This window comes from Polistes fuscatus, unplaced genomic scaffold (genome assembly GCF_010416935.1).
Source record: "Polistes fuscatus isolate 324 unplaced genomic scaffold, CU_Pfus_HIC Scaffold13, whole genome shotgun sequence".
NCBI lineage: Eukaryota > Metazoa > Arthropoda > Insecta > Hymenoptera > Vespidae > Polistes > Polistes fuscatus.
The window spans coordinates 3,815,122-3,876,069 of NW_025113031.1; the positions used below are offsets into that span (position 1 = coordinate 3,815,122).

Sequence of the window (60,948 nt, forward strand, 5' to 3'; positions counted from 1 at the left end):
AAATAATATTTTTGTCTTTATCATTTAGTGAATGTATTTCTAAGCATAGTTCTAGAGATTCACATGCGACACTATATATTTTTCTTCCCCTTTCCTTTCCCACCCCCTCACTCTTTTCTTCCTCGTTCCTTCCCACCGTGAATTTTCCTTTTTTTTTTTTTTCTATCATTTTACGCGAGCTTGTCTCTCCGTCACCGTCGGCTTATTCGTTACACACGGCAGGTAATAAGACAGAGAACGACAGATAGACGGACACAATACGGATGAAACGAGTAGACACGCACGAAGTGAAACGAAGGGAAGTTAATGGCCGAGCTCGGGCCCTTTTTGAATTTTATCCTGCCAAAGCGTGTATTACTCCGTTTCCGTTTTTCTTCCTCAGGGATTTTTCTTCTTTCCTTTACGTTTTTCATCCCGATCGATCATTGATAGAAACGTCTTATCTCTCGTTTTAAGAATAATTAATTATATAATTATCACAATTTTTGTATATCATTTAACACTAGATCTAGGGACTTAATCAATTCGACTCGTTTCTAATTTTTTTTTTTTCTTTTTATTACATATATTATTTTATTATTTTTACATATATTTCATTATTAATTTAATAATTAATTAAAAAAATATTAATATATTACATATTATATTTTATTAAATATTATATTTTTGTTTAAAATATATATATTGATTTTTAGTTACCAAATGAAATATACGTAAATATTAATTTCCTCCCCTTTACCACCCACTTCTTCGTTCAAACGATGTTCGTAAGTGTTTTAAAAATAGTGAACGAAACATCCTTAAATCTAGTGTTAACGTTTGATTTGAAATAGAATTTGATTACTTGTATATCGATATAAACGAACAATTAATAAATAGTACTTTTTGTAACTTGTTGAAATGTTTAGGATACTTATCGATCGATCGATCCGTTTCGTAAATATGTAGTTTCTATTACAAGATAGAACATAGAACTTCATTAACATTCGTCGAGGTTAGCCGACGTTTGCAAACCGATCGAAATTTCGGTAAAAGCACGAACTAAACTTGTTCTCCCTAGGATAATCCTAATGGCGCTTGCTCGATCATCCGCCATTATCGAAATTTGTTCGACCATTCGATCTATCGATACGATTAACAATCTTATTTTATTAACATTTATTAACTAGAAATGTCAACATTTTCATTTAATCCAAGAAAATGATCGAACAAATTCTCTTTACATTCTTAATCATACAACTGTTTGTATTTGTTACTAATTTATTCTTTTACTCTTGTACTTTAGAAATTACAAAGTGATATCTAGAAATAGGAAGAAAAAAAGATAGAAATTAATAATTATTAATATTATTCATTATAAATCATAAAACTGTCTGTTTTTATAACAAATATATTCTTTCATACTCTCGTACACTACAAAATTACAAAATATTATCTAGAAATAGTAAGAAAAAAAAAGGATAAAAATAACATAGTTATGGAAAAAATTGTAAATGTGTTAGGTAAACGTGTTTGAAAACATAGAAAAAAGAAAGAAAAGGAGATAGGGAGAGTAAGAGGGAGAAAGAGAGAGAGAGAGAGAGCAGGATAGAAAATACATAGCGTTATTTGCTGTAGGTTGATATACGTCGACGCCAATGGATAATAAATAACGGACATTCGCGAGAGAGCGGGTGGTACCCGCAACTCGGTAAAGCAATGTGCGAGTGAACGAGCATACGTGCAAAACTGAATGCAACCTGAGTGCAACCGAAAGAACGAGATAAAAGAGAAAGAGTGGAAAAATGGGGGTTGGGGAGGGGGAGGGGTGAAAGGAGTGGAATGAGGGTGAGGTGGGCGGGGTGGGAGGGGGAGAAGGAGGGGGGAGAATGAGTGTGCCGCCGATACGCGCCGAGCGTGCTTCCGCGTTCGTGCGGATCGATTTAATTTGTCGATGGTCAAACGGTTTTCTCAACATCGTCGTTTTGTTGTCCGTCGTGGTGGACGATGAACTACCGCGTATTTTACATTGGCCAAACTCGCTCGCGAATCTGTTTGCACAACGTTACTTTTACTTCCACCCTAAATCCCTTCTCTCTTTAACTCTATCTAATTTATCTCTTGCTACTTTGATATTTTGCTTTGAAATCATTTTTTGATATATCAATAGGTTTGCAAATACGTAGGTACTTACTTTTATATGGGTTTATTCGATACGTACGGGTAAACAGTTTGTCGGGGTTTACGTACAAAATTCGATTTGGATGTGTTTCTTTTTTGTTGTTGTTTTTATTAATCGTAAAATGTTTTAAATTCACGGTAGGATAAATAGGACGATATTTTTCATACGATTTTTTGGGTAACTTTTCTTTTTATTATCTCGAAACGTATCTAATAATACATTTATATATCGGTGTAAATTAGATTACATTCGTACCGATTGTAAGTATATAATTTTCTTTTCGTAATATGCGTGCGCGTGTTTTTTTTTATTTCTTTTTTTTTATTTTTTTTTTTGTATTATTAGTTAAGTCGATCGTCGAAACATCGCGTTTCATTAACGCGATTGTAAAGAGGGAAAATTGAAAACTTCCACCACGACGAGTACGTCATCCATTCGTCTAATTTTTTTTTTTTTACATAGGTTCATGTACGTATACGTATGGATGTATATGTGCTAGAGATTGAACAAATTCTTCTCTCTCTCTCTCTCTCTTTTTGTCGAAAAAAAAAAAATATCGAGATTCCGGCGAAAGTGTAAAGAATGGAAACGAGATCGATGGATTTTCATTAATTTTATCAGCCACCGAACAAATCCATCTTCTCTACTCAAACATATATATATATATATACATGGTGGACCGTGTAAACTTTCGATGTATTAATAAAAATCATTTTGTTTGCCAATTACCGTTATTGCTTCATTTTCAAATCGTTGCATTCAATATTTTATGAAACATTTTTGTGTTTAGTTCTTCCTTTTTTTTTTTACTTTTGTTTTTAAGCTAACCGATTCGAAATATTCAAAGGTAAAGTTACGTCGTTGAATATAAGAACAAAAATTTGTCAGAGATTTTCAAATCGAGAAAAGGTAATCGTTTTTTTTACGATCAACTCTGTATACGTAGAAAAAGAAACTACAGTAGTGAGTGTATTAATTAATAATAATGTTCTTTTTTATATATATGTTCTTCGGTGTTAAATATCAAATGGCAAATATTACAAATAAAATCATAATTAAAAAAGTCAATCTTTATTTGTGTTTTTTATATAAAAATAACGAATTGTTCAAATAAATAAATTCAAAATGACGAGAAAGAAAGAGAGAAAGAACAAACTATTGTTTGATTCGAACAAATTTATCGAATAATCCATTAATATTCATTTAATATTACAAAAATATAATACGTATACGTAATCGAATAAGTATAGATAACCTGCTATTCATTCATAGAAAATAAATCAATCAAAATGATATCGCATATATATTTTGGAAAACAAACCAATATATAGAATGGAATTGAAGAAGGGGCATCATCGAGGAAGGAATTCAAAGTAAGGATTCGATTCCTCCCGAGGAAAGATTTCGAACGTGCAAGAGTTCGAGAGGAGTCGAAAGGGTTAACATAGTCGGATACGTGGGTGGCCACTATGATTTCTTCGGGGCTATCTGCTGATCTCAATAGCCGAGTAATTCCATGGTATTCCCCCTCCCCTCTCTGTCTTTCTTTATCTCTGTCTTTCTCTCTGTCTCCATTGAAAGAGCCGAAAGCTTTGGTGTACCCCTTCCAGTTCCTCTTTTCGTGTCTCGATCGGGCCGAGCGAAGCGCATTCTGACACCTACGACTGGCCATGAGACGCGCCACAGCAAAAAGTCCTCAAAGAAGAAGCCGTGCCCGGTTTCAGAGCTCGATGGTTAGGCCTCCCGTCGGCCTGGAGCCAACCAGAAACCAGAAGAACTACTCTGGTACACTCTCGTAGCCACACCTCTGCAACCAACATTCTCTCTCTCTCTCTCTCTCTGTCTGTCTCTATCTCTCTCTTTCCCTCTTTCTATCCCCTCTTCTATATACTCGTCATTCTACCCTTCTCTTTCTAACTTTCTTTGAGTAGTATTCACTTACTCACTCACTCACTCACTCACTCACTCACTTACTCACTCACTCTGTAGTCTCTCAACACCATTCGTTTCTTTTCTCATGCTCGGTACCTCATCCCCCTTCTCTCTCTCTCTCTCTCTCTCTCTTTGGTTTTCTCTCTTTCTGTTTCTCTTTCAGTATCCAGCCTCTCTCCATGGGATTTTTTGGTACCCCACGTCGCCAAATGAGAGCTGCAGCCCTCTGGAGGCTACGCAGGAAACTCGTCAACTCGCTTTGAAGCTACACCGCAGACTTCCCCTTTTCTTCTTCGTTCATCAGACAGAGAGAAGGAGAGAGAAAAAAAGAGAAATAGAGGGATGAGAGAGAGAGAGAGAGAGAGAGGCTGTTTTAGACGATCGAAATACGATAAATGTGGGATTATTCGCGATGCTTTTGGATTTTTCTGATTCGTTCAGTTTCAATGATTTCTTCAGATTTTTCACAGTCTCGCAAGAATTATACGGATATTTGTTATAATGATCGATTGTTTTTCTCAGGATAAATGTTATTATTTAATTGCCAATGAGATTTCTCTTTTCGTCGTTTGATCTTGATGGATGGTATTAGATAGTACGATGAATTATCACAATTTTATAAATCATTTTGTAAAGGACAAGTGATTTTTATTAATATGAAATCGAGAATACGATTAGAGAAGATTAGGTTCCATGGAAAACATCCATTTTTCTTTCAGGAAACTCGATGATTAACTGCTGATCATTTAAACTTTGTATTTATTTGTAATAAAAAATGAGTCAACAATATGTATACGCAAAGGAAAGATAGGTATCATCATAGACCGTGAGTTAGGTCAATCTTCAGAAAATGGAAAATTTCTTTTTATATTCGTTTGAATATTTTTTTTCTAATTTCTTTCATTTTCCGATAGAAAATATCGTCGATGTTAATTTTGTCTTTTCTATGAATTATACATATATGTATATATATATATAATTATTGTTTATATATATGTTATTTTAAATTAAATTAAAAGAGTATAAAATATCGGTACTTTCTTCTTCCTTCGACTTACCGACGGCAATCTCGAGTCTACCTAGACATTTGGGAATAATCTTGAAAAAATAATACAAAATGATTTCTTTATTTGATAATTTTTATTGAATTCGATACTAACGACAATAATTACTAGTAAAATAGTAATCGTGTACTAATAGTTTAAGGATAAAGTTAAATAATAAAAGAAAAGACGCGTTTTTGTGAAAAATGTCGAAAATAAATTCAAAATTAAACGTTAGAAATGATTAAAAAAAAACGATTCTTTGAGATAATAATTATTTGAATTAACTTTTGCGTTACAAATAACAGAAACAGTTTGAACAATCTTCAATAGAGATATATTTGGTTCGTATCTTTTGTTAATTGTTAGAATGAGAATAGCGTAAGTTTGGTAGACAACTCCTCTCGTAACGTTTTCAAATCTAAGTCGCATTATTGTATACAGGTGGTCGTAGAGGTAGCTTCGCGTAGTCAGGGTAGTATTCTAATTATCAAACGTTCCAATTATCCACTTCGTGTTTCTCACTGATAATTACGACTCGTCGTGTCTCGCACACTAGGAAACTCGGCACGAAATTTTCCATTCGTGATTGCGCAACGAGACCGTGGAATTTCGCGAATTCACGACTATGCAAGTGCAACACAACTACCTATTATATGCGATGTTTTAAATGACACGATGACAACGTATATACATATACATATACATATATATATAAGCACGCGTATCTCAACATTATTTATATTACGATATATCGAACGTGTACACGTTAATAGACGCGTGGATAATAAATGTGCATACGTGGACTGTATTAGTAAGCATTAATATATTAGTGTAAATTGTAAACATTCGCGTACACATAAGAAATTCCATTCATACATATTAATATTCGTGTAAAGATTGCTTATGCTTATACGCATGGATATTAACGTGGCTAGGTATATATACCTACATAAGGGAACATATATATATATATATAGGGACTTAGATCGCAATACAATTCCGTGAAAATAATTTATACGTCAAGTCGACGCGATATACGACGTTGATACTGTTTTGTAGTGGCGTTGCTTCGGTTACTTCACAGAGTTGGGAACGCGATTACGTGCGCGTGAAAACGACCATTATGACGCCCTCTCCCTCCACCCCCTACCCTGCACCTACCCCCGTTTCTACATTCTCTCTTTCTTTTCTTTTCGTTTCGTTTCGTTTCCTTTCCTTTTCTTCGTCAGACCTTTTCCTCGTCGTAGTTGGAAAAATATCGATCCGCACGAATTAACGTCTCTTGCACGACGACGTTCCACGTTCTTTGTAATCGGTCGTTATCGGTAACTCGTGAGCTGTTACCTACCTACCTACCTACCTACCTACCTATCTTGCTTTGCTTTGCTTTGCTTTGCTTCGCTTTCCTTCGAATGGCACGGACTTTTGTCCTTTTTCTATCGTTCGCTAGCTCAGTCAGAGTCAGTCATTCCTTCCGTTGGGAATCGCATTAGTAACGAGGAAACTCGTTAAAAACTTACCAACGTCGCGATAAATGAGCCTACTCGAATATGGCAAACTGATCGACTCCCAGAGATGGAAATGTTCCAACAAAATTGATGATGTTCTTTTAGATCTCAGTTAGTAAATATATATTCCTAGGATTTCTCCTTTTTTTTTCTTGGTTTTGTTTTTTTTGTTTTCGTCACATCCGATGAAAAATAAAAATAAAAAAAAGAAATAAATCTATAGATCGTTTTATTCTCGTAATGATTTAAGATGGCTAGCTAACTCGATGTTTGATTAAATGGAAAGTGTAAAACGATGAGAGAGTATAGGATAACATTTAGCGAAGTTACGCATAAACGAGGTTTCTAATTAGAAAGACTTTTTAATCCGCTATTGTTCGTCGATGAGAGAAGCAAGCAAACGAATGCGTTCGTTCCTACGTCTTTCTTCATCGGAAGAATTCATCCGGCTTGGCTTTCATCCCTCTACCCTAAACGTCACGGCACAGAAATAAACGGCAAAGACGCGCAGTCGTTCGGGGGTGACGACGAGCTTCCGAGATAGAACGAGTAAGAGAGAGAAAAAGAGAGAAAGAGAGAGAGAGAGAGAGAGAGAAATTAATTAGCTCTTGCGTTACCGAAAAAAAGAGTTCAAAGGAAGTGGCGTGGACTACCGAGGCCTGATTTCCAAGCCACCGAAAGAGAGGGTGTGTGTTTCTCTCCTTCTCTCTCTCATTCTCTCTCTTTCTTTTTCTTTTTTCTCATTTTCTCTCTTTTTATCTGTCGGTCCCTCTCGACTTTCTCTATTTCTTTTTTTTCTCTTCTTCTTCTTCTTCCTTTTTTTTATTATTTTTTCCACACGGGAACTCGGTGAAAAGGCGACCAATACACGATGCCGGTTAAAAATGGCGAGAACACATCGGTGGACTACGTCTGGATAGAAAATTTACTTTTCAGTTGATACGTTTGGATAGTCAGGCAGCGTGGATTTTATCTGAAAAAAAAATAAAAAAGGAAGTAGATAGATAGATAGATAGATAGATAGATAAATAAATAAAGGGAAAATATTAGAAAGTAAACTTTGAATATTGCACGGATTTGCAAAGTGGATGAGAGGATCGTTTAGAATTTATTTTGAAAATATTTCGGATACGTTCGATTAATAATCGATCAAATTTTTCGATTAGAACGTTTATTAAATTAGTAATGATTGGAAATATTATTTAGTTAGGTGTGTTTTCATGATATTATCCGATGGAAAATGATTTTAAATACAAATTTCCAAATCTACAAATCTATCAAATAATAATAACAATAATAATAATAATAATAATAATAATAATAATAATAATGCTTATAATAAAAGGTAGAAGAGAAAAGGAAGAAGAAGAAGAAGAAGAAGAAGAAACGTCAGAATGAAAGACACAAAGAGAGAGAGTTTTACCTCCAGCTGAAAGAAATAAGAATTGTAAAAGGGAAAAAGACGAAGATGGAAGAAGAACGATCCACGATAAGTTTCGGCGTGCGATCGCGAGGGCGGGTATCGAAAGGGCAAACAAATTGAAATCCCTATCGAAGGATCGGATCCACTTTGTCTCCAAATAAGCCGGAGTCTTTTGCCAAGCCCTTTTTCGTTGACTTATAAAGCTCACGATTCTCTCTCTCTCTCTTTCTCTCTCTTTTTCTCTTTTTTTCTTTTTCTTTCTCATTTTCTTCGTGAACGTTTCAACGCAGAGACACACATATATATATAAACGCACATACAAATCTACAGTCAAACTACGATGTGCAAGCTTTCTTTGCGAGAAGGAAAGGGATAAATAGACCGTAGCTTTACATACAAGAGATAAAGAGAGAAAGAGAGAGAGAGAGAGTGAGCTTATATACCGAAAGACAACGTGCAAGCTTTCCGTTAGAGAAAGAGAAGGATAGATAGATGGCGATGGTGATTTTACGTGAAGTAAGAGGGAGAAGATAAAGGCAGTAAACTAGCTATCTCTGTTTCTCTATCTGTTTCTCTTCTCTGTCTGTTTTTCTCCGTCTGTTTCTCTCTCTCTCTCTCTCTCTCTCTCAGTTACCGAGACCAACTCACGGAGTTACACGCCAGCCAGTTTCATCCCCTTTCGCGTTCTCTGGTGTCATCGTCAGAGGGCACTGCGGTTGACACAGAATACCACCCTCCTCTACTCCTCCTTTGCAGTTCAAACCCTTTCCCTTCAACTAGCACGCGTTATACAGCGTGTTTCATTTAACTCGATCGTTCCACTGTATCAAGTATACGTTGTTACGTTGTTTTCTATTAGGATAATAACATTATTTACGTTCCAATAATTTTTATTTTGAAGATTTTTAATTAATTATAAAAATATAATTGTTGAGCTACTTATTGGTCGATAATTTGAAAAAAAAAAAAGAAAAAGAAACGGAAAACGTTAGAGTCTAATAAAAATAAATCAACTTCGTTGAAATTGAAATTAATTATCAAGTTGACGATTAAGTGATTGCGGATTTTAAATGAGAAGCAAAATCCCAAATTTATTTTGATGAAAAATATAACTTCATTCGATTAGGAGAGAGTACTGTCCGTTTTCGTCGATGATTTTTTACCATCGTTCAGGCAGTGTGTCATAAATTTCACGTTCGTCAAATATTTCTGATCTTTGCTATCAAAAAACTGAATTAAATGTGATTTGTCTATAATATTTTTATAGAAACGAGTACATCCAGTTGAAATTGTTTCGATATCGTGATCGATTCTTCGTTGAAGAATTTCTCTCTCTCTCTCTCTCTCTCTCTCAGTGCTGAAGACGGGTGAACAAACAAAACGTTCTTCTCAATCAGACGTTCCCCTCGTTTTGACTTAACCCGCGATCGTCCTCCGGTCCTGGCCCCAGTTTGACCCGTTAAATCTCAGCTCATGGGGGAGGGGGAGGGGGTTGCTCAAACTATACCCCTCGTGCGTGTAAAAGAGAAAGAGAAGAGGAAAATGAATATAAGTACAAGAGAGAAGGGAAGAGAGAGAGAGAGAGAGACGACAGCAGACAGTAAATTTCGTCGAGAGGGAGAGAGAGAACACACGCAGCACATACACACACACACATGAATATACGAAAGAATATATACACTTTAGTTGCGTGTACATAACCACCACGAGGAGGAGGAGGAGGTGGAGGAGGAAGAGGAGAGGGAATGAGAGAAACGCGAGATTTAAAATTTAAATTTTATTTGATTATATTTGAATTTAATTTCGTTACTTGTTCGGGGGTAGTGGCCAAAGCACCAGCAGCACCAGCAGCACCAGCACCAGCACCAACGGCAAGCAGCCTTTGCCAATTCGCAATGATATCCTCGCTTGTGGTTAACTCCTGAGTATAGTGATTCGTATATGTTTCTTTCTTTCTTCCTGTGTTCGTATATTTGTGCATGTGTGTGTGTGTGTATGTGTATACGTCTCTGTGCGTTTCGTGTCGAGCACACAGTGGGTGGTTTCTTTTTATTACACCCTTCGCGGAGAAAGACGTCAGGGTTCTTCCAGTCGTTCGTTTGTTCCTCAACGCAGTAGAAAAGAGAAAGGAGAGAAAGGATCGAAAAGGAAGAGAAGAAGACGATCGTGACAGGATATATGTGAACTTAACTCGGAAATTCGATTATTATTATTGACTCTTTTTCGAGAGACACGATTCGAATAGTAAAAGAGCAAGGGGTTAAGGGGGTGGTTGTTCAAACAAAGACACGATTAAAAAATATTATTTCAATTTAGTGCATATAGAGAATAAGAATATTTAGAACAAATGATCTATATCTTTCATTTTGATTAGATAGCATAAAATCAACTTCGTAATAATATTTACCACGAATAGAGAAGAAAAAAAGAAAAAAAGAAACAAAAAAAAAACAATCGATCATAAAATTCGATTATTTTATTCATGAGTCAGTGAATTTCATTCGTTTTGATTCATTATACATATTATTTTTAATGTAAATGATAAGAAATTCATGAAAACATTCGTAAATCTCGAGAGAAAGAAAGAAAGAAATAAAGAAAGAAAGATAGCGAGCGAGCAAGCGAGTAAGAGAAAGAGAGAGAGAGAGAGAGTGGTCCAGCTTAAACGTCCAATTCCATACGCAATAAATAATCGGCGTGCTTTCAAAGGGAGCCCGTTTCTTCTCTCTTTCTTTGACTCCTGCAAGGAGAGCCAAAAAGCCAGTGGCCAGGAGTTTAATACGCCACGTCGAGTCGTTAACTTACCGCTCTGCTCCTGGCATCTTCTAACAGAATGAACGAGAAAGAGAGAGAAATTGAGAAGGAAACAGGGGGAGGAAAGGGAAGGAAAGAGAAGGAAAGGGAATAATACACGTTGTTGCTACTCGCAGTAAGGCGTAATATTTATTATTTCGACGGCGCGTTGCAACGTTGAGCGATCGCCATGAATTAAGAACGTGCTTTTAGGTAGCGCATACCACGAACGATCTCGAGGTGATAGCTCAAACGAAAGGATCCCCAGCATCCTTTTCCTTCTCTTCTTCTTCTTCTTCTTCTTCTTCTTCTTCTGCTTCATCTTCGTCTTCTTCTTTTCTTCTCTATCTTCTTATCCTCCTTTCGTTTCCTTCTGCTGCTTCTGCTTCTTCTGCTTCTTGTTTATTAAACTTGCGTTACGATAAGGACGACTGCAAATACAAACAAAAAAAAAGATAGAATATTAATATAAAAAAGTTCCACGATAGAGTATTTAACTGCAATTAGCTTTGATGTATCTCTTAATGTTTATCTCTCTATACTGAATTTATTTACTCATTTATTTATTTATTTATTTATTTATTTATTTATTTAGTTCTTTTCAAAGACCACCGTCTTATTAATCGGATTTGATTTTTTCATTAGAAAGATCTCTTATTAGTTGCTTCTGATCATTACTCGTGGGATGCATTTTTAACATTTTTTTCATTTATCAATTGATGACAACAAAAAAGTTATTTCAATATCGGCCACTTGTTTTATTCTCAACGTTCTTTTTTTATTTTTCTAATCGGTTTTCGGAGATATTTTGTAGATGAAAGGGGAGAAAAAAACGAGGAGGGAAGATATATTATATAAAACGTTGGTAGGTAGGGTTTTTTGGCTTAATTCGTTATCCGTAGTTAGGGGATTTCGAGGATGAAAGTTTGTTCGTTTTCGTAGCAAAGTGGTAAGTCGGAAAAACAAATCTCGAACTGGTGGGCAAATGTCTCTCTTTCTTCCTTCTTTACCCTCTTTCAACGTTTTCTCTCCCATTCTCCCACTCTCTCTCCCACTCTCTCTCTCTCTCTCTTAACCCGCGACAGTCAAATGCCATAAAATTAAATAGACGTAAATTCTCTCGACGATGTTGGCCGACCTCCAAAATTCACTGCCAACTGCGCGTCGGTGAAGCCACTTCAACGTTTTCCATTCGCGAACAATGGAGATTCGGAATTGGAATTGGCTGTGAATTTTGAAATAGTGTTATCAGTTCCGCCGCGATAAAGCTTCCCACTTTTCCTTGTCCCGCAGGACAAACGAAAAATATATCATCTAAATATTAAAACAACAACAAAAAAAAAAAAAGAAAAGTCTAGATCTTGAAAACGCGTGGTTTTACAAAATAGAAAAAAAGTAGAAACCCTCGTTGCACAGAAATTTTCACGTTTCTCGCGTTAGAAAAACAAAATTATTAAAGCGAAAGTCTTTAATTGCGACACGAGTAGAGAAGAAATAATAAACGAGTGTTTGTTAAGTGAAAAAGATGGTGTGTTTTTTTTCCCGGGAGGAGGAGGGGGGAGGGGGTTCAGGGTGGCGGTTGGGTTGGGAGGAAAAATCTTGTAAGAATTCGCGAAGTCAAGGGAAATCCTTTTACGTCGAACTCAGCTTTGCTCATAGCCATTTTCCGGTGCTCTTTCTGTAGTATTCAGCTCGTAAAGATCGAGAATAAGATCGCTTCGATTTTTATCTTAAGCCAATCTTTCCCTCCCCCTCTCTCTCTCTTTCTCTCTCTCAGGTTAGTTTCTTTTTTCTCTTATTTGGGTCACGATCGAAACGTGCGCGAGAGTTTAATCTATGCTAAAGTCGAGCTGTGGGGTCTTCTCCATCGTTGATGCTGATGCTGGTGGTTGCTTCCAAGCCCGGACATGGAAATCCCGTGGCTGTTTTGAAATCAGCGATAATGCAGAGTCATCCTGATCTCGAGCGAGCTTAAATGGTATCCTTGTTAAAGGCGCCTTGGCTAAGCGATATCCAAGACCCAGCTGGAATATCCTCCAAAAGCTTTTTCTTCTTCTTCTTCTTCTTCTTCTTCCTTCTTCTTCCTTCTTCTTCTTCGTCTTTTTTTCTTCTTCTTCTTCTTCTTCCTTTTCATCCTTTTTTCCTTTTTTTCTTGTCCTTTTCCTTTTTCTTTTTCTTATTTATTCTCCTCTTTTAATGTAGTTTATCTTCCCTCGTTTAAAAAGCGAGAGAACTTTGCCAACGTTTTCGAGAATGTTCGCGAAAATTCTACGATATTCTGATATACAGGCTGCCCCAAAAGACATTTAACCTAGCTGAAAAATAATCTATTTATTATATCTATTGAAATCTTCTCGTATTATACCGTGCTGATATCTGGACAAGATTTAATCGGTTGATCTTGAGTAGAAGAAGTAAAGTTGCGAGTATATTTAGGAAGTATATTTAGGAGAATTAAATATAGACGTGCATGTATGATTTTAAAACGTTATAGTTTTATTAAATGAACGTTATTTCAAATAATAGAAATAGTTGATTTTTTCTAATCAATAGGAAGATAACGCAATAACTTATAATGCCGAGAACAAATAATTTTATTTTCAATTAGACTTTTATCGCGAGCAAAAAATTCACGTTTCTTTAAGTTTCGATAATAACGGGGAACATCAATGTGTTTCAAAGTTGCTACTCGGGGTAAGAGAAACGAATGGAAAGGATTAAAGGAGAATAGAAGGAGAAAGAAAGATAAGTTCTGTTGGAGGTTTCTGTGGCGAGCGAGCAAGACCCAGAAGGAATCATCATCCTTGGAATCGAAAGGAATTTACCTTCTCACGATCGAATCTTCCGCAAGACTTTCTTACGCAGACACGCCAAGCCAAGCCAAGCCAAGCCAAGTCGCACCGCACCGCACCGGTAGAATAATTCAGTCTTAATTAGGATTTACGCGCCGACGGAGAACAATTAAAACATAAGACAGTGGCCACGAGGACAATCGTGCCATCCACGATGGCGGCTAAACTATTGTCATAATCTACAATACACCTTAATACCGTCTTCCGATTCTCGGTAAACTAACTAACTAACTAACTAGCTAGCTACCTGCGTTACGAACGGGAAAGTAAAGTACACGGGAAGAAAATTTAATTAGCTTTAGTTAAACCCAAAAGTATAATATAGCCATAGTTTTATTTCGCTTTTCCAAATACTTCACGATCGAGCCCGATTCCTACCAAGAAGACGCGTCCCGATCCATGGACATTTCTTTCTCAGTCGCCATAATCGCTTCTTTTAATTACTAAGCGAAAGGCACCGTACCAAGTCGACACGTCGTCGCTCCACGGGAGAGACATAAACTTCATCCAACTTTTTGTCCAACCTGTCGGCCTGTCTCCTCATCTTCTTATTCTTCTTCTTCTTCTTATTATTTCTTTTTTTTTTTATTCTTCTTATCTTTTTTCTTCTTCTTCTTCTTCTCCTCATCCCATTCGATCGGGTCCATCTTTATACTTAATTCATCACCTTAAGGGGATGATTTGAAAAACTTTAACACAATATATATTGTACTATACCTATCCAAGTCCTAATACCGTTTATGGAAAAGGACGCAATTACGTAATCCTATCCGTTAAAGAGAGATTGCAAATCTGAACAGTTGATAAATCGGACCTATGTTGTTTTCGATACGGACTTACGGGGCTACAATTCGAGGTCTTTGATTAGCAAATTCAATGCCAGCTCGATAACTATTTCAGATAGATCGAAGATAGAACCTCTGACCGATTAGCTGTTGGGATTAGCAATTAGATAGTTCATAATCGTCGTAGAACGAGTAGTCCGAAGCAGGTCGAGCACCTGCCATGCAGGTGCAAGTCTCCGTTCAGGAGTTGCGGGGAATGACTGCTGCTTGCTTGCTTGCTTGCTTGCTTGCTTGCTTCTATCTTCCTCGATTAAAACCTGTTTTTCTCTCATAGCGGAAACTCGATCTAGCTCGATCTAGCGGATTAGAGTCGGCTTTGACTAGCAGTAGTCCTCTAGGTATAGTACACGGCAAATGCCATAATCGACAGCCGGTGCTGCGGACATCTTATTATCCCTTCGTTCGAATGCCTACCGAACACTTTCCATTTCTGGTAAGAATTCGCTAGTTTTTATGAGAACCGGAATGATGGAAGGATGCTAAGATAATTTATCTCTCACGAGTAGGATTGTCCATATTAGACTTTTTCATTAAAAATCTCATCGCGGTGCTTGCCTCTGATTAAGTTTGCTTTTTATAAATAAACCGGACATATATTCGCGTATATATATATATTTTATTTTTCCTTAATCCATTCATTCATTTCGCTAACGTTTATAATACCTTGTTGTTTCTTTCAATGCGATCGTATTAACGATAAATATCCCTACGAAGAATGATTATTTTTTTTCTTTTCTTTTTTTTTTTTCATTTCTCGTAATAAGGAAAAGGCAATAGGGGGAATAAAAATGTCTTGGCATCGTAATAAAGAAGACTAGCACACACGAGGTAGTCCTTCAGCAGCAGGCTTGCGGGTGTTCAGCGTTCGGAGAGCCACCACGAACTGACATTTCCCGGCAATAAATTCCACCTGGTTAGAGAGTTAGGCGGGCAAAAAAGCCGACGTAATGCGTATGGTAGGCGCTGTAGGAAATTACGTGTTTGTGGTTATTGGCAGTTGGCTTGTGAAGGCAAGAAAATTTCATGGAGGAGGAACAACGAGAGAGAGAGAGAGAAAGAGAGAAACGAGATAGAGGAGGATGAGGTGGAGCTGCCGGCCACTTCTCGGTGTACTCCCTTCTTCCACGGTGGTCCACGGCTCCGAGTGCTCTCCTCCTCCTCCTCCTCCTCCTCCTTCTTTATCTTCAGACCTCTCTTCTTCTCTTCTTCCATTCTCTCTTTCTTTCTCTAACATGGTTAATATCCGACGTAAGCCTCCCTATTGGGTTTTCGAACGGGATCCCGCGGATCTCTCAGGCCAACCTTAATAATATAGACGTCTCGTTAGGGCTTGCAAGAGAGAAAGAGAATGGAGAACTAGAATTGGTTTTAGGCGCATGCATGCCTAATGAGTCGCTCCTCCTGGTTTCTTCGTGGGCCAGCTGTCCGTTCCAGCCAAGACCCATCCAAATATCTATCTCTTTTCTCACGTTAGATTTAGCGGGTTGAACATCAAAAGAATATACTACGGTTGTGTTCCGGTATAAAAGAAAAAGAGAGAGAGAGAGAGAGAGGGAGAGTCGTTTTAGTTTGCTTTACGATTATAGTTTTACCATGTGAGATTGTATAAATGTTAACAAAAGATAGGTATTCTACTCGTATTACGTTTTGGGCCTAGTATCTTAATTTCTAGTTGAAATTTGTTCAAAATACGCGAAACTTTGTTATAATTGTTAGACCACGTGAGCATCCCATCTCGATGCAACTCGATGTAGCTTTATCAGATAGCTAGGATCGGAGATTTTAATTATTGGATCATAAATCGAGGATATTCGTGCAAGAGTCTGAGAGGGCCCAGTCTCGTGGGACCACCTTGTCGTTGGTGTGGGTCCAGAACGCTCCGTGCGCCACGTTACCCGCTAAGACCTACCTGCTTCTCTCTTGTTCTTGCTCTTGTTCTCGCTCATGAGCATCGTTCTTTCCTTTCTTTTCTTCTACCCACCACCCTTCCTCCTCCTGCTCCTCCTCCTCCTCCTCTTCCTCCTCGTTCTCTTTGGGCCTTAACCAAGACTTCTTCTTCTTCTTCTTCTTCTTCTTCCTCTCTCTTTCTTATTTATTTTTCTCTTAGTTGGTTGGCGTGTTCAAAAGAGCGCCAAAGCAACGTTCAGCAAGCAAGCATCTTCAGGGTTTCCTCGTTACTCGGTCGTAGGCACGATTATGATTTGTTGACCTGGACCACCGTGCCGGAGTCAGCCACCGCGGGATGTGAAAGAGACTTACTTGAAAATTACCCCGAGAATATCTTCGAGATATCTCCCTCTCTCTCTCTCTCTCTATCTTTACCTTTATCTTTATTTTTTCCTCATTGGTACTCTGCGAGTATCATCTCGCACTTCGGAGAAAAACACTTTGCTATATTTCTTCCTCGAAATTTTCTTATACTTATACTGATTTACTCAAGCAAGCGAGAAGAAATGTTTCTAAATTTTCTAATAATTAAATTAACAAATATTATGATAATTACGTTAATTAGAGATAATCGTGTAAAATATATATATATATATATGCATTCTAATCTCGCATAACGAATAATGAAATTTAGAGAATCTATTCGATACGAATAAACTTTGATTTTCTCTATTTATATTTGCGAACGATCCTCACCATACACTCCATTACGTCTACGAAGCGCGAAAACGCAACGATCATCGTCAATTAATTTCTCCCATGCGAACCGATCCTCACCATAACTCCATTAACGTCTACGAAGCGCGAAAACGCAAACGATCATCGTCAATTAAGCCCCGAGAGAGATCGTATCAGCAAACAAGAGCGTGCTGCTCGCTGGTTCTCGAGTTACCGTACCTATATATATATATATACATATAAATATATATGTAAATACATATGTACGTATGTATATACTCATATATATATATATATGTATACATATATGTATGTATATAACATACCTCGTCGAAATTTCTATGAGATGCGAAATTAATTGGCCGAAACGATTTATGATATCTACCTGACGTGATCGTGGTAGAGTCAAGAGAAAAGAAAAAAAGGTGGCCGGCCCTTAAATAGTCGCAATTTAATCTCGATTTTCATGGGACGATTGGAAGTGGTAGGTACTGGTGGTTGGTTGGTTGGTTGGTTGGGTGGGTGGATGTGGGTGGGTGGGTGCCGCCAGTGGTGGGACTTTCGTTTCGGTCGACGGGTCAAAGGTAAACGCTTAATTACCGTGCAACGTCTCTGCTCACCAAGAGTATTCATTATTTATAAGGGTCGTTCCACCGATTTTATGATTCCCATGACGCAACAGCCAAATCCCTTTTTGCTCGTCTCCAATGCACGAAGTCGTCGTCGTAGTCGTAGTCGTAGTTGTAGTCGTAGTCATAGTCATAGTCGTCGTATCATCGTCATCCCCCTCTACTATCTCTCTCTCTCTCTCTCTCCCCCTCTTGTGCTACCCTCGAATTGGTCGGCCGGTTTTAGTGGTCACAGTGGCTACACACCCCCACGATAAACTCTGAAATTCGCCACGGTGATCCTGTACGATGGATCTGGATAGAGAAAACCTCATGCTAAACTGGTACTATACCACTACTGGTTGGTTGTTACTCGTGTTATAGTAAAACACGAGGACTATGCGAGTGTTTCGATCCCTCTATTATTATTATTATTATTAGTATTATTATTATTATTATTATTATTATTATTATTAGGGTGTGGATTACTTATTTTGCTATGCTCTGTTTCTTTTTTTTTATGGATCTGATTTTTTCGTAGGATGAATCTGGATAGAAAAAACCTCATGCTAAAGTGGTACTATACCACTACTGGTTGATTGTTACTCGTGTTAGGACTATGGACTAACAGGACTATGAGAGTGTTTCGATCCCTCTATTATTATTATTATTATTATGGTGTGGATTACTAATTTTTCTATGCTCCATGTTTTTCTTTATCCTTGCTTTGTTTTTATTCTATACAAGGTGGTAATATTCTGAAAATCGTGTAAATTAAACATTGGCTAATCATTGTAAGAAAAAATTGTTGTAAATATAACGGATTAATCTTGTATTATTAATCTATTCGTGATTATCGTATTAATGTGATATCTAAACTGATGATTATGATCGTGCAGACGCTATCGTTCGATGAATTCTCACTAGCAACGAGTCATCAAAGTCGGTGAGACGCATTCAGAACTACCGAGCACGGAGAGCTTCATCCGGATCCGTTATGACAATGGCTCTCAACCATATCTCTCTCGCTATCTCTCTGTCTCTCTCTCTTTCCCATGTAATGAGAACAAACCTGTATGCAGAAAGAGAAACATAGAGAGACACAGAGACGAAGAGAACAATATTAACTATGTTACGAATAATTAATTAAAGTAGTAAATCAATAACAAACTATTGCATTAATTTTAAACACTAGAGAATACTGTATAAGGATTATTATAAACGATGGAATATTCACAGGATATGACATAGAGAAAAAGAGAGATAGAGATAGAGTAATAGAAAGGGAAAGAGACGTGGTGGTGGTGGTGGGGGATGAGTGAATCGAGGAAGCAGAAGATCGTGCGAGGACATCACGAAGCGGAACCCAAACGTCGGCCGGAAGTTGCCGGTCACGTGGCTTAGGCAACACGCAATTGTGTCCGGCATAATCAAGCATCAGCTCTATCTGTCCGTGGAAACGTAACGCGTTCTCTCTCTCTCTCTCTCTATTTCTCTCGCAAACACATACACTTACACTAACACGTTTACTTACACGTACATCCTATAGATAGATTGGAGAGTACAGCAAGGCAGAAGCGAAACTCATTGATTTATGCTCTACTGACAGATCTGCCTCGTGTAGACGCGACGAGAGCACGCGTACGTCGAGGGTAAAGTCAACCCCCCAACCACTAACACCCATCGCCAGCAACAGCAGCACCACTTTCAAACCACCACCACCCACCCCTTCGCAACGTTCCAGCAAATACCTAGGATACATATTTATGTTTCATAGATTTGATGATTTGCTTTTCCTTTTCCTTTTTTTCTTTTTTGTTTTTGTTAATGTTGCGTTTTCTTCTTTACCCCTCCCTCCCGCTATCCCCGATTGATTGTTTAATATTCGTTTGATCGTAAGGATCGTGGAATGCATTTCGTGTTAATTTTGATTTATGTCGACTTGTTTGCTTTTTTTTTTTTTTTTTTTTCGAAGATAGACTATATTCTAGTTTCTCATTATTTTTATTTCTATTTAATAATAATTATTAATAAATATATATTATATTTATATATACGTAGAGAGAGAGAAATAGAGAAGATAAGGGTCGATCAAGTTCGTTCGATCTTATTTCACATTTTCTTCTTCGCATTTTTATCGGAGAAATATAAAAAAAAAAAAAAAAAAGAAAAGGGTTGTCTCGTGTTATTATCCGCATCGAAAGGGTTCGCTGTGAATAAGTTGAAAGGAGTGAGGACTCGAGGGAGATCTATAAACTTTTTTTTTCTTTTTTCTATTATTTATATTCCGGGAGTGTATAATAGCAAGTGGATTTAATAATTAACATATAAGACACGATAAGCTCGGTCGTTTCTTTCTACACGCTATTGTCGTCCACTTCGAAACTTTTCGTTTCGCGAATATTAAAATTTTATAATTCTTATACAAGTTTATCTTCTTATTTTCTTCTTCTTTCTTTTTTCTTATTTTTTTTCTACTAAGTTTCTCGCAATAAAAAATACAATAATTTGTCTAAATTAAATTACTTCTTAATAGTAAAAAAAAAAAGATTTTTAATTCGAATTGTTGTTTTATTTTGTTTTATTTTATTTTGCTTTCAACAATTTATATTTAAAAAAAAAAAAAAAAGAGAAAATACAAAACAAGGATCAAATTGTGCATAAAATTATCAAATTGTAAGAGATAAATGTTCTTATCGTTTAAATATCAATGTAAACTTTAAAGTAGATATTAGTTTCACAAAATGGCCTTCTCTCTCTCTCTCTCTCTCTCTCTCTGTCACAGGTAGGATCCTCCTCCTCCTCCTCTTCTTTCTCCTTCTATTTTTTCTCTTCTTCTCGCGAGAGGAAGAGGATTCATTGTGGGAGTTCTGGCGTATCGTTGATCATTCCTGGTGCGAATGACAAATGTTCGACTCTTTGGCTTGATTCCATCGTGCTCTGTTAGGTCCTTCGATCAAAATGCAAAGTATACGACAGATTGTAGGGAGAAAAGAAAACAAAAAGGAATCATTCTTTTTTTATTTTTTATGTATAATTTTTTTTCTCTGAAGAAAGAAAAAAAAAATCTTATTTCGACACGTGTTTTGACATGTAGAAAGAAAAGAAAAAAAAAAAAGATTGAGACAGAGAAGAAAAATAAACGAAACGATTTCTTAGGAAGGAAGAAAGAAAGAAAGAAAGAAGGGTTCCCCTTCTTATCTCTTGTAGAGCAGCAAGCTTGATAAATTAATCGACATTAAGAGAGATAAGAGACGAACTGGTGCCTCGACATCATCAGAGTTGAGATCGGAATTGCTTCGATACATCAGACCCGAAAAGCAAAGGGTGTTGTTTGTAGTCCCTCACCAAAAGGAAGGATAGAAGAATGGCTATACTAGTTCAGCTATCCAAAGAAAAGAATAGAATAGTAAGAGACGAGAAGATTACCAGTGATCTTTTAGGCCTCGATAGATCATCCAAGGCGAGTTGCGAGATCATCGATTAAATTATCTTCGACTATTATCTAAACATACGAATTACAAAATATTTAATATTACAAATTCGAAACGTTCGAATTAGATTAATTATATATATTATTTTTTCTTTCCTAAAATATCTCTCTCGTAGTAAAATATTAAAACGTTAGCTATCGGTGATTTAGTCTTATTCAATTTCGATTGAAAACAATCATAGATAATACGATCGAAAAAGATCCAAAAAAAAAAAGGGAGTAGTCGAATTTTCGATGACAAGCAACCAACGAAAAAAAGATGACTCCTTAAACGTGAACGTAGAAAATTTTAACGACCACCCGTAAAAGGCTCTATTCTGGAAGAAGAAGAAAAAGAGATGGAGTGCTAGTATAAACGGGGTTTGGATAGATATAATATATCAGAGTAACGAGGACAGAGCAATAAATATGCGAAAACTTTTACGTCTCCATAACCTAAGTTCGATCGAGTTTATTCACACATATATATATATATATATAAAAAGAAAGAAAGAGATAGATAGAGAAAATGTGGAGTGGGTACACACGGCGCCGGTGATAGTCGAGTTTATAACGCAAAATTAATAGAGCTTATCTCTCCTCCCGTTCTCGTGCCGACACGGCCTTTTGGCAATTTATCATGGGATTACGGTGCAAATACGTCGACCCACGTTCGAACCTTCCGATGTGGTCTGAACCCCTCTCTCTTTCTCTTTCTCTTTCACCCTTCTATCCTCAGAGCACCGATTCGTTTTCCCTCCTCCACGAGAACGCAGCAATCACTTCCTGTGTCAATAAACACGACTCTTCCCGTTGATTCTCCCCTAATTCGAAGCAGTAGTCAACAGGGGGTGGATCAACGAACCGATACCATGTCTTCTTTTCTTTCTCACTCTCTTTCTCTCTCTCTCTTTCTTTTTTTCTAGTACAAAACTTTTGTTTTTCTAGGATTTTAGAATTTGGTTTTAGTTTTCTCGGCCTACTTGAAATTTGGATAAATTTTGGATAGATGGGAAAGATGATAGAGAGATATATAGATAGATAGATGAAAAGAAAGAGAGAGAAATAGAAGTCCTCCGGGGACCTGTAGGTTTTTATTAAAGTAACCGCACTCACTTAATTGCCACAACCCAATATATATATATATATATAACACACACATTTATTATTAACATAATAAATGCATTTTTAGGAAGGGACTATTAAAAGAATAAACGTAAATGGTGTGGTGGAATAAAAATATAAGGAAAAAGCGAAAGAGTTATGTTTATTTTTATATAATTAATTATATAACAAATATTATATAAGTACTTTATATATATAAATATAATTAATAACATAATCTAACAATAGAGATGCATTAGGAAGGGACTATTAAAAGAACGAACGTGGGTGGTGGAAAAAAGAATAAAAAAAAAAAAAAGAAAAGAAAAGAAAGGTAGGGGAGGTGAATGAAAATATGAGGAAAAAGCGAGAGTTATGTTACCGGCACGCGTACTTTCGCGCGTTCGTCCATTATTCGAAGGCTTGCATTAGAATGACAATGACCGCAATAACGATGACGGGATCATGGAACATCGGGATCGGAAGAGAAGAGGAACAGGAATGGCACGTCGTCGTCGTCGTCGTTCGTGAGAGGAGACAACTTTAAGCGAACGCACGTTATCCGACAGCTCGGAAAATTGCTAACAAATAATACCAGAGGGGGAGGATAAACGTATGGGGTGTCGTCGTCGTTTTCAACCCCTATGACGTGCAACATCGAGACGATTTCCTCGTGAACCCTATTTCATGTTTCTTTCATTTATCTTCTTTTTTTTTTTTTTCTATCCGTCTCTCTCTCTCTCTCTCATTCTTTTTTTGTTACTCCTCAAATTGTATTAATCAATTAATTAATTAACTAATTTTTGTCATATTTTATCTCAACGTATTGCGAACGTATGACGATATATTGTATCACATGTTATATTCGTAAGAAATATCGTTTATTCCTATAATTATTTTTTCTAACTATTAACTAATCGTAATTAAATAGAAAATATTTGACGCGTACAAATGTCCGATTATTGGATAGGGTTAACAAGAAAATGTCTCGTATAATACGATACGTTAAGTTTTCAAATAATATTGTCTAACAAATGTTGGTTGTCGTCATTTTTAGAAAATTAATTGGAATAATAAAAGATAAAAGCATCACATCGTAGTACATATATATATATATATATTGTATATGAAATTAAGTAGCATAGAGTAAACGTGGTAGTAGAATAAGAATATTTGAAGGCGTAATCAAGCTCGTAAAACGGCATTAAAGAATTACTCGCGGCTTACCTGCTGACACGTAGATACCGAGGAGCTTGACAGGTACATAAAGATATAAGTGGAGTTTGCCTCACCTTCCATCGCGCGAACTGCAATTCGGTCGACTCGATGCTATATAATCAGGTATGCAAATTCGAAAACACGTATCTCCAACGAGTATGGATTACTCTCCAATATCTCGAAATAATCCATGTCTGTCGATACACATTTTCCCTTTTTTTTTATTTTCTTTTTCTCTTTCTTCATCTCATTTTTTTCTTTTTTTTTATTTCTTAGATTATTCGTTCCTTTTTTTCTCCCCCCCCTTTTGTTCACATATTCCGTCTAATATCGATCAACGTTCTAATTAACATTTAAAACGATATAATATTTAATTCGATTAGATTTTTTCTCCCCACCGTAAAAAAATTTTTTCCCCCACTTCCCCCCCCCCCCGGCCCCCTAATATATTTCTGCTTAAAAGTACATCGTTATCCTCGAACTGATCTCTGTATTTTTTTAGTACTTTCGTGTTATTAATTTTTAACTAATAGTATTACTTTCTTTTATTTACCTTCGTTAATTTTCTTTTCATTACGATTAATCCTCGACTCGTATCGACGTATTACTTAAGAGGATTTATTTTTTTTTTTTGTTTTTTTAACTATACGATTCATTAACTTTTGCTAGATATATTTCTTTCCATTTGTTTCTTTTAACCTTTAAACTTTTATCTTTGTCTTTGTGTCTCTCGTTTAATGTTCTCTGTTTGAACAACTCGAGCATTACATTCGGAGTTAAAGAAAAGTTTGAAAAAAGCTCGGGCAATCGGTCGATACCAGAGATTCGATTTTCTTTCGTACCTTTTACCAGAGAATAATGGACGTGTATCATTACGATGAATATCGGATTCAAGATCGAACGCCGGAACGAAGTTAGCCAAGACGACGAATCGTCGGATACAACAGGTGCTATTTACGTACACGAGTCTATAGCCCTGCGTTATTCTTCTTCCTTTTTCGTCAATTCTGTCCCGTTTTATTTCCTTTCTTTCTATATTTTCCTTTTTTTTTCTTTTCTTTTTTTCTTTTTTTTTTTCTTTTTCTTTTTCTTTCGAATTATAAATCGTAGATGTGATCGATAAAATAGTATTACGAAGGGGTTAGGAAAAGCGAGTGAAAAAATAGCTACTCTCGGGTGGACAGATTCGCACATAAAGTTGCAAAGCAAAGAAAAAAAATATGGGAGAAATATTATTTTTTAAAATATCATATCCCATATAAATATGAGAGATCAGAATTAGGCTAGCCATATTCAAGAATTAGTCTAACCAATTCAAACTAAACAACTTTCAACGTATCAGAATGTAATTACAAAAAATATTGTAATAAATATAACGTAATAATGAAATGTAATTAATTACTATAACAATACTTACGTTCCAAACAAAATGAATTAAAAAAGAAATACGCGCAAATAAAATGGGAGTGTAGGAAAAGAAAAATAATAACAATAATAATAATAATAATAATAATAATAATATTCAGCGTGTTTTGTGACTTACGATTTAATTTAATTTAATTTTTGTTTTTAACCATATGTTTATTGCTTTGAACCGATACTACTATACTACTATTATAGAACCATTATACTTTTATTTATTATTTACTATTTTCTTTTTACATTTATCCACTTACTGTGTGTTACTACTAATATAATGATAAGTTTAATAATAATTACATAATATTAATTTCCATTTTGTTTTATCTATACATTACATTGTACTATATACTGTAATTAATGGGCCTTTAGGGAGCCTAGACTCTAGGGTCAATAAAATATTATTAAATAAATAAATCAAAATAAATAAGAATAAGAATAAGAAGAAGAAGACTAGATTAGATTAAGGAAAGACTTGGAAAGAGAAGGTGGAGGGGGAGGGGAGGGGGGGTGGTCGGTCTCGTTTGGAAAGGATGAGGGCGCACGCTCGAAACTTTTTGTTCCCGGTGCAAAAAGCGTCGTGTCCTTACGGCTCGGAGGACACGTCGATTATATCCCGAGAGATAATATCCCTGTCGGGGCGTGCTGAACCGAGCTAAGGAATGCAGCGGGTCCAGAGGACTTACATCTTTTTCCGCGGTTCGCCGCATAAATAAATGCCGTCGGACAGTTTCGGGGCCCGTTCGGTCAGCCCCGCCGCTTTTCGAAAGCCTTAAGAGCCCTGCGGGCCTTACTACCTAGGGAGGAGGGGGGGGGCCTTACCGTCTAGGCGCCGCTCTTTTGTCTTTAGCTAATAGAACACGCGTTCCTCAGCGTCCGTTTCGTAAAAATGCCCGAAATGTCCAGTCGTATAATCCTCGCTCGATCGGTCTTTCCCTTCTCTTTCTTTCCTTTCCTTTCCTTTCCTTTCCTTTCCTCGTCTTCTGCCACCCCCTAAACCTTCCCCTTTTTTCTCCTCCCACACATTTATAACTATCTATATTTTATTTTATTTATCTATATATATATGGCCTTATTACTTTTCTTTTTTTTCAATTAATTCGATATGAATGAATATTTATATGCGTGTAATTATTAATCGTACGACACTGATATTATTAATATGAGAGACCGGCTGGATTCGAACCCACGATCTTTTGATTACCAAACAACTACTCTACCCATTGAGCTATCAAAGACCCACGGATATTATTAATATGATTTTGTTGCTCTTCCTCTTGTTGTAGTTTCTTTTTTTTTTTTCCTATTCGTAATCGTTTTTATTTTCGGCTAATTCGAACAAGGTAATTCTTAAGGATTATTATCAACTGTTAATTGCTTTACGAGTCACCCAAGAGCGATGCTTAGCTAATAGTTCCTTTTCTCCTTTTTTTAATTTTTTTTAATTTTTTCGTTCATTCTTATTCTTCATTCGAATACCACGAACGAAGTACGGTAGTTCGTCAGTGAAATAAAGATAACGAGATTGGAATAGGGGCTAGGATGATGGGGGGGCTGGGTATTGCTTTTTCTTTTTCCTTTTTTAATGAATCTCTTGTTCGATATAATATAAGAAAAGGATTTATTATACGATAGCGATTTCTTTCGTATTCAGGAATTAAATCAACGACGTCGTACTCTTTCAATGAAAATTTGGAGTACCGATCTAATGACTTCTATTGGCTACAGAATTTCTTCATACACTCGAGTGCTAACAAATGGAACTTTTCTTTATGCACATATATGTATACAGAGAAAGAAAAAGAGAGAGAGAGAGAAAGAAAAGGAAAAAGATGAGTTGGTTAAAGACCGAGAGAAGAGTATAGTACAGAGTAAAATGAGCTGAAGATGAGTGAAAAAAAAACGATGGCATAGGATCTCTCATTGATATTCCATCGAGACCTCGAGGCCAAGTAAGTATCTGCATCGCGAATAATCCTTTTGCATCCCTTTTACCTACGGATCCTCCTTAATTAGTCAGTTTCAAAAGAGAGAGAGAGAGAGAAAGAGGTAGAAGAAACGAAACTGGCAATGTAAGAATCGGAATCCACAGGACTGTGTTCACGCGAATCTTTCGTCCTAACGAGAGGAATGCAGCCAGTTATGAGTGTACCTCTCTTCGCCGAGATTATTAATTTCTGTTCCCGTGGTCTCGAAACGGCTCTCCCAGGAGGCCACGAAGAGAATTGGATCGACGATTCTTCTCCCTCTCCCTCTTTCTTTCTCTCTATCTCTCTTCGTCGCCCATTACCCTTCCGTAAGAGGGCCCGCCATCTCCATCTCGGTCGCACTCCAAGGACCATACAACTAAGAGAGAAAGAAACAACGATGGAGAAAGATGGAAGAGTTCTGGCGCCACTCCGGGCATACCACTTGGTTCGGTCCGGCTCTTCGATGGTTCCTCTTTCTCCTCCTCCTCCTCCTCCTCCTCCTTCAACTCCTTCTCTTTCTTTCTTTCTTTCTTTCTTCCTCGTATCTTCCCGTTAAGCATTTCGATCCCACACTGATACCACTGTCCTCATCCGAGTGCGTCTAACTTATTGTCTTATTATTGGACCACCTAGAGAAGCAAGCTAGCGGAGCCGCCTGCTTTCGACGCCTTCCTTTCCATACTTCCCAGTTGCCAAAACCCGTTCCACCTTCTACAATCGTAACTCATTACCACACATCTTTCCTTCTCGCTATAGAGTTAGAGATTTTCTCTCGGTGTTAGTTTCGAATTACGAAGCCCCCCCCCACGTTCGATATACCTCAATCGTAACGTTGATTCTTACTCGGTATAATATTATGGTGACATTAAACGCGATGAGATACTTATATATATGTTACCGTCGAAGCTTGAAATCCGCCATTGCTAGCAGTTCCTAGGCATTGTCTTAGGAAAAGTCTGTAAGAAGTCTTATTTCCGACTTTGTCTAAAGACGCTTTGCAATGTTGACAATGCCTAGGAACTACTAGCAATGGCGGATTGCCTGCTTTGACGGTAATATATATATATTATATAAATGCTATAAGAATAAACGAGATCGATGTTCAAGACATCTCGGATAACGGATAAATGTCTTGCAAATTCGGAATCGTTGGGGTTTTCGGAGCCCATCCGGCAGACAGTGGAACCATCCTCGGAAGCAAAGTGAAATTCCTGGATTCCTCGGGTATACTCGTACTCCAGGACGAATACTCGAAATTCCACGACGTCCCGTGGTGATGTCGTTCGATTCGGTGATTTGCCGGTACGACACGGCGAACATGAACCGGAGCTTGTAACGTCGACGTGTAAGTCGAGGCCGCTCCTCGTGCCGATAAACACTTCAGCCTGTGGGATGTCCAGGCTGACAGTCGAAGTTACGCTGATGAGCCCAATAGGAAGAGGAGGAGGAGGAGGAGGCGGCGGCGGAACAGGAGGAAGAGGAAGAAGAGGAAAGCGACCACGAGAAAGTCGACAGGCTTCTTCTTCTTCTTCTTCTCAAGGAAGGAAAGAAGAAAAAAAACAAGGTAAATGGAGGAAAAAAAAAGACTCGATCTTCCGTTGATCACTCGTTCGTTCGAGCTACTACCAAACATCTCCTACAGGAGACGTACTTTTACCTACCTTCTTACTTTCCTACCTTCCTACTGCTGATCCTTTCCTAAGTAACTAGCTTTACGAGTTAAATCAGTCGACTAACTCTTTACAGTATGCACTTGCGAGCTTTCCTACCGATCTTACCGAGATTATACGGAAACGTTCTAAACCTTAAAGAAAAGGATACTAATGAAACGTCTTTAACGTCGATCTTTTCCATTATACTGATCGTTTAAACCAACTAAATGATCTAACGAACCTCTACCCGACATACAAATAATCTACATCTATTTATTTAGGTTTTTTCCTTTTCTATCTGGCTTCGAGCCAAAATCTTGAAATATCGTCAAGCAAATACTTGCCACGATTTCGTATACTCCTTTTATAAAATGGGTTTGGAAGAAACAACAATTCCGTAGTTCGGATCATCGAGAGAACAACGAGGCTTTCGAAAAGGGAAGGGTACTATTCTAAGAGGGTTTGGCAACACGTTAATGAGCTTGAAACAAAAGAATCCTTCCCAAGCAAACCCCCCGCGGGGCTTAAAAACTCCAGGGGGTTGGTGGCGCCAGGGGCTGTCATCACGTGTCAAACTCTCGGTTATGATACGTTGTTCCAGGTAGACGTAAGTTTTTCCGCCTAGTCAAGTTTAAACCTTCAACCAGGTAAACGCCTTTTTCTTCTCGACACTTGGGTACCCCTAACGGAGGAAAACGCTCGTCGACTGTTTTTTTTAACCACTGTTTAAACTTGGAAGATTCATCGATTAGATAACACGTTTAATATTTCCGTCCCGTTAATATTAGCCATCGTTGACATTGGAAACCGACGAGTTGGTCCACCCCGTTCTCAAACCATTCCTTCCTACGAACATTAATTACCTTTCTTCTTCAAAATATTTACGAGTTTTCAAAGACATCCGGCATAGTTTTTTAATTACAATAACTCACGTTTCTTTTATTAGAAAGCACGTTGAATCATTCGACGGTTCGTAGGAATCTCGGAATCGTTTCTCGTACAAATCGTTTGGGACTATCCGAAAATCTAATCGGACCAAATGTCCATAAAAAAAAAGGAAGAAAAAAAAAAGAAAGAAAGAAGGATCAAAGAAAACTTACGGGATGGAATGAAATTTCGTTGCGATTAGAAAAATGATATAATATAATAATCGTCGCGCGATTATTAGACGTAGAGAAAAATAGAAAAAGAAAGAGAGAGAAAAAAAAACAAAAGGGATAGATCGAAAGTAAACTTATTAGAATGAATAAAACGGTGGTATCACATGCATATATCCCGTTTAGCAGGCGCATGCGCCGTTTAGCAATCTGGTTAAGACATCTAACAGTCGATCCGGAGCATCAATTGTCCTTCGCGAGTATATAAGCTTACCGCAAGGAGACGAGACAATAGTTGTTCGCTCTTGTGGTATGCGCCAGACCACACACGCCGGCGCCATACCCACACCGAAAGAAAGGGTGAACATACGAGCGGTGTAAACGTATTTCAAACACCCAGCCTACGTGGAAACGATAAATAAACTATAACTAACCGCCCTCGGAGCCGGTGACAGGTGAATGGTGAATCCTCTTGTTAGCCCCCAAGAAGAGAAAGAGAAAGAGTAAGAGTCAAAGTTAGAGAAAGGGAGAAAGAGACAAACGCATATACATATATACGTACACACACACGTACACACATAGATAAGAGGAAATCTCTCTTTCTCTCTTTCTCATACGTTTTACGGGGAAACCTGGACCCAACGGGGAAGAAGAAGAAGCATACGAACCGCCGGTGTGTGCCGGTTGCTGATTCTATTGCCTGGTTCGTTGGTCCGTTGGTCCGTTGGTCCGTTCGGACGACGCCTTCTATCTCTCTCTTTCTTTCTTATCCTCTCTCTCTCTCTCTCTCTTACTCCTTCTTCTCTTTATGCGTATACGAGAACTTCGCCTTGGAGATATTGCGCCAGGAGAAACGAGGGACCGGCCACCGTGTCGGGACAGAGAGCAGGGATTATCGATGTAAGTCACCGAGAACAAAGGGCTCTTCTCCTCGAGCCGATGGAATAAATCGGTGCGATCGATGATACTAGGATTCGCCCACTCCTCTCTTTCTCTCTCTCTCTCTGTCTCTGTTTCTCTCTGTTTCAATCTATCCATCTATCTATCCATTTCTCTAGTCGTCTTTCCGTCCTTCTGTCGCACTGCGACGACGATCCTACATCGCCGGTTATCTTATCCTCTCTTCTTCTTCTTCTTCTTCCCTTCATTTTCCTCCCTTCGATCATTTTGATTCTTATTTTGATAAAGTCATTGCGATAGGCGTCGATCAATGATTTATTTTTATTCCAGTTTTGATATTGACACCTCGCGTAAAAGGGTTACGATTGAATTTGGAAAAGTTCGTAGATTTTTCTTTTTAATAGGAATAATTATTTCATTTATCAAATAAAATATATTTTACATCGTTTTAACTATTCTTTTTTATTCTCTCTCTTTTTTTTCTTTTTTTAATTTATTTCAATGCAAATCTTTGAAAGCAGTCCGAACGAGTACCGAATCGAGTATCATCCGTGTTTTATATATTTTTCCCATAGTAAAATGAAAGATTAGATCTAAGCTTCATAGGTTTTCTCTAAACTATATTATATACGTCCATGAGTTTTCTTCAAATGTTATGCGGATGATCTTAAGCTAGAAGCATAGACTGAACTTAATAGTATCAACTTAGGCTAACGTTGAAAGGAGGATGAAAAGGGAAAAAGAAGTACCGACCTTGTTCTCGCTCTTCTGAGGTTTTGCGAAATCTATCAAACAATCGTTGAAAGTATTGGCTATATACAGCCAATGGGCATTTGTTGAGAACCGTTTAGGATGACAATAGTAATGGATACGTTTAATTCAATTGCTAGAAAGGCCCTTAAAGGGCCTTAAAGAACCCCTGTCAAGGCTTGTCTGTACCTGAGTTATAACGACTACCATGTCAGAGAAAAATATATTGGATAAGCGTGACACAACTCTCTCTTTCTCTCTCTTTCTCTATCTTATCCTATTCTTTACAGCGTAATAGGTAAAACGTGTAAGGTACGTTGAACATTTTCCTGATGTTCAGGTCAAAAGGAACAACAGTGATACGCTTAACCAATTTCTCACGAGAATGGCAGAGAAATTTGCTTAAAGTTAGACCTTTTTGTCGAGACAGTTACCGAAGCTTTCATTTTTCATTACTACTTTTTACAATATTTTATTCTTATTTTGTATCAATGTGTCATATTTTATATCGAGACAAATCGATAATAAAATTGACGAAGATATTGTTATTGGTTCGATGATTTTATTTAGAATCTAGAGTAATATTATTTTGATTACATCACGTTACTGGATGTATAATCAAATCATTCGAATCTTATTAGATTAATATAATAATGTAATTTAAAAAAGAAATGATACACACGAAGTATAAATTGATGAGATTATATTTTGTAAAAATCGATCGTTCGTACTTTTTTGAAATTTCAATTATCGAACGAAGAAATCTTATTGTTGGCTCGCGAACAAATATACTGTTTTATCTCTTGACTATTTATCTAAATATCTCTATCTATCTATCTCCGGATAGAACCAACTCACCGATGAGTCCACGCGTAACCCTCGAACGAATCATTTCGTCCTCGTCGAATAAACAGAAAAGAAAATGAAAAATTGTACGAGCGGTATGGCGGTACGAGAGTTTAGAGATTTTTTCGTCGGCTGGAAATGGAAATAAAAGAAACAGAAGGAAGAAAAAAGGAAAAAAAAGAAAGAAAGGAAAAAGAGAGGAAGCTGTGTGTAGCCATTCGACGAGAATAGAAACCGATCTTAAACCTTGGCAACTAAAAGAGAAAAAGAGAGGGACACCTTTGTTAGAGGGAAATTAGGCTTGAAACGTCGAGAAAATAATGCTCCTACGGGTATACCATACTTCTATATATATATACAGGGTGTTCTATAAATTGGTAGTACCAACAATCCCATAGACAAAAATAAAAATAAATCTAGATCGCAGAATATTATTTCTTTCTTTCAAGAAATTCATTTGTGTTGAGATACTTCGTTATATTCTAAAGATAATTTTTAATTATCTTTTTAAATCAATTTTTTGATTATAACAAAATGTTAAATACAAACAAAAATTGGAAAGATGTAATGCGTTCACTCTGTATATATATATATATATAAAAGAAAGATCTAGAAATGTTTTCTCCATTTCTTTTTCTCGCTCGAGCTGATCTCGTTAAACGGATCGAAATTCTCTTTCTTCTTTCATCTTCTTCTTCTTCTTCTTCTCTTTCCGCTTCTCATCCTTTATTTGTAGATATCACCGATCCGCGAAATGGTTTCTAGGATTGTTTACGAAGTGGATAAGAAGACACGTTCTTATTCTTATTCCAGCCTAAGTCCTATTATGCTTTTCTATCTTTCCCTTTGTACCGTAGTTTTCAACGAAGCGTGCTAAAGGACGCGGGACGATCTAACTCGAGAGGAAAGGATTTCCAAAGTGTTTTTGCTTTAAATTGAGCTTTCATGTGCCGCCTCGTAGATTAACCTTCGAACAAATGATATATGCATCCTCGATACGAACAAAGAAATACGAGTAAAACGATTGCAATGAAATCATTTTCAAGTAATAATAACAACATTTTTCATTACAAATAATTTTTCGTTACAATAATATACCATATATTATACCATATAATAATATGCCATAATAATATTATATATAATATACAATAAAAAGTGTTGTATAAAATATATACTTATTATAATTATAATAAGTATATAATATATAATATAATAGTATATAATATAATAGTATAATATAAATATAATATAATATAATAGTATATAATTTTATTAATTATAATTAATAAAATATTTCTCAGTGGCAAAATGTTCGAATACTTTCGTGAGTCGCTGTATATGCGTCTATAGCACTGAAAGGGTTAATAAGAAAAAAAGGAAAATAGAAAAGAAAGATTGTTGATGAGAGAAGAGCAAGCTCAAAACTTACGCAACTCTGTCGTCGTCGTCGTCGTCGTCGTCGTCGTCGTCGTCGTGACATAGTGATTCGGTTTAGGTCGGTCTGATGCGAGTCGTCCGTCCCCCTCTGGCTGGCCCTGCTAGCTGGCCCTGCTAGCTGGCCCTGCTGGCTGGCTGGCTGGCTGGCTGGCTGGCCCATTCTCAGATCCAAGAGAGTTCGCCGCTCGGAATCGGCGGGACGTAAAGAAGAACAGGGGCTCGACACGAGCGGCAAATGAAATGCATGTCTTGTGCTTTTTACGTGGACGGGCCCGGCCTGACGACATCCTCCGCTCGAGCTCCGAGAAACGAAAAGGAAAAGGAAGGAGGTTGGTCCGAGAAAGCTGGCCAACCGAGTGAGAGGAAAGATTCAGGTAGAACCACGAGAGCGACAAGGAGACCGATACTTTCCGACTCAAGAACACCCTGGAGATCTGAGATCGAGTTAAGATAATTGCTCGTTTGTTTAAACATTTGACCGACCGCCCGTTTCAACGGCCCCTTCCTTTTTCTTACCCCTCCCCCCTCTCCTCCTCCCACCTTCTCTTCCTTTCTCTCTTTCCACCTTTACCTTTTCTTTTTACTTGTATTTTTATTTTCTATTCCTTTTTTGGTACCCTCCGCGTGGTGACTATACATATACTTATTATATATATATAGTATATATATACGTGTGATTTGATTTGTAATCAAAAACGGACTCCCACTCCGGCCCCCTCCCTCTACGATTTCCGACTCATATATTTACGATAAATGTTGTTCTTATTTTTGTTCATATTCAAACGGCTCACCGTGTATATTTGATAATATAAAAAAGAAAAAATAATAAGGATCTCTCATTGCATCGAATCTCTTAGATATTTTGATTTGGATAGAATGAAAATGCTTTTTATCGGTGAGTTACATGAACTTATTCTGAAAGAAATAATATCTTGCGAGGTAGATGAGAAAGAGAAAGAAGAAAAAAATAAAAAATAAAAAAAAGATAATATTGTTCCTTGTTGCATCCTGCGACTCGCTGTTGTCCTGGCCCGAGTAAACATCGACGAAGGTTCGCTATCCGATCTCAAAAATCTAAGAACAAATATTATATTTCGTAGATACTTATACTTTTATACGTTAACATTCTTTTTTTTTGTTCTTCTTCTTCTTCTTCTTCTTACCATTCGCGAATTACATCTACGCGTTTCTTTTTAATTTATTTTTATTCTTTTTCCCCTTTTTCATATATTTAATATTCTTTAAAAGAATGAACGGTCCCGTGTAAATAAAAATCTTTGAAGTTACGTATCGAGACTGTGACAACTTATCTTCAAAAGTTGCGTTATTCTCGAAGAAACTTCTTCGTCGTAGTCGTTTACGTTTTAATTTAAAAAGAAAAAGACTACGCGGGATGCGAGATGCTAAAAATAAAATAAATATAACTCTACTTCTCTCTCTCTCACACTTACCGTTTGCACCGTAACCGCGAGCTCGTTCGCGACATTAAGAGGTTCGTTGAAGGCGAAGAGAGAGAGAGGAGAGGAGAGGAGAGGAAAGGAAGCAATGTCAGCGAAGCTGAGTCGACGAGAAGAGGGGTGAGGAGAAAGGCGCCTCGGAGGGACGCCTAGCATCTTCCGTTTCTTCCTTTAGGAGACGCTACTAGGGATCTCACCAACACCTTCGTAAAGTTTCACTGGATGTGTGTGTGTGTGTGTTAAGAATTTTATCGATAAACTTATCCTTTTTCGTATTCCGTTTTATTTTTTCCCCCCATTATTTTTCACTCGTTTCATTTGTCGATGATATTTGTAAGAATCGTGGGAGGGATGGGGTGGGGTGTGAAATGTTTTTTGTTATTTTTTTTGTTTCTTTTAACAGAGAGTAAATTAATCGAAGTTGTTAGATAATTACGTGGGAAGGAACGAATCGTTGTTCGATTTAATTATTATTCATCGTTCGTACGAGATAATTTATCGTAAATTTATTTGATTATTTCTCATCGTATTAAATTCACTTGTTAAATATGATACGATTGTTTTTTTTTCTATTTTTTTTCTTTTTGCTTTCTTTTTTTCTCTCCCTTCCCCGCTGCCGTTGTTAATTTGTTGAAGATTTTGTAGAACACTAATGATTTCTCCGAAAGATTGATCGGCATAACGAAAAAGCGTAAAACCGAATCGATAAAAATTCCTCGGACTCCGCGTGGAATGGCCAAGGTAGACTTTCGTCCCCCGTTCGTTGATTTTTCTTCTCTCTTTTCGCGAGATCATCATCATCATCATCATCGTCATCGTCGTCATCGTCGTCCTTCTTTATTCCTCGTGAGAAAACAAGGATGAAACAACGAATACAATTCCCGGAAGTCATATTACGGGGAATGGTTTCTACGAAAGAGAAGATCCGAGCTTAGAATTTCTAACATATTGTCGAGGGATCCTCGAATTTTTGCACAGAGTTTTTTTCTTTCTTTTATTTTTTAAATAAAAAAACACATTAGCTAATATACAAATGGAAGATTACTTCGTAGTATTTATAATAACGATTAATTGAATAAATTAGTATACATCGGAAAATTAATGGAAATCAAATAACAAACAAAATGGATGTACGAATGGTGAGAAAAAAGTGACGTTTAATTTGAAAAACAAATGAATTATAAATAAATATGATGACAACAAATTGGAAAGATTTAGATTAGAAATATAAGATTTATAAAGGGTTCTCTCTCTCTCTCTCTCTGGCGCGAGTCTTGCAACTTCCAAACGATCACCCACGTTCAATACCCGGTGTCCAATAAATGCAGACAAGCGTATACTCTCTCACACGGATTCACACACGAATTGGAAACAGCCACCACCAGGAATAGCCGTAGCAAAAGCAGCAGCAGAACAGCAAGAGCAAAACCACCCCTTTAAGGATGACCAACGTTGAACGTCTTTTGGCTGCTCCTGGCAGCTCACTCTACGTCTGCGTATCTTCACCTACACGTTTAGAAATTGGATTGTGTTGGAAACTCGCAGCTACGACGACGAGGACGAGGACGACGACGACGACGAGGTTGTTCAATGGGGTGGGAGAGGGTGAACGAATGGGGGAGAGAGAGAGAGAGAGAGAGATAGGTTCCATGAGATGGTTCGAGGGTTAGGGGTTGCTGGTGTGTCCAGTCCACTTCAGTGAAGCCCAGGGCAGACCGTTCGATCAATAGAGGGTAGAAGCTACACGTTTCTAGGAGGTGGACACACACCACCCCGTACCATCCCTTCTCGTACACTCGACGATGTTCAGGGCGAGCCACTTTCTATCCGTTTCATCGAACCAACTTTAGATTTTCTTCATTTTATACTTTTCTCTTTTTTTTCTTATTTAATTTGCGTTCTTTTTTCTTTTTTCGGCAAAACTAACATCGTTGACCAAAGATTTGATAGACTTTTGTTTCCGAGCATCTTTTTATTTTGGATTGTATTTCGTAAGGGTAAATAATAATAAAAGCAAGGATGTTCGCGTCGAATAAATCTTAGAAAATGAAATTGCGGTGTGAAAAATATTGATAAGAAAGAGAAAGAGAAGGAAAGAAGAAGAAGAAGAAGAAGAAGGTGGGTTCATTGACCTGATAAAAAAAATGACGACGCGGTTTGGTAGGACTTGGAGCATTTGGTAGTTTCTTGATCCAATTATCTCGTGTCCCTTGTCGGGATCAGCGTGCTACGCCATTGGTCTGCGGGGTCCGGACCGCCGGGCCGTTTGTTTTGTAAGTCTAATCGCAGAACGGCTCTCCGGTGGTCCTCCTCGGTTCCCTCTTCTCCTCTACCTCCTCCTCCTCCTCCTCGTCCTTCTCTTTCTCTTCTTCTTCTTCGTCTTCTTCTTAAAAATAAAATGGCGGCTGGTGGCTGGCGACGATCGTAGGAAGGAGAAGAGGGGGCTAATAAAAGAAGAAGAAGAAGAAGAAGAAGAAGATGAAGAAGAAGAAGATGAAGAAGAAGAAGAGGAAGAAAATAAAAGAGGGAAAAAAAGAAATGGAAAGGAAAGAGGAACGACCACCAAGAGCACTTTCGTTCGTTCTTCTCTCGACGCAAGCTTGGCGGCTTGGTCCTTCCCTTTCCTTCTTCCTTCCTTCCTTTCTTCCTTTCTTTCTTTCTTTCTTTCTTTCCTTCGCGTACGGTGGCGCCATGACCAACGCTCCTGACAGCCATAAGAAAACAAAAAGATAGAAAATATGGTGAGAGAAAAAGAGAGGGAACGTCTACGGTCTTCTACACGCGGCTTAGATGATTGCTTTTTCTTATTTAATAGTTCTTCTTCTTCTCGTTGAATTTTTATTTTTTCCACGTATATTTTTTGTTCTCGTTTGTTGTTTTTTTATAATAAACGGGGAAAATAATTAGAAGAGTTGAAAAAATTTTACTCACGTCCACACCACGTCGTGTTTTCTTTCGAAATTTGTTCCTTTTTTTCATTCATTCAAATACGAGAAATTTATTAATCGAATTTCTTTTATATTTACTATTCTTTTTCTTTTTTTTTTTACTTTTTCGTTGTTAATGAATAAATAATAAAGTTGGATAATACGTTTCCGTAATAGAAGCTGAAAATAATTGGGAGAAGGATTAGATATTGGATGATGATCTATAGGTCAGTTGAAAAAAAAAAAGAAAAAAAAATCAAAGACAAAACCACCAGCTGAGAACAGCCATAATGATATTATTGGTTTAGGATCCCTAATAACTATTATAGAAAAATTCTTAAATCTCTCTGCGGTTTTTTCAAATGATTTTTGTTCGGACGTGATTGAGACATCATTCATCGGTGATCGTGAATTTGTAATAGAAACTAAACGCGTAGTTTTTTTAATTTTTTTTGTTTAATTCGAATTTTTCCATTGGCATAAATTTATCGACATTTTTCTGAAAAATTTGACGTTCCTTTTTCTCCCGGGAAAATAATAAAATTGTTTCTCTCTCTCTCTCTCTCGTTTTTTATCGTATCATTTTATTTTGTTGGTAGATTAGAAGCAGGTCGATTTCGAAAGGAAAAATACGAGGGTGAAATAGAAAAGAGAAAGAGAATTTGGAATTGCATGAAACCCGAAGAGAGAAGGAAAGAGAAACGAGGGTTGGTTGCTTTCTAGAATTCGTAGACCCGAGTATGAGAACCCGCGGAATGCTCTCGCATAAAGACGCAACCCCATAAGATTTCATCCCCCTTTTATACGGACCGTTCTCGCCCCCGAAAGCGCGTTTCTAGTTGTGCGTTCGCATCTCTCCTACTTTTCTTCCTTTCTTTTTCTCTCTGGACCTATGTATGCTCTGTGTGTGTGTGTATGCTCACCCTTAACACGAGTACGTATGAGTTACTCGGGATCGATGTTTCCTCTTTCATCCCTCCGGTATCGGGGTGTAGTTCGTGCGTAAAAACCAACCCCCAAGATCTACCCTTGCTTACTTTTTCGCCTTCTTCTTCTCTCTTCCAACCGTTTCTTTCTCTCATTTTATTTTACTTTCTTCTTTCTCTCTTTTAGCGAGTAAATACAAAGTCGAAACACGTTCCCTTGGAAAAGTTTCTAAATGAATTACTTAAGTAATATTTAATGAATAACAGATAAATAGGGTGTATTTATTTCATTTCGACGATATCATCGAAGTTGCAATGATGAGAACGAAAAAATGGATATTTATATTTTGTAATGTATATAAAAAAAAAAAAAAAGAAAAACAACTTGGGTTTACATTGAACAGGAAAGATCTAAATTTCGTTCAATGGAGAAAATAGTTGGAAAAATTATTCGGGAGGATTTTCTTTGCTTTTTTTCTCTTTTTTTTCTTTTTTTGTTGGGGTTGCCATTGAGAAAATCGAAGAAAGTTCCGTCCGTACGAGATATTCTCGTTGGAGTATCGCGTTGCGTTCGCGAGTGTCTCGCGGAAAAGCCTCGAGCGAAACCTTAACAAAAGTTTCACAGTCGAGGAACCAACGACAATAGGAAGAACCGAGCACCGGGAACGATTTAACGCTGAATGCGGATGTGGCTAATTTTCTGGGTTGTCCACACAACCTTCCGCTTTAAGTCTTCCTCCCTTTTTACCTCTCCCCCCCGAACCACCCCCCTTTCATCCTACGATTTGTACTCGACGGAAATCGGATGCTCCGATCTGCTACCTTTCCTACGTCCCTATTTATTCCTTTTCTTCCTTCTAACCAAAATTTCTGTATTTTATGATCGAACATCTTCTAATGGAATATACGGAAAAAACGATGAATTTTTATTCAATTAAACAAATGCAAGGTATAATGTTTTTTTTTCCTTTAGATAATTTCAATTAATTTCACGTTAGTATAATAATTGTCCCAAATAGTAAAATCAACGATCCGAAGTCAAAAGAAAATAAATCGATCTCTAACGTTTCAATCTAATCGAATAAAAACAAGATATTATATATCTGAAAGATTACAAATTAATCCGGAAATATAAATCCTATCGTTCTATTAATTAATTATAGAAAAAACAGAAAAAAAATGGACGGATCATTTGATCCGCGAATTTTCAAATATATTATTTAATTCACATTTATTCAAATAAAACGCGATATAGAAAAAAGAAAAAAGAAGAAAAGAAAAATAAGAACCAACTATGGATATAGAAAAATCAGCTTTTCGTCGATCAATCCCGTATAGCTTAACATTTCAAATCTCTCCCCCATCCCGTGCAATTAGATGCATCGAAATTATTCCTATTTTTATTTTCTCTCTCATTCGAAGCACTCTATACCCACGTAGGTAGCTAGGTAGCTAGGTATCCGTCTGTCTTTATTTGACTCTATTTTTCCCGATGATGTACCTACCGACAATTTGAAGAGTTTAAGGCGATCGGTATCGTCCATCCCAGTCGACGCTTTCTCCACGAAACGGATAAATAGCTCGTAAATAGGGGTTGAAAGTAGGAGAGAGAAGGGTGGAGGAGGGGGGGAGGGAAATGAAAGAATGAAGGAAATAGTAGCAAACGAGCGAATTACAGAACGTTTACGTGGATATCATTTCACTTGAATGAACATGGAGAACGTAAGAGATGGTTTTTTTTTTTCTTTTTCTTTCTCTCTCTGTCTCTCTCTCTCACACTCACTCTCCCTACTTTCGTTCTTTCTCTTGCCTCTTTTTTTTTCTTCTACCTTTCAAACTTTTTTGCGTTGCTGATCGAATCCCGATAAAAAAGTCCTCCAGGAAAGATTTCACATCCTCCGGGATTATATTGCCGTGGATCGGCAATGCACGGATAGGTATGCAGCACAGCGAGCGGGGTATTATGCAGCTCAGGAATCATGCAAATTCGCATAGCCGCCGACAGGATTATAACGAGAATAAGCGAACTTGTGATCAGGATTCGTGAGTTCGATAAAGAAAGCAAGCTTAACGAGTTATGATCGAATAATGATAAATTCTGCGAACTCTTGTTCAGCAGCTGCCGCTGTTGGCGATCGTTAGTGATCGTCTTTCTCCCCTGCCCCCCTCTACCTCCCCCTCTGCCCCCACCCCACCCCCTACATCTCTCTATCTATCTTTTTCTTCCCTCCTCTCTTTTATATTTCTTTCTCTTTTACTCCGTTAGAGTTAAACCAGGCACGGGGGGGGGAGCTTTTTCTCGTCGCGAAAGGAGGCAACGATTAATGTCTTCATGAACGCCGCAGGCGACTGACCCCTTCGAGAAAAAGAATTGGAAAAGAAGGAAAAAAGGTAAGAAGCGAATGAGTGAGAGAATAAGGGAGAGAGAGAGAGAAATTAAAAATTGTATTTTAATTACGTCTAGGAAAGTTTATTCGTTTATGATGGACAGTGAGTAATAATATGTTACCAATGAATAATTAAAAATATAACAGAAAGAGGATAGAAGTAGCGTTTAAGAGGAAAATAATAAGAGAGAGAGAGAGAGAGAAAATATTTGAATAAAATGTTAATCGTGTCGAGATAATGAATATGTGTTATAATGGGGGTAATAATAAAGTAAAAAAAGGAAAAGGAAAAAGAAAAAAAAATGGGTGTGAACGATATCAAATGTTGATATTAAGATAAGATAATTACAATACAAAAATGAGAAGAATAAGAAGAAGAAAAATATTGTACGATATAAAATTATAGAAAGAAAACAAAACTATTCGAGAACGAGAAAAAATGAAGTCGTTACTTATGGAGAAATAAATAAACGTGTTTTTTGTATGTTTTTTTTTCTTCTTTCCTCTCTTCAATTTTGCTCGAATAAATCGTACAGAAATAAGTAACCGATACTCATTACGAGGAAGATATCATTTAACGTATACAACGTAGTTTCGCGTTAATAAACGAATGAGAGAGAGAGAGAGAGAGAGAGAGTTATCCATAAATGAAATATTCATTCCGTAGAGTATAGAAAGAGATAAAAGAAAATATTAAACGGGACCAATATTTCGAAAACTTCGAGATCGTTTACCTGAAAAGGGTAAAAAGTAAAGAAAAGGAGAGAAAAAAAATATGACGCTTTATTCGTTAGGAAAAAGATGAAAAAGGTTTCGCTAGGATGGGGGCGGGGACGGGGGCGAAAGGGAAAGGAGGGGAGGAAAAATAGAAAAAAAAAAATAAATAAAAATGTTCTCGAAATCCTCCCCCGTGTGCAAGAAAAAAAAAAGAGACGGTTTAATCTGTATAAAAAAAAAGAGGAAAGATGTTAAAAAAGAAAAAGAAAGAAAGAAAGAAAGAAAGAAACGCCAAGCGCAAGTCTCATTGGCGATCAGCGCGTTTTCATGGCGCCAGAAGAGCGAGAAACGCTGCATTCGTGTTTTCGTGTCGACCAGAAGGGGAGTGAGTCTTTTCTCTCTCTCTCTCTCTTCCCATCTCATTCTCTCTCTCTCTCTCTCTCTCTCTCTCTCTCTCTTTCTCTCCCTCTTGATCCTTCCATCTCTCTTTCTATCTTTAACATCGAGGAAAAGGGGGAGGTGCACGGCCGGTTTTCTATTGGCCCTCACCTCAGGGGTGGTTTTTAGCCGAGCTGTCCCGAAGAAAGGAGTTCTTGCACACGCCGCCACACAAAATGTTCTCGCGCTAATGCAGCCTCGCCCGTAGTATCTCTCTCTCTCTCTCTCTCTCTCGTTCTTCGAATATACGCGCAACCTTCTCTTCGAAAAATACGTTCGAGTCTCTCTTTGTAAATGTGTACGTGAGCTCGAAATCCCACCCTTCGAAAAAGGGAAAGAGAGAGAGAGAGAGAGAGAGAAAAAACGTCACTCATAATGGAAACGGTCCCCTTATGTTCTCTCCGTCCTTCTTTTTCTTTTTTCTTCTTTTTTTTTTTTACGTATCCACATATCATCATCTCTCTCTCTCTCTCTCTCCCGTTCTCTTTCTCATTTCATATCACTTTCTCTCTCTCTCTCTCTGTCTAACAATCTTTTTTTATAATTTCTCCTTCTCCATCATTTATTTCTACTTTCTCTCGTTTTGTAATATTCCTATCTTCATTTTATACTTACTCTTTTACCCGTTCTCCATTTTATATAACTTTCTCCTTCTTTTTCGTTCAATTTTCTTTCCCTTCTTTACTCTTTCTCTCATAATGTTTTTAAATTCCCCGCCTCCCCCTCCTCCTCCTCTCCCCCACTTCCCCTTTCTCTCTCTCTCTCTCTCTCATATCAGTCTATTTCTATTTCTCTTTCTCTTACATCTTCTGGCTTTTTATCCTCGACGATACATGCGTGTACCATTGGGAATTTTCAAAATACATATAGATATACACACACACACACACATATATATATAGATTTATATCCCTATGCGTCCCATTGTTGAGGAAAGAATGGCCGGAATTTCATAGTTTCGACCATCTTTTGGTACGTTTTTACGAGAAAACGCAGCACTAGGGAGATCGTGTTTCGAGCTTTTCCCTCCTTTTTCTCTCGAGAACGACCTAGGTTCCTTCCTTCGAACCTTCTTTTCTTTTCTTCCTCCTCTTCTTCTTCTTCTTCTTACTCTTCTTCATTTTTTCTTAAACTATGTGAGAGAACAAAAAATTGGAATAGAATGTTAAAAATAAAAAGAGAAATACAATGGGAGACTGAATAGAAAAGTTTAGGCTGTTAGTTAAGAAACTTTTACAGATTCCACATATATATATGATATTATATAAGAATCTTTGACAATAGATTTGAATTATAATGATTTTCCACACACACATACACACAAAATGCAATTTAATGTTTTTCTTAGAAAAATAATATAAATAATTATATTATATATATATTATTATAATATAATAATTATAAATAAAACAAAAAACGATTAAAATTAATACACACATCCCATATGATTAATATATTATACATTAACCAAATTTAGTCTCACACATTTTCCTTTATTCGTGTAAAAACAAAAAAGAAAGATAAAAATAGGATAATATCGAACAACGCAAGGAATTTTCTTGTCAAACGTTCGATATTAAAACCATTGGAAGATTTTACAATTATTATCGTATTCGAGATTAGAGAAAACGTAACGATCCGAACGTCGATCCAAATCCTTTTTCTATCACGATAGAAAACGTCGAAGGAAGTTTCAATTGCTCTTCTTTTTTTTTTCTTTTTTTTTTTCTTCGTCCGAATGCAAGATTCGATTGGTGGGACGCATAACGGATAAGAGACATCCTCTAATTTATTTAGAAGACAGCGAGCACGTCTCTCGTGCGTTCCCTTGTGATTCTAGACTCTATAGGCGTCCACTGTATATATATTTCTCTCTCTCTCTCTCTCTCTCTCTCCTTCTCTCTAACGTGGAAAGAAAGGATTTAAGTGGGTGGTATCGTGACTGAATCGAACGTCAATCGTAGCTCTGGGACAGTCCACGTGAAAGCATTGTAAAACGTTAACTATCTACAAGCCTAGGAAAATCAATCAGATTTCAAAGCATACGTGGAGAATAAATAAGTACGTTAAGTTTGCAATCGTTTTTAGTTTTTTTTTCCCTATAATACTTCTATCAAATATTTTCCAAGGATCGATCGTGGAAAATATTCATCGAATTTTCATTTCATTATTTAGTATAATCCATTTGCGTTATATCTCTCTATTAAATAAAATGATTTACCTATTATGCGCACACATCAATCGAAATACGTAAATATTTGTTAAAATATATGTATATATATATATATATTTAACATTTTTTTTCCCCGAGCAAGCATACGAAGTTGTATCCGTAAATATGCATTTGATTTTATTTTAACGTTAATTTTTTTGTAATCATTTATTATTCGTTAGATTAAACTCGATGCATGGGGGCGAGCGTGCGAACGCGCGAGTCGATATATAAACGCATTTATTTTTAAATCGAGATATACGTTTTTAAACGAATCGATTGTAATCTTTTTTTGATTTATGTTTATTTCTGTTAACGAGTTGTAATGATATTTAATTGGATAAATTCATTGACAACTTTTTTTTCGTTTGACGTGTTATACACGACAGATGCATTTATTTAAAATACGAAAGATTTCTCGTCTACTTATTTGACTTTGGAGAAAAAAAAAATACGGTATTGTATATATTCGTGAAAGGAGATATTAAAGAGGAGAAAGAGAATAGGAAGAAGAAGTTCGGAGCTTTCTTTTCTTTGGTAAAGTTTCGAATCAGACAACGGCAACGACGACAAGAACAAGAAATAGTTTTGGCCGTGTTCTTTGCTCGTTGTTATCCACTCTGGCGCGTTCGGTAACTCAAAGTGTAGCAACGAGCCTATAGATAAGAACACGACCCTTAGTTTCGCGCACTTTCGTTATTTTTCAAACTTTTACCGTTAGCAAAACTCTACTCGAAGGTGCTGAATCGCGTCGGGGATACTCCAAGAGAATGGGCTAACCAAAAACTTTTCTACTCTTATTTTTCGTTTAATCATTATACCGTTCAAACGTATCTCTTACATTTTTTTTTTTATTTACATACCATCTAATAATAAACTTTAATCTTTATCATTATATTTTGACTTCTTTATTATATGTATTAATAAATTATACGATATATTGCGTATTTTATACGAACCAATCGTAGAAATATCGAAATACTATTCGTGCGATAATTCAAATATTTTTTACGAAATTATACTATTTCATCTCACACAAAGAGAGAGAGAGAGAGAGAGAGGATTAATAATTATACTTATTATAAGATTATTACCAAAGAATAAAATAAAGTGACTTGGAATAAAACACCGAGAACAACGTGAAAGGAGTCGTAAAAACGTCTCGTAACGTAAGATTCTTACGTTGGAAACGCGTTACGTAGTAATTACGTTGGTAACGTTCCTTCAAAAATGTAATTAAGCATCCATTTTGTTGTTGTTTTCGTAGCTTTCCGCGGCTTCCCAAGTATTCATTCACGAAATAGCACGCGCGAGATCGAGTTCCGGGTGGAAATAAGACACGGAGATGAATACGAACGTTTGTTTCACCGATATTAACCTTCTCGCGTGTGTCTCCACTCTCATCTTCCTGTCTTGATCATAGGTTAGACGTTTCCTGGCTGACGTGGAGACACGACGACGTCAATCCTCGTGTCTTCCCTTTTACAAATGCACGGACCTTGTCATTATTATTCCATCCTAATGATCACTATGTGTCGACGCTTTTAGTATTATACTCCGATAACGTTCAGAGTTCTTCTCTACTTCGTTCGAGCTAGAAAATTTATTTCTTTATTTTTTTTTTTTTTTTCTTTGCGTTATAACGATGCACACTCGTTTTAAACTCATTTTATTATTAAATGATTGTTAGCAAAAAATACAATAAAAAGAAAAACTAAATAATAATCCCTCGAAATGATTTTGCACGGTATAAAATATAATTGAATTCAACCTTACGAAATCAAACGAGTTACGAGTTTTCTAGGCTTACTTCGAAATACTAATCGTTTTAAAATCAACGAGAGTCTATGTAATATTAGTAGTAATAATAATAATAATAATAATATAACAAGAGAGAGAGAGAAAGAGAGAGAAAAACCTTTGAATCAACGTTCGGTTCGATAAAACGTGTAACCATAGATATCTACAAATTACAGGTAGACTTTTTTTCTTGTCCACTTTGTATGATGGTACACAGTAGTAGAAACATCGGTTTCAGTTACTCCGGTGTACGCCAAGATAAAATGAGTCGACGTGATCGTAAGTCTGTCTTTTTTTGTCGTTTAATACGGATTTTCATTAAATTTTTCGAACGACCAACCGATCGACCCCATAGTCGATTTATTACTCGCTGAACATCGGATCGAGTTGTTTATTTTTTATCATCCTCGAGTTAGAAAAAACAATTGATGCAACTTATCGGTATAATTCTATACACGTTATATCTTTTTTTTTTTTTTACCTTTCCCCATCATTTTTCTCAACAATTTTTTCTCAATTACTTTATATAAATCTTCTTTATTCATTTGTGTGATCATCGATCATTTTATACTTCTAATTTATTTATTAGAATTTAACTAAATAACGTCACACGTGAAACTTTCAGCGAGAAACGCGAGTCTAGGGAAAAGTCCCTAGAAAAGACTTTCGGGATATCAGAAGGATAAGTAAGAAAAAAAAAATAAAAAAAAAATAAAGGAAGAAAGAGAAATAGAGGAAAGGGTTTGACGAACGCGTAGCACTGAGAGAAAAGAGAAGAAGGGCCGGCTCGTAATCCGATCCGAAGAAATCTATGTCGATAGGGCAATAATTAGGCTGCTTACACGATTAAATGAGAGCGAGAAAGAGAGAGGAGAAGGAGTGATAAAGAGGGAAGGAAGACACGTCGGCTCTTTCTCTCAGAACCCTTCTCCTTTTCTTTGCTCTCGTCAGTGGCGGCAACTACGCCAGTAGGAAGGGCTAAGGGAGAAAGAAAAAAAAATGAGAGAAAGAGAACGAGATAGATAGATCTTCAACACACGTTAGCACACTCAAAGACACGTATACCAAAAATCTTTCTCTATATGTATGTAAAATTCTACTCACTTTGGTACGTATTGGTCTCCATTGGTACACCCTTTTATCCCTTTTCGACGTACGCACCGCCTTGAATAGCTAAACTAGAGCTAAACCCAAGTGCAGCCTGGTTCCTTCGCGGTTTGCCACACGGATTCGTACACACGCATATATCCGAGGAAGAAGAAGAAGAAGAGGAAGAAGAAGAAGAAGAAGAAGAAGAGATGGTGGTGGTGAAGGAGGAGCAGGAGGGGGAGGGGGAGGAAGAGAAACGATCTCTGCCATCGCCCATACTTACACGCATACACACTTAGAAATAATCTTGCGACGTTCTTATGTGAACTGCACTTTATATCGGTGTAAGTAAGTTGAGAGAATAAAAGAAAGAAAGAGAGATATAGAAAGAGAGAGAGAGAGAGAGAGAGTATGTATAAGGGATGGGATGGGAGGGAACGGAGGGGTGGACTTTTGGGTATAATGGCGGCTTCGGCACAAGGACCCCCAAAAGAAAGCCATAGATATCGCATTGCACGGCAGGGACTGACGGGACAAAACAACTCAGGCCCATCGACAATAGGAGGGACGGGAGAGAAAGAGAGGGAAAGAGAGAAGGACGCTGAAACTCGTAGAACGGATGACAGAGAGGGTGGATGGGTGGAGGCTAACGTCAAAAGAGATAGATAGAGAGAAAGAGAGAGAGAGAGAGAGAGAGAGAAAAGGATAGGTTCACTCCATGTTACGTTTAGTTAAGAGATAAAGAGAAAACGGTATAGGGATATTTTGGGTCCTACTCGCGTGTCAATTGGTTGTTAAATTAATTATCGTCGTTCCTTTATTATTCAACTTTTGCTAACAAATGAATTTATATTGAATTATTCGTATAAATGACGATTATATACGATTCGCGTAAAGTTTATATGTTAAATTGATCGTATTAAATTCGTATTAAATTCGTATTAAATTAATAACGAATTAAAGTATAATAGGAAAAATAAAGAAGACAAAATAAACTATAGAGATTTTGGGGAAGGATTTCAACTTTAACTATTTTTACTTTCTTTGAAATAAATTAGAATTGTCATCAGAGTACTCTCGCTTATTATTATATTTAGAAAAAACCTTATCGTTCGTACACACCGAGAACGCTATGTAGTTTGTTGCGTGTTACCTTTTTTTTTTTTATTCTTTTCTTTCTATAATATTTCTTCTTTTTCTTTCCTTATTCGATTATTGCATATCGTCTCGAGTAAAATGATTTCGTTCTTGCCGATGCGCGTATGGTGGTTATATGGTTATGCATATGACGACGACGACGACGACGATGATGATGATGATGATGATGATGATGATTGAGATGACGACAGTCAGCAAGGGACATTGACTGTTCTCCGAGAATAAATGAATAATTAAAGTGTGTAATAGCATATAGTACTGGGTATATGATATCTACGTTGCTGGAAATGTTCTTACGTTCTAACATCTAAGCGTTATTAGATAGATAGATAGATAGATAGATAGATGGATAGACAAGACCAATAATTATCTCTCTCTTTCTATCTCTATCTCCTTCCTTTGGAAATGAATAATAATCTTCATCGATTCTTACTAAGTTAATTTTCTTAGAACAAGTGTATAAACTCTGCGATTGAATTATTTGCTATTAAATTTAATCAGAAAAATACGTTCTGTCGTAAGAGAATAATTTAATGTTAATTAATTAATCATTTGTAATAACCGATTATAAACGTTTAATAAAATCGATAATTTAGATTGATATTTAAAAGATTTTTGTTTTGTTTATTTGAAGACTTTTCGACGTAAGCGAAGAATTTATTTAAAAGTATGCCAAGTATTAATTACCACGTACAAATGAATATGTAGAAAAGAATCAAGTATATGTTGTAATCTTATTTTAAATATATAATACAAAATTGAACCCCTCCCCCCCAACGTTTCTCAAAAATAATCCAATTCTACACAGAGAAATGAATTTTTCTTTGATTTATTACGATAAGAAAAAAGATAAACTCAATGTTAAGATGATGACAATAAAATTAGACAGCGGAATAAGGGGACAAATTTCGAAAAGAGATATTTCGATCTATTTTAAAAATAATATAATAAAAGACATATGTGTGTGTGAAATAATATACATATTTAAAAAAAAAAAGAGATACAATATATAATATAATAATTGGATCGATAGAAAACAGAGAGCCGTGTCAGTTATGCGCTTAAAGCCGAAGCGTCGGACATGGCGGCACGAAAGGCGATTTGTCATTCGCGAAATAACTCGAACGTTCGTTCCTTCTCGAGTAGGTATTACGTTTAATGCTCAACACGATCAATTTCACCTACCAAGTGTAACGTAAGCACGTATTTTCAAGAAATAGAGGGAGAACGAGATATATATATATATATAAATAATGATAGATAGAGATAGAGTGAGTGAGAGTGAGAGTGCGAGTGAGTGAGAGAGAGAGAGAGAGAATGTGCGCGCGTGCTCATAGGCATCGTAACTTAATCGATAAGTCGCATTTAGACCACCTCTCACCCCACCTCCCCTATCTTCTCTAAGTATACGATTTCTATTTCTAGATATATATATACACTCGACTAGGAATAGTTAATGACGTTCGTATATACTATATATACACACACACACAGAGACACATACATATATCCGATTTGATTCGTCGAAAGCAGCCACCGAACTCTCCTTCCAGTTTGTCTCATTTTCAATTTAATTTCATGTTGATTTTCATGAAGAAGTGAACGCACACTACCAATTCGATTATTTTAATATCTACTAAATGGTAATTTGACATGGATACGTTTAAATGTTTCATCGAATTTCCGAGTGTCAGTTTTGTTTCATTTTCAATTGGATTTACTGTAAATTGTATTTACCCGGTGTATTATATTAAGTATATATCACATTCGATTTTCATACATTGTTAGATTTAAAACGATTTGTTAAGTAATCCATATGAGATACCCGATAATTACGATATTAATATGTTTGTTTTCTTTTTTTAACGGATAATATTTAATGATTATAATAAATATAACAATTTAGGATGATTTGCGAAGATAAAAAAAGTAATTGATTCTCATCGATGATCGGACATTTTATTTAAAAATTATTAAACACGAGATCTCAGATAAATTCGGACAAATTTTAATCGCGAATATAATTTTTCACGCAACTATTACTGCAATAATTATTAACATATATATATAATTATATTATAAGAGAGGTGAAAAACAAAACGAGAAGAAAAAAAAAAATGATAGATGTTATTATAACGATAGGATTTTCAAGGTAAAAAAGACATAATTCAGTTGGATTGATCGAAATCCATTGTGGAGGAGCCGTCCCGTTTACCGAAACTATCAATTGATGCCGTGGCACAAACAACGCCGTACGGCGTAATACACACACGCAGCTGCACCCCCTCCCGTGAACATCGCAATCCAAACAGAGAACGGATATATCTTCTCGTTCCTCGTTCGTCCATCTGTCGTTGTGTAACGGAACACCGGCTAATAGTATTAGAAATATATATATATACCTATGTAGTTCTGTTATATATATTTCTCTCTCTCTCTCTCTCTCTTACTCATTCTCATTCTCCGCGTATGTATTTCTGTGTACGCGAACTAAACTACCCCTGTGGAAGCACTCGATCGAAGAACCCCTATATGCCTTCTTCTTTCCTTCTTCGTTTCTCTCCCAAGCACGTAGATTACGTCTGTAAATGCCCCTTCTCGCGACCGTACCTCTCTCTGATCCGCTTTCTTATTTTTTATTTCCTTCTCTTCCTTTACTTTTCCTTTCCTTTTCCTCCTTCTGGAACCACCACCACCTCCACCGCTCCCAAAATCCACTAAACGAGGTGTACACTTTATTCATTTTTCTTCCCGAACCATAGAAACCGTTTGCTCTTTTTTCTTCTTTTTCTTTTTTCTTCTTTCCTTTCCTTTGCTTTAATAAAATATTTAAGAATCCCGTTGCTCTGAGAAATAATTTAAGAAGAGATTGTTATCCGATATAATTGTATTTTTTGTTAAAATTCTACTGCGATAAGAGGATGAAATATATCGATAAAAAATGTATAATCGATTGATATATTTTTCGTATAGGTTTATTATTATAGTTAGAAGTATCTCTTAGCGAATTGACTGCTACTTCGGCAAATGGAAAAAGAAAATATTTCATTTCTCTAAATAGAACGATGATTATTTCCCCTAATAAATAATACTAACCCGAAAAAAACGTAAGTGTCGGTGGTGGTGCTTTATCGAACGAACCAAAATAACTATATCCATTCGCTATAATATTCTCGATGTAATTTTTATATCCAATGAGGAAAAGTGTCCTTATCTCGTTCATATGAATCAATATTAATAATAGAAATAAAGAAACAGAACAAGAAAATGGAAAACAAAAAAAGGGCAGAAAATAATGAGAAAATTTGATGTGGAGGATTAACTCAAATAAAATTGCTGAAAAATAAAATAAGAATCAAAGATATATATATACAGAGAGAGAGAGAGAGAATAAGGTAGCGGGGGGAGGGGGGAGGGAAAGAATAAAAAAATTCGCAAGCCAAGTAAGAACAACTCGATTTAGTATTCGACTCCTTTCGAGAACGTTGCAAACTTTCCTCTCGCGTGTTTCTGCAAACGTCTTGCGAATCGTTGCTAGCTGCCAGGCGCGAAGAGGAGGCTAAGGGGGTGGTGGGCTGGGGTTAGAAAGAAAGAGAGAGAGAGAGAGAGAGAGAAGGTAACGTGCAAGTGACAACCCTCTTCTCTCTTTCGGTGTAGGATCTCAGTGTACCCTCAGCCCTAAAAGCAAGGCAGAAGATAGAGATGGAAAGACAGGGAAAGGACGAGACGGGTGGTGGACAGAGAATTGGAAAGTCGTGACGAGCTCGGAAGCAGGAGCAGGCGCCGTGGAGACGGCAGAGATCCTGCCTTTTTGTTTGTCTGTTTGTTTGTTTGTTCCGGGCGTTTCGTTACCGCGTTGGTTAGCTACTTCACTCCCTTTTCTACCATCCCCCTTCTATCATTCTCATACACTTCTACACCCTCTCTAACCTCTATCTTTCTTCCTGTCCTTATTTATATCTTCCTCTCTCTCTCACTCTCACTATCACTCTCTCTCTTTCTCTCTCTCTCTATTTCTCTCATTTTTCTTGTATTTTTCACCAACTTTATCATTCTCCTTCTTTCCTCGTCTATTGTCTCTCTCTCTTTTTTTTTCTTTCCTTTTTCTCCCTTACTTTTCTATAGTCTTTTCTTTTCGAACCCCTCCCCCCTCTCCACCTTCTTCTTCTTCTTCTTCTTCTTGTCTTACCGGTAATATTACTACTAATCTTTTTCCGAAAACTTTTTCGCATAGTTTTCTCTTCAATTTAAATGATACACTTTTATACTGTTTTACATTTTTTTGTATTTTTTGTTTCGATAGATTACAATATTTCAAAAGATGTCACGTTTATTAGTTACAATTTCGCATGTTATTTTCGTGTCGATACATTTACGGATATATATATATATATATGTATAATTCTGCACGAATTCGTTTGGATGTTTATGCGAAATAACAACAAGAAGGAGTAGCTATCACGCAACGTTCATTACTGTCTTGATTCTTCTACTTTCCTGACGAATCACCGAGTTAATTCTCCACGTGTTCTCTCTCGAAGAGTTAAGTATATTATTGAATATATCGGCACGCGAGTCCGAATAAAAAAAAAAAGAAAAAGAAAAAGAAAAAAGATTAATAATGTCTCTCAAAAAGTATTACAAGAGAGAACACACACTACTAATTACAATAATTCTCTTCCTCTCGTTTAATCTTGCTCAAATTTAATTAAAAATGATTCGTTGCAAAAAAAAAAGAAAAAGAAAAAAAAGAGAGAGAGAGAGAAAAAAAGAAAGAACGAAAATCCTGAAATAATGATTAATCTCTCTTTTTTCTCTTCTTTTCGATCGAATCGAATTCCTCGTGAAATTTTATCTAAAATTAATATTTTACCATTACCCATACATACGTTCCATTAAACCCATTCCCTTTTTTTTCTTTTCAACAACACAACAAAATGAAATAATACATTAATTTGGCACAATGGAATTTTCGAAGAGGTAATAAAAATGTGGAGAATAAAAAATGAAGTAGAATTTTCTCGAAGGGCGAGAGAACGAAAAAAGAAAATAAAAGAAAAGAAAAAAAGAAAAACATAGAAAGAGAAAGAGTTTAGAAAAAATAAGGAAAGAAATAGGAGATAGAGGGAGTGACTCTCGTGAGCTAACTCTCGTCACGCACATGCTGCAACGACCTTTTGCATCAAAAGCTTTTGTTTATGGGCCGAGAAGATTTATAGGCTGCACAACGATGTGTACATATAGCATCTTGCTACGCTCTATCCGTACCGAGATCTCTCCTCGAAATGTCGTCAGCGTCCGAGCGTACACCCTCTTCTTATTCTTCTTCTTCTTCTTCTTCTCTCTACTATCTTTCCAACTCCAACAAACTCTTGACTACTTTTCTACATCAAACATCAACTTTCTTTTTCCTTGCATTGTTTCTTTTTTTTTTTTTTTTTTTATAAACCAAAATACTTTACCAAAGGAAAGCAACAAACACGCGTCGTCGCGTCTAATCTAATCAAAATTTCTCTCTCTTTTTATTTTTCTCATGAAATTTTTTCTCATACTCGCGAACAATGTCATTCTATCGAGCTATTAAATTTCGACAAATCAATTTCCAACTTAGAAACTTTTTAACGACGCGATTGGAATAACCTCCTCGCCGTAAATCCGCTTTTCTCATTGGATTTATTCTCGTATATTTGATTTTTTTGGTTTTAATCGAAATTGATTTTTAATACGACGCATCATAATTAACGCGTCGATTATACTAATATATTACTTCATTCGTACGGAATATGAGAATCGAAGCATGAATTTTCTTTGCCGGAATTTGAAATGATTGCTTTTTTTTCTAACCCTGATTGATGCAACGTAACTCTCTCGCATATACCGACGTACGTAAACACGTGATTTGAAAATAGTAAGGCTGCCACGTTATTATCTATCCGCCTACATTGTCCAAGGAGCGTTAACGGTCATACAATTGTTTTCAAGCTGGTCAGTAAGAAAACCACGGGGGGAGTTTGCGTTGTCCGATAGACGTACTTACATAGATGCATGCATGCAGCAAGTGAGGTACTCGGCGACGGAAACATTCCTGAAAGAGAGAGAGAGAGAGAGAGAGAATAAACGTAAGCTAATAAAGTAAGATTTACAGAGATGCTAAAGTGTAAAGTAGAAATAAAAGAGTACGGAATACGAGAAAGATTCTCAAACTCGTCATAACTCGGTAGTTTATGAAGTTGTCGTAAGAGAGACGTTTGAAAGATCTCTCGATCGATTTTGGAACGGGTAAACGTGCTTATAAGGCGCGATAAATTCATCCTTTCTACTCGTGGAACGCGGCTTATCTCTGACAAAAGCGAAAGAATTCGCTCGTGGAACGTTGAGAAGAAATATAACAACTTGGCTATGGAATCGTCTGGTGTAACTCATAATGCAACTTGCAGAGATTCGCCAGGCGTCGCTCTCCATCGAATATAACCGGTCGTTCGATGTGTCTCCATATTTAGTAACTTACATTTTATATCAGAGAAACACGTGGAATTATTTTTCTTACTTTCCTTCTGGAATATACCTACACATTTTTATAACACATTATTTTTATACGTCCGTTTTATACGTTCTCCAGGTTGATAAAAAAAAAAGAAAGAAACTTTCAACCAATACTAAATTCAATGATATTTTTTCTTAGGACAATTTGAAGATTACCAAAACGGGTACATGGAGCTAGTATCATCTACAAAATTCACATAATTTTACTTTGTTAACCAACCAGTCGTATTTTAAAGGGTCGCCAGTTTTCTGATACTATTTTCACTATTTTAAGTCAATCTGAAGATTTTCAATCAAAAGAGTTTGAGGATTATCAACTAGTAAATACATTTCTAGATAAAGGAGAGACAATTAAGTAGTTGATTATCCAATTAAATTCAATCTTTATTATTATTGCGTTCTCCCAAAAGGAAACTGATCAGTTTAGTTTTACGTTGTCGTTGTAGGCCAAGAAGAAGTATACCTACTATTTGCTAGAGGAACTGATCGCACACTTGGAATAATCGCCCGCATAACATGGTCAATATGAGAACAATGACCAAAGGAGTGAGAGAGAAATAGGATGGTTTCTCTTTTCGTCGTCTTTGTAAGTCATGCAGAACTATGATTACGTTTAATAATCTAACAATAAGATTCGTAATTAATCGCGAGAGCCCTGATTCTAATTCGGGTTTATCATTATCATGGGAACTACTGCTAAAAGAAAAGGAAACACTTTCGAATTAATTGTCCTTTCTTAAATCGACCATGGTCAATCAATTTTCATCCTAATTTGTGCTCATAATATTTTCGAATCAAAAGCAAATTAAAAGGAACGTAGAAGAATATTATATATTCCGTGTGCGATGTTGGGCTTCTTTTGCAAGCTCACAAGAATTCCAACAAATTATCTCCGTAATTCCGAATGCACCCTCGAATAGATCCTAACCAAATGATAATTACTGTTAATATCTCAAACAAAATATTACTAACGCCTATACCATCCACAAATACAGAGTTCTTTCGTAAAACCTACAAAATAATTACAAGAAGACTCTTTTCAAAATATAATTCCCCATATTTTTCGAATCTATCCCTTATACTCGGACCAAAATAAATTATAATTACAAATTGAATACTCTTAGAGTGAAATAACTCCATCCGAGTAAACATTTGTTAATAAAAGAAAATGAAAAAAAGATCAAAAAAGGAAACAAAAAGGAAAAAATTGTCTTCGTAATTCTCCGTCGGATTTCGTGTCCGAAAACGTGCTACCTTGAACGTGGTCGCGGAACGAATGCCATAGGACTTTCCGTCTTCGTCTGACTACCCCCTCCATGTTGATCTGCGAGAGCTCGCCCGCGCGCGCGCGCGCGAGCGCGTATTCGATGCGAATCCACGCTTGGAAAGGGGCAACTATCCCCGTTTATCGCGCTTCCTTCTCCATGGTGGGGGAAACGGCGCGTTAGTCACGTGGGCGGCGCCATATTTGAGCCACGCCCAATCGCGTTGCCCCTTTACCAGCCCGGCGCGCTCGTCAAATGTTTTTCGTCGCGGATTATGACGCGATCTGCGCGATTATGACCACCTCTACCTCTACCTCTTTCTCCATCTCCTGCTCTCTCCCTCTTTCCCTCTTTCCCTCTTTCTTTCCTATTTCCCCTTCCTCGTCACATTCAGAATATACTTTCTCTCTCTTTCTCCTCCTCCCCTCTCTGCCTCTTTTCACATTCTAGATTCTTCCTTTTACTCCTCTCTTTCTCTTTCTATTGCTTACCTCAGCAAGCTTGAATTTGTTCTCTCCGTCTTCTTTCAACAGCACAACCCGCTTGGCTAGGTCGTTTTCTGCTACGACGTTGGACGTGTATGTAGAGGGCATCTAAACTACCCCCACCCTTACAGCCCTTTTTCTCTCTTTCTCTCTCTCTCTCTCTCTTCGTTTTGAACGTATTCCGTGCGCGACGAACGCACGGAATACCCGATCTCCTCCACGTTTCCCTTCCTCTCTCTCTTTCCCTATCTTCCTTTTTTTTTATTTTCGTTATTTGCTTTTTTTTCTACTCTTCTCCGGCTTCGAATAGAAACTCTCGGGCCTTTTCCGAAGGCTACTACTACCTTTGGATCGTGTAAAGACCAGCTACTCTAACGTGGCATCGATCGCCACCGTTCAACCTCATCCTCTTTGCCACTGAGTCGTCTCAGTCCCACGATGTTCTTCTTTCCTTCGATCTTCTATCGGAGAGACGGAAAGAGAGAGAGAGAAAGAGCGAGAGAGGAGTAGGGATGAGCAGGGATAATCAGTGACAGTTGGGAAAAGAAAAAATCTCGCAAAGATCATCAGAATCAAGGGGAAGAGCTGGAAAAGAAGATCATTTGAAGTGGTTAATCAAGAAAATTAAGATCATCAGATACTGTTGATCAAGAAGAAGAGAAATTGAAAGTTGGAGATCATCGGAATCACTTGGTCAAAGAAATGAGAGAGAAAAGAAGCTGATCAGAATCACTTGGTCAATGCAACGAGAAAGGGAAAGAAAGAGAGAAGGAAAGAGAGAGAGAGAGGAGAGAAAAGGAGATGATCAGAATCACTTGGTCCAAAGAAACGGGACAGAAGGAGATGATCAGTGGTAACTGGTCCAGAGATAAAAAGAGATAGAGACTGATAAGGAGCTGTAGAAAGAGAAATACACGTTTAAGAGAGCCCAGTTTGTCAGGATAGCTTGCTGATTGGATGGACAGCTTTCTTTCTTACGATATTCTTAGCCTTCCCTTGACGCGTGAACGAGAATTTAATGGTGCGGATCGGTGAGAAAGTTTTTCCGATGGAATGATTTACGCGGTTTTGCTCTTAACGATCTCAGCAACTCTTTCTCTCTTTCTCTCCATCTATCTTTACGCGCCTCACGTGAGAATGAGAGTGCAGGACGGAGAACGAGACTGGATTGAATGCAGCAAACTCGTTCAGTCTTTACTCGGAAACCTTTTTAGCTCCAACGATATTGCATTGTTTCTCAGGATCATTGTCCAGTTCGAGTCGACATACTTTTTTTTACCACGTTACATATCAACAATAAATATGTAAGTATATCGAAAGAAAAACCATAGTAGGCGTCAACATTGTAGTCTGAATAATTGGACATATTCTGTTCGACGAAACAGCATTATCAAAATTCCAAGCACATCAGCGTCAGGAATCGACTACATTACACCAACTTTATTTCCTAAAAAATAACTTCTCGACCATAAGGATTAGCACAATATTTGAGAAATAGAAAGACAAATAGACGGAGACAAACGGACAGGGATACAAGCAGAAAAAGAAAAAAGGAAGAAGGCTAAGAATAAAGAAAGAAGTTCAATCGGTGGATCTGTTCCCGACGGCCAAGTCCTTCACAATCTCGAAATTCTCTTTTTTTATTCCCCAGGTCTCTCCCCTACTTATACCCATCTCTCTCTCTTTCTCTCCTTCTCCCTTTCTCTCTCTCTCGTGCTCTCACTCTCTCTCTCTCTCTCTCACTCTCTCACACATACACACATTTTCCCTCCCTCTAGCTAAACGCGTTCTCGGGAATCGTCCTTACTCTCGCACGGATGGAAAAGCTTTCGCGGATTTGGCAACACTGCGACGCGATGTTGGGCGTCTCAGCAACACTCCGCGGCGCGAAGGACGAACGACGAGGAGGTCTCGGCAAGTAGAAAAAGTCGTGCTCGACGTAACGTCCGTAGCAGCAAAGCTGATAGTGGTGTGCTGGTGGTGGTGATGTCAGTTGAGAGAGTTGTTCCGGGGTGGGATAAAGTGGGCGGAACCAACGGCGGGGAAGGCAAACGCGGAGGAACGTGAAAGGCACCGGGTGAATAGCCCGAGAGTGGGAGCAGCTACGCGAGAGACCGTTGCTGAACTTAACTCCAAGAGTGGAGGAAACCAATAGGCGGAGCTAAAAGCTTCCCCTCCGTTCCTCATTTCCGTACGTGTTAAACGCGAGCCAATGCGCTTGACAGAGACAGAAAGACGGACAGCAGACAGAGAAAGAGAGTTTCGCATTGCTGGGTCGTGCGAATTTTGGCACGATTAAACTTTTCAACCGAGTTTCCACGGAAAAGGCAAGCCAACCAGCCACCCAGTCAGTCAGCCAAGCCGCAAATAAAGTTTTTTCAATGTCAGCTTTTCAACCTGGAATGAAGATCAAGCGAAATAAACTCTTCTCGAACACTTCTATTGTGAACTTGGAATACTTTCTTCCCTTTACTGATTTCGAAATACATGATCTTGAGAATTAACTTTCCAAACGTGATCAGGATAATAAGGTTATTGCTATTACACGTATACCTAAGAAGTGATCCAAGATACGAGATATCATTGCAAACATCGATGTCGGTCTAAATACGAAGTAATCGATGAATAAACAAATGTCTAATTCTCTAACAAAATTATCAAGGAATCTTTTAGAAATATTTCGAGAGAAAAATGGGATCATCTGAAAGTACATTAGTACATCGGAGGATTGGAAAGAAGAACATCGAAGGTGTCCTGCACGCTTAGCGTGGTTTGCTTCCCTTCCCTCGTAACTGCCCCCGCCCACTCCGGGGTGTTAATGGGCGTACTCGCGGTTAACACCCTAGCTGGGAAGATAGTGGGGGGATTGGATACCCCTCTCGCCCTTTGCGTGCGTCACCAGGATAGATCCTGACGACAACTCTCCACGAGTTGGCGGTAGGAAGAATAACTTGTGCTGGTCTCGTGTTCTCTCGGAGAGAGATCAGAAAGAGAGAGATAGGAAGGGAATAATTCGAAGATAGAAAGAGGTGGAGTGGGAGGAGTAGGAGCGGGCTAAGGCGAGGGAAGAGAAGGGGAGCGTCGGAAAAGGCGTCGAGAGCAACGCCGTTCGGATTGGCGTTCCGGCGCCAATCCGAGCTAGGAGCGCTCATTATCGCCCAACGGCTGGTCAGGAGGAGAGAGAAAAGGTGCCAGCACGTTTCCCCACCTTCTCGCTCGAGTGACGCGCCACCGTATCTCCATCCCGGTCTTACCAAGGGAAAAAGGAGAGGGTAGGGTGATGGGAAAGTATATGTGAGGCTCGCGCGCGCGCGTCCCGTTGAAATGCAGCTGGTGGGGATGGCAAAGTCCCCACTACCGAGGCCCAAGGGACTCGCTCCGTAGCTCGGCTAACTCGTCGTCGTTGTCGTCGTCGCCGTCGCCGTCGCCGTCGTTGGAAAAGGGGAAGGGAGGAGGAGCCCCCGCCGCACGGCCTCAGTCTTCGCGTCGCTGCCCTCCAGCATTCACGCCTCCCGCGTCCGTTCCGCGGCGCAGCCACACTCCGTTCTCTCTCTCTCCTTGTGTGTTGTTCTCTCGTTGTGTGTCGCCGTTGTCGTCGTCGTCGTTGCTGCTGCTGCTGCTGCTGCTGTTCTCGTCATCGTTTTCGTCGTCGTCGCCGTCATCGTCGTCGCTGCCGCCGCCGCCACCGCCACCGCCGCCACCGCGTCGTGTCGTTTCGTCGTTGGCGTAGTCGTCGCCACTGTCGTCGTCGTCGTCGTCGTCGTGTCTTTTACGTTCTCGTAAGCGGCCGCGTCTGTGCGCGCGTGCCTTTCTCTGTGTCTGTGTTGGTGTGTGGTTGTGTGTGTGCAGTCAGTGTATTAGTGTATCTGTGAGTGAAACCCAC

General features: G+C 37.6%; 2 long non-coding RNA genes across 3 annotated transcripts; both read right to left on the minus strand.

Moving 5' to 3' along the window:
- Nucleotides 1-10,987: 10,987 nt before the first annotated feature.
- Nucleotides 10,988-58,947, minus strand: LOC122513974. 2 transcript variants are annotated; one of them, XR_006302914.1, is made up of 3 exons: nt 58,873-58,947; nt 57,072-57,650; nt 10,988-11,294 (listed from the first exon to the last, which is right to left on the minus strand). It is a non-coding gene; the product is annotated as an uncharacterized LOC122513974 (long non-coding RNA). The 2 variants fall into 2 exon arrangements; XR_006302913.1 differs by lacking the exons at nt 57,072-57,650; nt 58,873-58,947 and adding an exon at nt 33,654-34,138.
- LOC122513975 lies at nt 34,246-35,064 on the minus strand. Its single transcript, XR_006302915.1, has 2 exons — nt 34,825-35,064; nt 34,246-34,735 (listed from the first exon to the last, which is right to left on the minus strand). It is a non-coding gene; the product is annotated as an uncharacterized LOC122513975 (long non-coding RNA).
- Nucleotides 58,948-60,948: the final 2,001 nt, after the last annotated feature.